This window comes from Euphorbia lathyris, chromosome 10 (genome assembly GCF_963576675.1).
Source record: "Euphorbia lathyris chromosome 10, ddEupLath1.1, whole genome shotgun sequence".
NCBI classification, from domain to species: domain Eukaryota; kingdom Viridiplantae; phylum Streptophyta; class Magnoliopsida; order Malpighiales; family Euphorbiaceae; genus Euphorbia; species Euphorbia lathyris.
Window position 1 is genome coordinate 59858277 of NC_088919.1, and position 72089 is coordinate 59930365.

A 72089-nucleotide genomic window follows, 5' to 3' on the forward strand; every position below is an offset into this window, starting at 1 on the left:
ACTTATGAAGATGCCATTCTTACCTTGCTTGATTTGAAGTCTAAGGAAGAAGTTGAGTTCGCCCATCATAGACATTTCGAACTCAGTTTGCATCTGTTTGCTAAACTCTTTGCACATAGAATCGTCAGTAGCACCAAAAATTATGTCATCTACGTAAATTTGTGCAAGTAGGGTATTTTTACCCTTTTTCTTAATGAACAAGGTTGTGTCAGCTTTGCCTCTGACATGATTCCTGGTCAGCAGGAAGTTGGTCAACCTCTCATACCAAGCTCTTGGAGCTTGCTTTAGGCCGTATAGGGCCTTTTTGAGTTTATAGACGTGGTTTGGAAATTTTGGATCTTCAAACCCTGGAGGCTGACTAACATATACCTCTTCGTTTATAAAGCCATTAAGAAATGCACTCTTAACATCCATTTGATATAAATTAAAGTTTATAAAACTTGCATAGGCACACAGTATACGTATAGCTTCTAACCTAGCAATGGGTGCAAAGGTTTCACCGTAGTCAATGCCCTCTTGCTGACTATAGCCTTGGGCTACAAGTCGGGCTTTATTTCTGACTACGTTGTCTTGCTCATCTAATTTATTTCTAAAGACCCACTTAGTTTCTATGGTCTTTTGATTCCTAGGTTTAGGTACTAAATCCCATACCTTATTTCTTGTGAATTGATCAAGCTCTTCTTGCATAGCGTTGATCCAATATTCATCGTGCTCAGCATCAGCAAAATTATTTGGATCATGCACTGAGACGAAAGCAACATTGCTGAGATACTTCCTAAGCTGATCTCTTGTCATCAGCTTGTTGTCAACAGCATCAAGAATAGACTTCTCCGAATGTCCTCTTGGAATTTTTATTTCTTTGGGCAATGTTGAGTTGTTTGGACAGGTGTTTCTACAATCTCTGCAGGAGTAGATTGGTCAGCAAAGGTTATTTCAATTTCTTACTTACCTTTGGTCAGCCCTTGTATTGATGACTCAGAGGCTCCATTTTGATCAGCGGAAGCTGAGCTTGGTTCATCTTCATTGAGCTGAGTTGACTTTCCTGCAGGGTCAGCTTCATCGAACTCAATATGGACAGACTCTTCTACAACCTGAGTTCGTTTATTATACACCCAATATGCTTTGCTGTTAGTTGAGTACCCTAAAAAGATCGCTTCGTCAGCTTTGGCATCAAATTTTGCAAGATTGTCTTTTGTGTTGAGTATAAAACATTTACACCCAAAGGCACGAAAGTAGCCAATGTTGGGCTTTCGTCTTTTCTTAAGAATAGGTCTAACTAAAGCCCTATTGAGAATGTAGCATGCTGTGTTGACAGCTTCACCCCAGAAATACTTTGGAAGCCTATTTTTCGCTCAGCATTGTCCTAGCTATTTCGACAATTGTTCTGTTCTTCCTTTCAACAACCCCATTTTGTTGAGGTGTTCTAGGAGCAGAGAAATTATGGTCAATACCACTGGTTTCACAGAATTCATCAAACTGTTGGTTTTTTAATTCTCCACCATTGTCACTTCTGATATGAGCTACTCTTAGGTCTTTGTCATTTTCAAGTTTCTTAATCAATGTTGTGAACATCTCAAATGTTTCATCCTTGCTACTCAGCAAGATGATCCAAGTGTACCGAGAGAAATCGTCTACAATGACTAAGGAAAATTTCTTACCTCCCAAGCTGAGTGGCTGGACAGGTCCGAAAAGATCCAAGTGTAGTAATTTCAATGGTCTCTTGGTTGAGACAATATTTTTACTTTGAAATGACTTCTTAGTTTGTTTACCTTGCTGACAGGCATTACACAATTGATCTTTTTCAAATTTAAGTTTAGGCAAACCCTCAACTAGTTGCTTTCTAGCTAATTTGGCAAGAAGGTCCATGCTTACATGACCAAGTCTTCTATGCCATAGCCAGGAGTTATCCTTTTTAGACACCAAGCATATATTTTTAGAAAACTATTTTTCTAAACTCAGCATGTATACATTGTCTACACGAGAGGCAGTTAAAATCAATTCGTTTGTTTTTCCCTCGATTATTTGACAGTGAGTATCATCAAATACAACCTTTCTGCCGCTCTTGCAAAGCTGAGCTACACTCAACAGATTGTATTTGAGACCTTTAACTAAGGAGACTGACTCAATAGTTGGGTTACCTCCGATAGTACCTGAGCCGACTATCTTACCCTTTTTATTGTCTCCAAAGCTTACACTTCCACCTCGTTTAAGTTCTAGTGTGATGAACTGAGTTTCATCACCAGTCATGTGCCTCGAGCATGCGCTGTCTATATACCACAGTTTTGATTTCTCCACGCATCTCAGGCTCACCTGCATTTTAGACTATTCATCTTTAGGTACCCAATTCTTTTTGTGTCCTCGTTTGTTAGCATAAACAGGTGCAAAGTCATATTTTAATTTGTGATGACATACTTTGATAGTGTGTCCACTTTTACCACAGAAGTCACAATGAATTACCCTTTCAGGGTGATGTTGAGTACGGTCAGCATTATTGTGCTGAGCATGCCAACATACCTTAGTGGTATGTCCTTTCTTTCCACAGAAGTCACATTGGACAGTTCGCTTATTGTACCAACATACTTCTCTTGAGTGCCCCTTTTTCCCGCAACAGTCACACTGTGTGAACTATTTATGCTGACTAGTACTTGAGTACTCAGCATGGGATTTATTTTTATTTGAGCCTCTTATTTGGCTCTGTAGGTTAGTGACATCCTTTTTTAGTTTCTTTGAATCTGTTTGGACCTCTGAGACAAACTTGTGCATAATTTCCATGTTGCTATGCAAAGTTGAGTTGTCTTGGAGAAGATATCGGACGTCACTTAGCTTGACCTCTTCAATCTCATCACACGCCAGCTGAGTGCCTTTATTTTATTATTGCACTTTTTAGTTAGCGCATATAAATCACTCAAGGCACTTATCATCTCATTTCTAAGCAAAAGTAAAGATGTTACCTCATTGATGTGTTCCTCCTGGTCAGTTTCATCAGAGAGGTCAGCTTGCTCAGAAAAAGTGCGGTCAGCATCATCGGCCATGAAGCATATATTTGCTGTTTCATTTGCATCAGCTTCTGATGAGGTTGACTCATCACTATCACTCCATGTGGCTATCATAGACTTTTTGCTGCCCTTCTTGTCCTTCTTCAGCATGGGACAGCTTGACTTGATATGCCCAGTTTGGTGGCACTCGAAACAGGTGACAGGCTTTGAGCTGTCCTTCTTATACTTGTTGTCACTGGGCTCAACTTTGTATTTGTCATTTCTTCTGAATGACCTTTTGCTGTTCCTATCATTCTTCCTGAACAGCTTCTTTATTTTTCTGATGAACATTACCATTTCCTCATCATGTGATGAGTCAGCTTCGATGGAGTTAGCTTTCATGACAAGTGATTTTTGTTTCTTGTCTTCTGACTTCTCTTTTTCTTCAAAGTTTTTCATTGATATCTCATGAGTCAGCAAAGATCCGATCAGCTCATCGTACTTATACGTAGTCAGGTCCTGAGATTCCTCCACTGCAGTCTTTTTGGCCTGCCAGCTTTTGGGAAGACTTCTTAAGATCTTCTTCACCTGTTCTTCTTCAGTGAAGTTCTTTCCAAGTCTTTTCAACTCATTTATAATGTTGGTAAATCTAGCATTCATTCCCGAGATGTCCTCATTATCATTCATCTCGAACAGCTCGTATAATCTCATATGCTGATTTACTTTTGATTCCTTGACCTTGCTTGTGCCTTCGTAGGTCACTTCAAGCTTTTTCCAAATCTCCTATGCTGACTCACAACCTGAAATCTTATTATATTCTGCAGCATCTAAAGCATAGTGAAGCATATTGATAGCCGAAGTATTGTTTTGAAGTTTTCTAAGGTCATCTTCTGACCACTCAGTTTCACTTTTAACAACTTTCTCATTGTTAACAGTTTTATATGGCACGTATGGGCCTTGAACTATTGCAAGTCATGCACTCATATTTGTGGCTTGAATAAAGTTCTTCATCCTATTCTTCCAGAATGTATAATTGGATCCAAAGAATAGGGGAGGCCGACTAATTGATAATCCCTCAGGGAGTATCTGTGTTGTTTGGTTCCCGGGAAGGAAACGAGTGTTGTTCTCAGCCATTTATCGGGATCAGCTCAAGATAGTTATATCTTTGAGTAGTGAGCTTAGGCTCTGATACCACTTGTTGGTCCCGTGTGATTAGTTCCAATGGGAGGTTAGGAACTAATATAACTTTTTCGCTTAATTAATCTTGCTGACTTGATAATTTTGGTGAGTTTATTAACTCAGCTTTAGTCAGCTTGGCCGATCTTAATGTAAGACAGCTTTAGTCAGATGCTGACTAAGACTGTTTCACTTGAGAGTTAGGAATTGACACTTTTGAAGTCAACTTCCAACTCAGCACTCTAATTTACTCAGTGTCAGCTTTAAATAGTTTATATGTTGAGTAAATATTACAATCAACACATGCACATATATATATATAATCAAGAGAGTTAGAAATTACTCAGTATCACTTATCCTGGTTCGGCCTCTCTGCCTACGTCCAGTCCCCATACACGTCCGGGCTTTTAGAATCCAATACTGAGCTCTTTAAGGGTAGAGCACAAACCGGTTACAAGGCAGTTGAATATGCAAGAGTACCTTTCTCTATTCGTCTACTCAACTCCTACTAAGTGCTACAACCCAGCACCTAGATTTCTCTACCACTGAGTATTGACAACCAAATACTCAGCACAACCCTCTCAATTTACAATTGATACAACTTGCTCTTTTTCAGATAAAGAACACTTTAGATGATTACAAAAGAATCAATCTAGCATTTACACAAGGAATAGAAAGTGGGTGTAAGATTTCTTTCTTGTTTTTGAGTGCTTTGAACTTGTATTTTTTTTTCTCTTGTATATTTTGTAAATCGGAAAATGTCCAAGTGATATCTTTGTCCCTTTTATAGTTGTAATCTGAGGATCAAATCATTTGAATTTGATTTGTCCGTTGAATCCAAAACGGCTCTTTGGGGGGACAAGCTTCTGGTCAGCTTCAGATGTGCAGGCCAATCATGTTTTCTGATTTCTTCAGATGTCAGGCTTGTCTTCTTCCTACAGACTTTGTCTTCTTGTGGCAGTTTGTCTTATAGCATCGAACAGCTGACCCATGCATCTTGGAATTTGGCTTTTGCGTAATTCAAGGCTTCTATTATTGGTGTAGACAGTTGTCGAATTTGTCTTTTAGCTAACGGATCATTCATGCTGTCCTGAAGATCACTCAGCTTCACTTCAATAATCATTGTCTTTGATTGTCACCAATTCTCATACTGAGTTCTTTTTTCACTCAGCTTCAGTGGTCAGCTTCGTTCTGTAGGATCTATTTCTTGAAGCAGACTTCTTTTGTGTTGAGCTTCGTTTCACTCAGCTTCTTTGATCAGCTTCATTTTGAAGCTGTTGTTCTGAAGATGACTTATCTTCTCTTATGCTGAGTTGCTTTTCACTCAGCTTGTGTTGTGTTCTCATGCTGACTTTGTCATGTCTTAATCTTTATTTCTTTTTGCATTTATATTTATACTCAATATTGAACAAACGGATTAGTACAATTAAATCAAAGCACTTAAATTTAACTGTCTCTTAATCATGGATTAAACTTAAATGATTTTGTCAAATCAAAATCTTGTGGAAAGGTGTTTCAACAGGACCTAGGACCAGCAGAGGGCTCGGGTCTCGAAGGATTGCAAATCGCCGCTTTACTAGATGTTGATGTTATAGTATGTAAAATGTCTAATATTGACATGTTTTAAATTAATTAATAAATAAATTGTAGAAATTAAAATTATAATACACATAATAATAAAATTAATCTAAATAACTAAATAAAAGTAATAATTTATTGAATGACGTAAAATCTTGTTCTGTCCACAATAATATTATAGAATATGGAAATAAGAAGGATGATTTAACATTAAATAAATACAAACAAATATTTATGAAAAGCTAAAAAAAATGAAATTTTCGTGAAAACTTGAAAACATTATTATTTCTATAAGAGAAGATAAAAGTTGTTGTTATATAAAGGGTTAATTACAAATAGATGTCTTGTGGTTTGTAAAATTTTACATTTTTTTTACTTTGCCAAATTTGGCCGATAACAACCTCAAAATCAAAATTTTCAAGAATTAAAATTGTTTAGTATCACATTTACTATGGAACAATATTTTTAATTTTTCAAAATCATCATTTTTTTAGTTTTCTCTCTTTAAACATTAACTTTCTCTCTAATTAAAAACAACAACTAAATGACCTCAAACCTAAAAAATTGAAGAATTAAATATCATTTAACTCTTGAATTTGTTTATTTTGAGGTCGTTATCGACCAAATTCTAACAACGTGAACCCAAATGTAAAATTTTATAAACCATAGGGTTGTGTTGCAAAATAAAATACCACAAGTACCCATTTACAAATCGGCAAACTATAGGGCTCTACTTGTAATTAACCCTTCTATAAACCTTACAAAACACCATACTTTTTGCAATTTGAAGTGAAATCTAATACGTTACTTAAAAAAGCTGAAACAAACACCTCATAATTCTGGATACAAAAAATATTTAACTTAAAGGTACACATTCCAAAAATATTTTAAAATCATTCACTCCAGAGAGTTAAATCAACAACATTACTCTCTCCATCGTCCCAAGTGAACCCTTTTTTCATGGCTGGTGGAGTTAAAATCAACCCTTCTGCCATACTATCAATCAATATCGGCATGTTAAACAGCTCTTCATAGTCCATAAACACATTCATCTTCTCTTTTTCCGCTTCACTTTCTCTGTCCTCAAAACCACCACTACCACAAAAGCTCTGGTTCGCAGCTTCTATTGCTGCACTCTGAATATCCTTTACGGAAGAAGATCTAGCCCGAGACAACAAATGAGCAAATTTCGGGAAATTCAAAGCGGCTGAATCTCCCCTTAGAGCTAATGCCGCTACATCATACGCTTTGGCCGCCATTTGAGGGGACGAAAATGTTCCTAACCATATTCTCCCCTTGTTATAAGGTTGTCTTAATTCTGACACCCATTTACCATTTTTCTGTCGTACTCCATTGTAAACCGGATGTCGTGTCTCTTGAAACTTTTTCCTCCCTGCCTTTCGCTTCGGTATGGTGATCGGAGATAATTGGAGTGATGAACATGAAGATTGAAACTCATCGGGAACCATGATCGTGGAAATGAAGAAAGCTCAATAAAGTTTGTTTCTTGAATGAGATATCTAAGACAACACTTGATCTATAATTTATATACGAAGCATGAAAAAATCTTCGAAAGAAAAAATAGAGATGCATGTATAATTAATTGAAGCACGAGGAAAATAATTTATATAAATGGAAAGTGGAAAACGTGTTGGAAATTCAGCATTTTTATATTCCCACGTGGATGGAGACTAGAAAAAGTTTCTAATTTAAGGAAAAGTTTCTATTTTTGTATCTATTTTATGGGATTTTATATTGAACCATCTTCCACGTCGGCAATTTTTTGAAAATTCTCGGAAATGTAAGCAACAGAAGTCCACATCAAAAGAAAAAAAATCACCAAGAAATCTATATATTTTCGTTTTCTTGTTTTCCCTCGTTCATATTCATATTCGATCTAGTCATTATCGTGTTCATCTCGTTTCATTTTCGAATTCATATTAAAAAGATTAAATTTAAACTTAATTTAAAAAATTTGTGTTATAATTGTATTAATTTGTTTATATTAGTATCGATTTCGTATCGTGTTATCGGATTACATGTAATTTTATTATGCATGTATGTTATTTTAACGGGTAGATTGCACTCATAGTCACTCAACTTTACACTTTTTAACACAGGAAGCCACTCAATTAACTCTTCAAAGTGACCGTTAACGACCTCAAAATGAAAATATTCAAGAATTAAAATTGTTCATAACGACTTTTACCATGAAATCACGTTTTTTATTTTCCAAAATCATATTTTTTGGAGTTTTCTCTCTTTAAAAATTAACTCTCTCTCCTAACAAAACACCACCTAAATAACCTCAAAACTTTCAAGAATTAAAGTTCCTTAGAATATCATTATGCTTTGGATTTTTTATTTTTAGGCTGTCAACGGTCATTTGAGGCATTAAGTGGCCACCGGTATTAAATTGGTAAAGTTCAGTGGTCATGGATGTAATTTACCCTTAAAATAACTTTTGAAGATATAAGAAGATATATACGGTATTATTTTTAAATATTTTATGTTATTTTTAGATTAATATGTTAACACTAACCGTCTAAAAGTCCGTTAATATCATGTTAGGGAGTCATGTATATGTTGGATAAATTTCACTCATTGTGTACAACTTTTGCCTTATTTCACACTTTGGTGTACAACCTTCAATTTGTCTCACTAATATATACGAACTTAGGGGTGACCTCCCATTGTGGTGTGTAGCTGGTGAAAATAACTAGTCAACACAAAGTCTACGCGTCACGTTAGCAGTTTGTCTGGTCAAAAAATCAAATTTTGACACACCTAATATAAAATTACTATTATACCCTTTTATTCCATAATTTCTTCATCATTTCTTCTTCAATTCAAAAAACAAACCCAAAAAAATGGAAGAAAATAACAAATTCCAATATTCCCAACCTCATATCCCAATCAGAAACATGTTCCTCCATAATCTTAGGCTGATCCCAATTGAATATCCTCTTCGATATTCAACGTCGTGGATCTCCGCTACAGTTGTTCTTGTGTTGGTGCCGACATCCACTGATGTTTGTCCAGATTACCTACGTTCTCCATTATCTGCTTCTGTTCATCTAAATTTAATTGTTTCGATCTAATTTGTTTTGAATTTACGAATTAATTCTCTCTAATTTGTTTCGATCTTCATCTGCATCTTCATTTTTTGGATTTTAGCAATAAGATTATGTCTGGATCTATAATGTCTTCACTTCACTTTTTGTTTTTTAACAGAAATTTGCAATATTAGACTTAAATGTTTAGATGAGAATTCTTATATTAGATAATCTTGAGTTTTCCGATCTGAGAGTGATCAGAGAGGGGGATCCAATCATTATGTTAATCGCTGTCTGCATCACAAGAATAGTATGGATTTATGTGGGCTTTCCGATCTGGGGGCTTCTGGTCATAAATTCACTTGGAAGCGTAATAATACTTTTGTTCGATTGGACAAAGTCTACGCTAATGTTTTAGCTCTAACTTCCTTCCCCGAGTGCTCTGTGTTGAACCTCCCATTCCGTCATTCGGATCATTGTCCTATTTTGTTTAGACTTTTGAGAGGTAAGCATCCTAGGGGTAAGAGACCGTTCCGGTATCAGTTGGCTTGGGAGTCCCATCCTAAGTTTAAAGAGTTCGTTCATGAGAGTTGGAGACCTCATTCGTATGTACTGCAAGCTGCTGAAGGGTTCAGGAATAAGGTGCAGGGGTGGAATAGGAATGTGTTTGGGCATATTATCAGAAGGAAGAACAAGTTATTAAAGAGGATGGAGGGCATTCAACGCAGGTTGGAGGGGAGGTTTGATCATAGCCTTGAGGGCCTCCTCAGAACCCTTCAGAAGGAGCTGGAGGCTGTGCTTAGGCAGGAGGAGTTCCTTTGGTTCCAGAAGTCTCGGAAGTCCTGGATTAGAGATGGCGATCGTAATACCAAATACTTCCATCTCTCTACCCTGATTAGAAGGCAGAGAAATAGAATTGAGGCCATTAAGGATTCTAATGGTGATTGGGTTTATGAAGATGAGGTTATTCGAAACTTAGCCCTGGATTTCTACAGAGAGCTGTTCAAAGAGGAACCTGTTCTTTTGGAGAGGGCTCACTCTATTGCTACATTTCCTTTAATCAGTGAGGATTGTAGTCAAGAGGCCTTTCAACCTATTTCCCGAAAAGAGATTGACCAAGCTATCTTCAGCATTGGGGCTTCTAAAGCTCCTGGGATTGATGGTCTTCCGGCGGGCTTTTACCATAAGCATTGGGATGTAGTGAAGGAAGGCATCTATAATTTTGTCTTGGGGGTGTTCAGTGGTTCGAAGGATATTGAGCTGGTTAATAGAACCCTCCTGGTTCTGATTCCTAAGATTGATAAGCCTTCTTCCTTTTTGCATATGAGACCTATCAGTCTTTGTAATGTTCTTTACAAAACTGTTACAAAGATTGTGGCTAATAGAATCCGTGGCATTCTTCCTGCGATCATTTGTCAGAATCAGGGTAGCTTTGTGCCTGGTAGACAAATGATGGATAATGTGGTGATCGCCCAAGAGATGGTCCACACGATGAAGATTAGGAAGGGGAGGAAAGGCATTGTGGCTCTGAAGCTGGATTTAGAGAAGGCCTATGATCGAATTAATTGGGATTTCTTGATGGAGAGCCTTGAGAGAGCTAGAATCCCGGACAGCTGGAGAAGTTTAATTAAGGTATGTATTTCTTCTCCTGTGTTTCAAGTTATGGTCAATGGGGATATGTCGGAGGAATTTTCCCCGGGCAGAGGAATCCGTCAGGGGGATCCTATGAGCCCTTTCCTTTTTGTTATTGCTATGGAGAGGCTCTCTCACCTGATTCAGGATGCGATTGATAATGGGAGTTTCCACCCTGTGGCGATCAACAGCTTCTGTCCCCAGGTGACTCACTTATTCTTTGCAGATGATGTCCTTATCTTTCTTGAGGGTAATGAGGAGCAGTTGAGAGTCATTATGGATATTCTGGATTGTTTTTGTTCGGCCTCTGGGCAGAAGCTTAATATCCAGAAATCTAGGATGATGTGCTCTAAGAATATGAATCAGAGAGTCTGTAAGAGATTAAGTGATCTCTCAGGTATTCCTCTTACTGATTCTCTTGGGAAGTATCTGGGCGTTCCCCTCCATAGTGAGCGTGTGTCTAAAGGCTCCTTCAAAGAGACTTTGGATAAAGCTAATTCGAAGTGTGCCACTTGGAAAGCCAAGACTCTGTCTCTCGCTGGCCGCCTCACGTTAATTCAATCTGTTAATTGTGCTGCTCCCAATCACATCATGCAGGCTTGTAAGCTTCCGGATCCTGTGCTTAATGATCTTGACAAGATTAACCGTAGGTTCCTGTGGGGGGAAGCTGCGGAGGGCAGGAAGATCCATCTTGTGCCTTGGAGTGAGGTTTGCCAGCCTAAAGATTCTGGGGGTCTGGGTATTAGGAAAGCAAAGGACAATAATAAAGTTTTATTAATGAAACTCCTTTGGCGTATGTGGCAAAACCCCTCCTCTCTTTGGGTTCGCCTCTTTTGTGGTAAGTATCGGAAAGACAAAATCTTCGGGGGCCCGAAAGAGAGAGTTGCTAATTGTTCCTTCCTCTGGAAAGGACTTAGTGCTGTGTTTGATGAGTTCTGCTCGGGAGTTGGCCTGGAGGTGGGGAATGGTAAGTCCATTAGTTTCTGGTTTGATAACTGGATTGGGGATAAACCGTTAATTGAGGTGTGTTCTTCCCCCCCGCCTAGTGATATACGCAACTGGAGGATTGCCGATGTGGTTGACTCGGAAGGGGACTGGATCTGGTCAAAGTTTGATACTTTCTTTAGCCTTGAGACTCTCCTTAGAATGCGGGGAGTGAAGGTGAGTAATCAAGAGGAAGACTTGGATAGGCACTGTTGGGCGCTGACTAACAATGGAGTTTATTCTTGCAAATCGGCCTTTGAAGCTTTCTCTCTCTTTAGATCTGATCCTCCCTCGGATGTGTGGAAGTCGATTTGGACCCTTAAAGTTCCTTTCCGTATTAGGAGTTTCCTGTGGCTGGGCGTTAAGGACAGGCTTCTTACTAATTCGGATAGGCACAGAAGGCACTTGGCTGATTCTGGAGCTTGCAGTAGATGCAGAGGCCATGTTGAGACTTTGTGCCATGCTCTTAGAGATTGCTCTAATAGTAAAGAGGTTTGGAGGAAAATTCTCCCACACCATATTTTCTCTTCCTTCATGGCACATTCTGAGGTCGACTGGTTCTCTGATGGTGTTAGAGGAAAGTTGCTTCCATACATGGAGCATGGTGACATTTTCTTTGCTATTATCTGTCACCAAGTTTGGAAATGGAGAAACGAGGAGATTTTTGGAGATAAAACTGTTTTTATGACAAACTTAGCTGATTTCTTCTCGAAAAAACTTTTCTCTATTATCGATAGTTTCAAAGGAGAGTCCCTTGCCAGAGCCTCTCAGTGTTGTGATGTCCATCTCGTGGGATGGAGCAGGCCAAGAGAGGGGGTTGTGAAGCTGAATACTGATGGTTCCTGCCTCAGTAACGGTAAGATTGCGGCTGGAGGTGTGCTTAGAGATGTAGGGGGCGTCTGGCTTTCTGGGTTCTCCCAGAATTTAGGGTTGGGTTCTTCCTTTTCTGCGGAGCTCTGGGCTATTCTTACTGGAATCAATCTTGCTAAAAGGCTGGGTGTTAAGAGGCTCTCTGTGGAGTCTGATAATTTGGAAGCAATCAAAATGATTTCTGAGAATCATTCTATGGGTCTTAACAGTCGCAACCTCATCAAAGCTATTATAAGGCTTTGCTCCTCCTTTGAGTTCGTAGAGTTCAGACACATTTTTAGAGAGCAGAATCGTGTTGCTGATCGCTTGGCGGCGGCGGGCCATGAAGGGACGTTAGGCGTTACTACCCTTCCTGTTTCCCCTAGTTTCATCTCTCATCTTCTCTTAGAAGATAGGATTGGGGTTAGCTTCCCTAGGCTAATTCCTGGGTAGTTTGTTGTTATTCATTTTTCTTTTCCTTTTCTACCAAAAAAAAAAAAAAAGATAATCTTGAGTTTTTAGATCAGATAGGTCTTATTAAATATCTCTGTAAATAGCTCTTAGGGTTTTTTTTTTTTTTTGTGTAGTGGTAATAAAGTAGGAAATTCATTTTTCTCTTTGAAAAACCTGTTTATTGCAATGGCCTCTTGTCATATTCTCAATTTCTTCTACCATTTCCGTTGCCGAATTGGATTTCGGTGGTAATCAGCTTCTTTTAGCCTGAATTTTGGATTAGTTATAGATAATTTGGTATATTTTGAATTAAATAATTTGGTTTTTTTAAGAGAGAGAAAGAAATAAATAATTTGAACCCAAATAAATAGAAGACAAGAAGATGAAGAGAGAGAAATTGAGAAATGGGTAAGGAAGAATAAGGGTAAAAGAGAAAATTAATTTTTTATAAGTTGAAAAATAGTGAGGTGGCGCGTTGACCGGTGTTGACCGGTCATATTCACCGGATATACACCACAGTGGAAGGTCACCCCTAAGTTCGTATATATTAGTGAGACAAATTTAAGATTGTACACTAAAGTGTCAAATAAGACAAAAGTTGTACACCATGGATGAAATTTACCCTGTATATGTTTATAGCAATTTAAGAGGTTCGAATCATATTTGCAGGTAATAATTATAATTGTCACGTCCGTGTCTAAATTTCTAGAATTGATATATTGATATTAGTATATATTATAATTATTGGGTATGTGATTTTTATTTGGTGTTATAGGAAAAATTTGGAGTTAATTCGATTGGTTTAGGTGTAAATTAAAAGTTTATGGTAATTATTAAAAGATTATATAAAGATGGAGGATCAAACTGGATTTTTTACAGATTTGGGTATATATTTCAAATGATCTGCGAGATGATGATCATCAAAGTTTTATTTTTTCTTTTTCTTATCTTCATCGCCGCTTCGTCTTCTTCGCCGTTCCTGAACCGTTTCTCCACCTTTTCTTTGATTTACGGAGATTCGACCGTCCGAATCACTCGAAATTGAAACCATAGCATCTTTATGCATAGATCTAAGTCCTAACCGAAGAGTTTTTGAGTTTCGGCAGTATTTGGAGGGAAACGGCTTAGACAGGATTTAGAGGCGAATTGAACGGGTTTGTGGTTTTCAATTAATAGCCAAGGTAAGTAACTATCAACTATATTTTGTGTGTTATGTATATAGATATATATAATCAAAGAATTTTCAGAAATTGATATTTTAGGGTTATACAGGAATTTTGTAAATTGAGGTTTTTCACGATTTTGCTTTTTATTGTAAAGTTATAGTTCAAATGAAGCTATTGACTATACTTCTACGTGAATTTCAGATTTTACTTGATTATGTCGATTTAAGGCTTGATTTGGTTGATTTACATATATACATATATGTTTTTGGTTTCAATATATATCTATATTGAACAAAATGAATTTAATGATTTATTACGAATTGTTTTTGGATTGAGAAATCGGTTATGGTTATTGTTGTTATTATTTTGGATTGAAGTCCAAATATGATTTTTATGATACAAAAGAGCTAATTGAAACCAAATGTTGTTGGTTATTAAATAGTTTGAAATTTGATTGTGAAAGGATATTTGAGCACGTTATGATTTTATGATTTTATATCCATCGAGAGTTATCCGGATCGGTGGTTTTATATTTGAAGACCATGTTCAGTGAGGGACATGGCATGTGTACACAGTGTGAAAGACCTATTGGGTATGGCAAAGAAGTGTCGGGCAAGACCATATGGGATAGGCAATATTAAGAGACGTCTCAACTATATATGTGGTTATGTATTGATACTTAAGGGGAGAAACTCGAGGATGGATACAATGTTTTAAGTTCATTTGGATTATGTTTTCGGTTATGATTGATTTTGATATAAGGTTTTACGTTTGATTAAATACGAGTTGGTTTGATAAAACACTTATTTGATTACAATATTTATAAGGTTTTGAACTCAAGAATTGATACAAGATTATATATTTTTATGGTTTTGATTTACTACTTTGACTATATATGAACTTAAGTTTTGAGTATATTTTATAAGGTTTTGATTAAATCCCTTTATAAATGTATATATGTAGCTATGTTAAGTAAAGTTGGTTTTGATAGCTGATAGTTTCTTACTGAGATTTTTGTCTCACGTTTTTAAATGTTTTTAGGTGAGAAAGTACAGGATATAGAGAAGGTTACCACCCGATTAGGCGAGGTTTGGAAGTTGGATGCTTATTGCTAGAACTATGGTTAGCACTTTGGTATTGCAATTGTAAGTATTGGAGACTCCTAAGTATTGATTATTATCTTTCTATTTCACGTCCGATGCCGATTGAGGTCATTTAGGGTCGGGTGTGACAGTTTGGTATCAATTGCAATATAATGATATGTGGATAAATTGGAGACTCCTAAGCATTGATTATTATCTTTCTATTTCACGCCCGATGCCGATTGAGGTCATTTAGGGTCGGGTGTGACAATAATTTTATTATCTTTATTAATAAAGTTACATAAAAACATGAAAGAATATAACAATAATTTTAAATATTTGTGTAATTTTATGTCATTTTCGGGTTAGTATATCAACTCTAATCCAACTTAAAAATTTGCGTATCAGTTTCGTGTCAATCCAAGAATGATACATTATCTACTAAGTTAAACTCAAACACTAAAATTACGTGTCGATTTCGTGTCGTGTAATCGAATTGTGTCTATTGTTATCACATTTAATTCATGTTTTCCATAACTTTGGTAGGATTTAGGTCGTGTCGCGCTTTTCTTCCCATGGCAACTAGATGGATTTTTGTAGGTATTCGATACTATTCAATTCTAAAAGGATTTGAACTAAAATCGAAATTTTAAAAAAATATATGCATAGGTGAAAAAAATACTCATTAAATAATGGATAAAAATGGAGATTTATGCATACTTTGTTTTTTACAAACTTACTTTGTTAAAATCCACCATCATCCAATGGTGAAAAAAACAAAGTAAGCTTTACTTTGTCAAAAACAAAGTAACCATAGAAGGCACCTTGTTACTAATAGTCTTTTTCAAGAGCTTATAGTTGTTACTATGGTTGTTAAAACCGGGTAGGTCAAAAAACCAGAAAAAATAGAGGGTCAATCCAGATTGAACGGGATTTAAAAAATCATATAAAAATTATATTTTTATTCACATTTTAATTTATAACGTAATACAATCTTACCAATATTAATAAAAGTTATATTTATAATATTTTTTTAATATTAATTCATGATATTTGAAATATTAAATTAATAAATTTAATATGACAAAATTAAAAATTTATTAAAATTTTGTATATAAAATAATTGGAAAAGAAATATATCTTTTAAGTTAAATAGTTATTATTTTTATTATATATTAACATATAAATATAATAAAATAATAGATATGTATAATTTATTAGACTCTTAAATTTTATTCGTATATATTTATAGTTTAAATACTAATTAAATTTTATTAATATTGAGGAGATAAAATAATTTTTTTATGATATTTATTTAAATATAAAATAAAATAATATTAAATAATATTTTAATTATTTAATTTATAACATAACTATATATTCTTAAATTTATTAAAAAAAATAATTAATTTATTAGTCTCTATGTTTTCAAAAACACATGGTAAGGTCTCTAACCTTTTTCTCGATGAACTGTTTAGTCTTTTCGTCTGTTTGTTAGATTTTTACCGTTTATGAATTCGGAAATGACTAAATTACCCTTTACTATTTATTAGTAAAACGCAATTCACATCTCTATGTCTTTCTCTCACAACTCGCGCTCACAAAAAGATGGAGAAAGGATTGAATCTCTAACACATAATCGAATCACTCATGCCCACTCTTCCTGTTTGAATTGAAGGTAGAAATCCACTCAAATTTCTCTCACTTACTCTCCATGTTCGATTGAAGGTGGAAAACATTCATATCAAGAAGAAGAACACTGAAAGTTGATTTTAGATGCAGTGGAGTCTAAAGGAAAGTAAAATAAAGGAAAAGAAGAAGGCAGAGATGAGAAACAATCAAGATAATGGGCTTATATATTTGATTTTGTGGTAAAGGCAAGTTAATGCATTACATTTTTATTTTAAATAAATTTTGACTCAAATCCAAATTGACTACCAGAATCTTTCTGAGAGACTAACAGCATAGACTGAACAGTTTATCGAGAAAAACGTTAGGGACTAAACAGTTCATCGAGAAAAAGGTTAGGGACCTTACTGTGTGTTTTCTAAAATACAAGGACTAAACAGTGTGTTCTGTCAAAATATAGGGACTAATAAATTAATTATCCTAAAAAAACTATATATTCTTAAATGGTTAATAATATTCATTAGTGAAAGAGTGGTGTAATGATAGGTGTGAACTCTAATCGGACCAAACTGTTCAATTAAGACTGAATTAAATGGTTCATGGTTAATCCAACCAGTCAGTTCGAGCGTTTCTCACTGGTTTTCAAAAAAGAAAAACCGAACCACTTCCAACCTAGAAATGTGACCAATTCCAGTTGAACCTAGTTGACCCGGACCGAACCGGATGGGTCTAACAATTATGGCTGTTACTAATTATTTTCCAAGGTGGGTGTGTTGGAAGACAATAGGATTCCCCTATTTCCCTAATTGCTATCAATGGGGAAATTTTGTTGACAAAATGCAATAATTTGGTAATTTTTAGAACTAAACGAACATCTTTTATTTGGAAATTAGGAAAATTAAGTTCATGTGTAAGTAATAGGTAAACGGGTGTTAACAAGTTGAACTGATACTGAATTGATGTAGCTTCGGTATTGGCTCATTAATGTCTCAATTTGAATTTTGACCATATTTATCATACATAGTAACATATAGAAGATAAAAAAAGATTCATATAAAATACTCCACATCAGTTTAAAACTTTTAAAGAAAAAAGCAAAAAAAAAAAAAAAAGAACAATCATATATCATGACGTAGCTTCAAGAATAATAATTGCTAGTAGTGGACGGAGTAGGAAAACTCTTAGATCGCAGATGGCCTTTACTTGCATATGGACAGTGGTTTTTAGTGCTACTAGTGTGGATAGCACAATAAAGTAAAGAAGAGAATATGGGAGGGAGTGTCAAATTAATATAAGATATATGATTGGACTTTAACTATTAGCTCGAGCTTTTAGTTAATGAGGTTGTCGGGACTCGAACTCTTGACCGTTTGGTCGACGAGGCTCTGATACCATGTCATGGAACCGATTAAACTAAAAGCTCGAGCTAATAGTTAAGATCCAATCATATATTTTATATTAATCTCTGACAGGGAGAAGTTGAGTAGTCTTTAGGCTTTGTAATTTGAGTTTTGAATTTCTAATTCTTGCACTACTCAAATGCCTAAAACAACTGTTAAAAAAAATTATAGGTGTTGTGAGTTGTGATTAGTTGAGAGTTAAAGTCGAAGACTAATTATTTGTTTTCCTTTTTTCCCAATAATCATGAACTGTTTTATTTTGGATTAAAATTTAATGAAATATATAGTAATTAAAACTTAATCGAGCATTTTCGCGAGCTTTTGAATCAAATTTAAAGAAAATCAAACTCCGCTCATTAATGTCTCGAGCCGTCCACTCGAATTGAACTTTGATCGAACTTTAATCAGTCGAACTCGAATAATTTAGGAGTTATTCTTCACCATTATAAAAATTTAAAGACTTGATAATATTGTAAATAACTTTAATTCTTCAACTTTTTAACAGATAATGGTCAAATTTAAGCCTAATCTTTCAAGTGAATTGCATATTTAACCCTAACATATGAAATGGTGCAAATTTAACTCTAACGTTTCTAAGAATGATCAATTTTAGTCATGCGCTATTGAAAATTTGAAAAGACTAGGTTGACTGTTATTTAATTATCACATCAAACTTTTCAAACAAGTTTTTCGATAAATTAAAATAATTTCGCATATTTTTATAATTATATTAATAATACAGTAAATATTTTAAATAGTTCGGCAAATAATGTTATGATTAACTTATAGAGAAAAATACCAAAAAAAAAAATTACTTTGATCTAATTGATTTATACTTTTTTTTATGTGTTGTTTGATAAAACTGAAAATTAAGTGCTGAAAAAAATAAGTACTGAATTTTAAGTGCTGGATATTATAAGTGGTGAAAGTATTGAATGATATAATTTTTATAAAAATATTAGTTGATAAGGTTTAACTTAAAATGTTAAGTTAAATATTTTGACTTTTCAAAATAAATAATTTTTAACTTAATTAACTAATTTAAATGGTGAAGAAGCAATTGTTATCAAACGCACTTAAATTAAATAAGTGCTTAACATTTTAATTTAAAATAATTAAAAGGCTTATCAAAGAAGGGCTTAGAGTTAAATTTGATTTTTATCTCACTTTTTAATTTTGAGATCCTATCTATCTTTTTTTATTGAACTCATCTTCTTTTCATTTTTCTCATATATGCAGCAAGTGGGGCTTTTTCTAGTGTGCCAGGTTTATTAAGGCTTTTGTCTTAATTTACATCAAACTGCTCAATTTTTTAACGGGTAAATAATTATAAAGTCCTTATATTTTTATATAATAAATTAATAAGTCAATTATATTATTACAAGATTCTTAAGATTTGTTTTAATCAACTTTTTAGTCTTTTCATTTGTTTTTTTAGATGAAAGTACAAAATTGCCCCTAGTTATATACATACAAAAAACTTATCTTTTAGTTTCAAATTTAATCTAGCCTTTGAAATATATACACCAAAATTGATATATACTTGTGTATACTAATCATAATATATATATATATATTATTTATTCTCTTAAATTTTTACTTTTTTATTTTTTAATATAACATTTTAATACTAACATTAATATTATTATGAATTTTTGATGACTTAAAAAAAATCAAATTCTATTTGTTGATTCATAAAATTTATTAGAGATCAATAGAGATTACTTTTTATAATTTTATATAGTTTTACTTCTATTTTAATAATTTTTGAAATATTTTTCATTTATTTTTTTAGTCAATAAATTTTACGTTACTAAATTAAATTTCTATAATTATATAAAATTTAATAAATTAATTACTTAATATAGGAGAGATTATGATTATGTAAAAAAAAAAGAAAAAAATATACAGGAAAAATATAATATGTTTATTATTTAAACATAGATTAAAGGGTAATTTTTGTATTTTAAAATTTTTTTTAGTATAGTTTAACCATTGACTCAAATATAACGACTAAGTTGACGAAAATGAAAACCGAAAGACTATATAATTATTTGTAAAAACAAAATGACTGACTAATATATTAGGTAAAAACACATTGACCTTATAATTATTTACCAAACAGTTGGTTTTTTTTTTATTTCTTGCGACCAAGAGGTAGATTGGGGTTTTTCAATGGGCTTAAAAAATTGATCTTTTAGGTTGATATGGTTAAAATGAGCATTCGTGATTTCAAAAATAAAATGTTTCAGGAATTGATTATATTCTAATGAACTTTAAGTTTTCAACTTTTTAATTTTGAAATAATTTAGATGTTATTTGGTGAGTAAAGAGAAAGTTAATGTTTAGAGAGAGAAATCTCCGATTTGATTTTTAAACATGGGCCCTGTTTGTTTGGGGAAAATATTCTGAAGGAAAATATTTTCCTAATTTTCCAATGTTTGTTTGGGCAGGACAATAAATCAAATGAACATAAGTGGTAAATCAATGGAAAATGAAGGAAGAAATAAGGGAAAATGTTTTATCCTTTTCAAAAGGGTAAATATTTCCCCAAAACATATGTGTTTAGAGAAAAATGGAGAAAACGTTAAAAATGTAAAAATATGAAAAATATAAAACACGAAAAACATAAATAACGTGAAAATGTTACAAAACACGAGAATATGAAAAAAATCGCAAAAATATGAAAAGGTGAACAAGCGTGAAAAACACAAAAACGTAAAAAAAAAAAAAAGCAAACACTTGAAAAATCACAAAACATGAACAACGCGAAAAAGTGAAAACGTACACGAAATATACAAAAATGTAAAAAATACAAAAACACGAAAACGTGAAAAAACGTGAAAAACATGAAAACGCGAAAAATGCTAAAACACAAAAACGTGACAATACGTGAAAAACGCGATAAACATGAAAAGATGAAAAATCAAACAATACGAAAACGTAAAAAATACGAAAAACATGAAAAGACATGAATAACACGAAAAAAGAAACAAAATGTGAAAAACGTGAAAAATCGAAAAACTAAACGCGAAAACACGAAAAAATGCAAAAAAAACACAATAACGTTAATAACGCGAGAAAATGTACAATATATAGTAATAGATTTGAGGGTAATGTTGTTTTTTGAATGAAAAATTATATATTATATTCTATCTTATTCCACCAATCAAACGTATGAACAGTTATTCCTAAAGAATTTCTATTCCATTCTTTGTTATTCCATTCATTTGGAATAGCAATTTTATTCCATTCTATTCCGCAAACCAAACGATACCTTATAGTTTATGTGTTTTTTGTGCTTAATTTGTGCTGAATCTCTTTTTTATGTTTTATATATACAATTGAAAATATAAAAAAAAATATATACAAAATCTATATTTAGTGGTTGGGAAATATTTTCCATGTTGTAGCCAAACACCAAAAAATATTTTTCAGTATTATTATCAAACGCAGAAAACTGCACAATATTTTCTTTATATAAAATTTTTCATAACACAATCTAAGCTCAGTTTAACTCGAACCCGTGTAAAATTAAAACAAATAAAACTGAATTTGAATTGGGTATTTTTTACAACGAGCCCAGGCCATTAATGCTAATGTAATATTCATGAAGCATAAACTGGTGTTAAAGATAAGGTTTGGGTCATTCAGATGTCACTTGGACATTTAAGTACAAAGCAAAGCTATAGGGGCCAGCCACCAAGCCTGACAAACTGGCCACTACAATAGACCAAAAAAAATAATATTTCTATTTAGATTTTAACTTTTTAACCTATTAAAAATGGGCCTGTATAAAAACTCATTATTCATTAATGAAACTTGAAATTGCATTGTTTTGTACATGAGGTTAAATTTGTTTTTTCTTGAAACTGCAAATTGCCAAAAAGTTTGAATTTCAATTGAAACTTTTTGGCTGAGTCAAGAATTAATTATATTTTATATATATTAAATTTAAATTTGTAAAAAAATAGAATAAAAAAGTACATAAAACCTCTAAAATACTGGAACGGCATCTATTTACGAATAAACAAAGCATATTGAAATAGATTGTCATATATTCAAAGCAAAACTGCAAACTAAAATGATTAGTTCGTCTTTTGTTTCGTGCTTCTAATTAGCAGATGGCTTCAAAAGCTTTGAGAAAATAGCACTTTTTGATATTCCACCACAAGGTGGGACTTTCACGATATTCACTCTCCAACATGAGAGGAATATTAAGAAAATATTATTTAAATATTATGTTTCCTTATTAGTTAGTAGTTATTGTAAAATGCTATAAAATATTCTCATTATTTTCACCGTTAGCAATACATATAAAACTTTATTCTTCCATTATCAAAACACATACTTTGAAAAAATAGAAAATTCAAATATACAGATCAAATTCAATGGATATATACACCATATATTTTAATAATTACAAAATGTTTTAAAAGTAAACGGGTTAGACATGTTGATGGATCAACTCCCAATCCGACTCGTTTATTTTTTGGATTAATAATGTAAAACTAATTAAGCATCAACCCTAATTCATTTAATTTGTAGATTACGCAAACCATATGATCGTGCCATGACCTATTTTGACAGTCCTAATCATAATAGTGTAGTCCAATTCTATATAGAGAGTATCTGTTTCGGCCAAAGTCCAACACTTTCCACCTCGCGACTTTAAAACACATCCATAAATATTAGAAATTCACCTTACTAATAAGTTTCAATCATTTTCTCTCTATTTTTGATGTCACATTCAATGTATTCTATCTCTCATTATCATGTCTTAGGGTCGCTTCTTGATTAGTTCTGCTTCGATGCCACCCACTCCAAACTGGATCGTTACATTAACACTCTCATTAACGTAAATACAAATTAGCCAAACTAACACTCTCATTAACGTAAATACAAATTAACTGAACCACGTAAATTTTTTATGTTTATTTTCTTTAATTGTTCCATTTAATCATATAAATTGAAGGCTAATTACTAATCTAGCCCATTTGAGGGGTTCATTAACATATTTGAAACATTTTCCTGCCATTTAACCAAAATTAGACACTTCCATCCATTCGGTATAAAAATACCATTAGTTCTATATAGCCTAACCTCCCCCAACCTCCTTCTCCTTTTCAATTCTTTCAAATTCTTAGAATAAAATTCAACTATCCAACTTAACCCAAGATCTAAGCATATTCATAAATTATTCAAGTTCATGTAACTATTTTTTCTTCATTTTACATACACATTATTTAAGTACGCAGTTGGTTAGTTAAATACTTTATCGTTGAACCCGTCATTTCTGATTTCCTCCATTTCTGTCGATATGTAGCATACAGTTGTTGCATTTGAGACAACATTGCTCCTGTCATATTTGCAACAAAATTAGCGACAAATTTTGTTCCATTTGCGACAGTATTGCTCCTGTCGCAAATGCAACAATTGTACGCAACATACCGATAAACATGGAGGAAACCAGAAATGACGGGTTCAACGAGAAAGCATTTCAACTAACCAACTGCGTATTTGAAGATGAAAAAGGGAATGAAAGAGAGAAGATGAAATAAAGAAAGGGTGAAGAAGACGTTTGAAAATCTGAGGAAAAAGTGTGAATTGAAGTAAGAGTATTTTTGTTCAATGTGGATGAAAATATCTAGATCTGTAAGAAACGAAACTTTTTTTTTTTTTGGAATCATATACTAAGTGAACTTTAATAGCTAAAGTATTGAAGTTTTTTTTTTTTTTTTTTGATAAAAATTAAAGAAGTTTGGAAATTTTGGTTAATGCCAAAAATGATGTCTAGATTGATGGAAAACTGTAGTTTGGCGCAAGAGAATATTACTCTCTTTTGTCATTTATTCAAATTAATTTTTGCAGTAGATGGGCTGTCCCATCCCATCTCTTTACTAATCTTCATTCCAATGATATCATTATTATTTACAACCATATAATATAAATAAATATTTCTAACAGTGTTCATACTTCAAATTAATGCAAAAAAAACACATGAATAGTTTTTTTATTATCTTCTTCTTAAAAAAAATTGTGGTCATATGTCTCCAAATTATATTGAACTATCTGTACAGTTTTTCTGTACTTGCAAAGACTGCATAATCATCATTATTTATTCTGTGAATTTCTGCTCCAACAACATGCACATTTACTGCACAACTCAGCAATTTAATGCATTTTCTTAAAAATTAAAAGAAAAACTTCAGGTTTCAATTCAATTTCCAAAAGAGAAAAAGGTAAATTTACTTGTTTTTAAGAATATATACAGGATAAGGTGAAAATTTGCCTCCAAACTTTTTTTTTTGGGAAGTGCAAATTTATCAATAGTGAAATTTTACCTCTATTATTATCATACACCGGAAACTTTCACATTCATCTTAATGAGCAAGTGAATTTACTTATTGTTAGATATAGACTTGTTAAATTTAAGCCTCAAGATGCTTTGAATCTCCACTTTAAGTATCTAATAAGCCTAGATCTAACGGTGAATGGGTAAATTCTACATGCTTATTAAGGTGCATGCTATCAAACAAGATCGATTTTGCTCTTATCTAATAGAAATTTAAACAGATTTTTTACCGTTATTTAACTCGTTATTTAATTATCAGATCAGATTTGCAAATATCAATTATGCGCAAAATATTTATTCTATTACTAACACAGTTACAAATAACTTGCCTAAATAATACTATTTAAGTTTGTCAGATACAAGTTAATTACAAAAAAAACTGCATAAAATGCTTACTGTGTTATTAAAACAGTTATAAACAATCCGTCAAAATACATATAAGTCAGTCAATTCAAATTTTCTATTGTACAAGGATAAAATTGAACTTATTTAACAATATTAAAAGTGAAATTGAATCATTTCATATGTTAGGAGTAAATCCGCCTTCGGAAAAATTTGGATCTTAACCAATATATATATATATATATACAAAGGCAGCCTGAGGATGTGCAGGAACTGCAACCTCACACGGTTTTCTAATAGTGTGGACACTATAAGATTCTTGTAATCTATATTTAAGATTTGTTTCAAAAATAATAAAATTTACTAACTATTTTATAAAAAGAGACAAAAAAAAAAATTGATACTCAGATATTTAGTTTTTCTTTTAAGAAAATATTTAGATATTTAGTTAATTGAAATGATTTGATTGTTTTTTAAATGTATTTATTATTTATAGAATATTATTGACTATATGCTAGTTAATCTTGTATTTTTTTAAAATTAAAATTATTTAAATTTAAATCATATTTATGATAATTATTGATTTATTACCTATCGACCATGATTTGTTTGAAAATATTAATAATAAAAGTCTAATTAAGGATTTTATTTTAAAAAATCAACAAGAACTATTTTTTATTTTATTAATAGAACATTTCACAACCGGACATTCGAAATCTCATAACAATGTATATATATTTTAAAACCTGACCATGTATATATATATTTTTTAGTGAACAAAAGTTTAGGTAAGGGTAGATCTATCCACTCTAGACCTCGATGGGGGTTTACAATGGAATTTATATCAATGAGTGGTTAAATTTTGACCATGTATATATATTAAGGCAAGGAATTGTAAATGTATTTATGAATATCAAGATTACATAATACAATTTCCTCACTTCCTTACATAATAAAATTTAATTTACATAATACTACCTGCATATATATCTTTTAATTAGCAGATCCCCTTCATGTCAGACTACTCTAATTAACAATAATAATAATATAATAATAAAATATACATATAATTAAAAAAAGTTAACCCAAAATTATTTATTTAAAATAACATTAAATATTAATTAATTAATTAGAGCTAATTAAGGCAACTAATTCTTCACTTAATTCCTCCACTAATACTTTAAAGATTGATACTTCAATCTCTAATGCTGCTTCTCCTACTTGTTCTTCATACTTTTTCCATTCATCTACTTGTTTCTTGAAATCCTCTTCTACCATCATATCAATGGTGTTACTTTCCACTTCTTTCCACCCCTCGAAACGTTTGCATACCCGTTTCGCCATCGATTCACGGTCGGTAATGTCGCTTTGTTCCTCCTCGTTGATTAGATCGCTCACCAAGCGTTTCATGTCCAGTGGGATTTTTCTTGTTCGGCCGAAGCTTGTTTGGTTTAGTTGTTGTATGATCATATCGTGTATGTCTTGTTCTTGTTCGTCTTCGTCTTCGTCGGTGAAATCGTCGTCGTTTTCATCTTCTTGCTCTTGCATTCGCTTCTCGAGTTCGACTGGATCTAGCTCCGCGAGCTTTTCGAATCTTCGTAGCTTTTGTAGTAGTTGGTGCTTAGCTCCTGCAAGTAAGGGGAAAGGAAATGAATTTTAGTGTACGTAGAAAATTATAATCTCGAACCGAGGATACCAAAAAATGAACATATAATAAATTTTGAATTATTACAAAATTAAAACTTTCCTAATTAAGAATCCTATATTAATTTCTATAAGGTTTCTTACCCTTGAGAGAGGGGACAAAGATACCTTTTGCATTTATAATAAGATCAGGTTAGGCAGCTGTCAAAATGAAAGAACAAAGCAACAAGGGGTAAAGTACATTTATGGCCCCTCAATTTTGGCGTTACTAACATTATGGACTCTAAACTTAAAAACCGGAAACAAAAATCCATTAACTTATGACATATTCCTAAAGTATGACTTATAAAACTTCAAATGTAACCAGCGTAAATACCAGTTGAACGCGTGAATTACTGGTAAATGAAACTTACGACATATTACTAACATAACATAACATAAGACTCCAAATGTTATCCGCGTAAATACCGGCTGAACATGTAAATTGTTGATAAATGATACTCTTTTATTCAGGGGCCTTCATATAAATAATGCAAAAGTTAAGGAGTCATTGTGTATTTTACCAAATTTAAAACCAATTTTGATATTTTTGGTAGGTAAATTACACTCCTAACCTTTCAACTTTGGTCTTCCTTTCTTTAACTTAACTTTGAAACTAGACATAAAAGTTACTGAATTTTTCCTTTACCAACATAAAAATCTCTTCGCAAAAGTAAACAGCTAGAAACTTCAAACTCAAAATGGAAAAGTATAAGAATTAAAATTGTTTAGAATCATTTTTTTTTTCTGAAAACACATTTTAAATTTTCCAAAATCACCATTTCGGAGTTTTCTCTTTCTAAATAGTCTCTTTTAACTAAATAACATGTAAATGATCTCAAAACTAAAAAGTTCAAAAATTAAAGTTGTTTAGAATGTAACTTCCATCAAATCCATGATCCCTACGGGATTTTTTTAGGAGGCGGCCGGGATTTCAATGGTTTGGTGGTAGTCCTATCCTATCCAAATTTAACATTATTCCCATGGGTTTTGGGTTTTGGGATTCCGTATCCCATTGCGGCCCCTAATAGATCTACCATTTTGTAAAGACCAAAGTTCACAACTTTTATGTCCGATTTTGAAATTCGAACCAGCATGATACAATTTGCCACAGTTTATGTGCAATTTAAATAATTGCAGCATCTGAAACAGTGGTACAATGAGTTGACATAGGCAGCAGCCATCAATAAATTCAGGGATATATCATGTAGTAGCTAGCTAAGCTTGAAATCAAATTGAAAGTATATGAAAGTGAGAGGTCATATAATTGAAATGGGGTACCACCAAATATTTTGAAAAGATCTAAAAGCCCTTCCCCTTCCAAGCATTAATGAAGTGGGTCATCTAAGAAGTTAAGACACAACACAGACATCGTGTAATGAAACAATGACATTTTAACAAGAAACTTTGAGATGTTGTAAAGTGTAATATATTTCACTTAAAAGATTAAAACTTTATCAATGGAATGGAACCCACAAAATATATAATAACAGATCTAACAGAGGATCAATTTGATCTATCATTGTAATCCACAGATATTTGAAGAATAGTATTAGTACTAGTAGGTTCCAGTGACAAAGACTAGACAACCCAAATCTCAGAATTTTGAAAATATATCAAATTCAATGTGGAAGCAACATCAGAATCATGTAATTAAGACGTTCTGCTAAAGAGCTAATCTGGGTTAAAGCTTAAGATGTTAATTAAAACAATACTGTAGTTTTTATGGGAATTCTAATCATTATTTGGGTATTATCAAGATCAACTGTCGACGCGAATAAAATTACAAGGGACCAAAATTTTAGAAAGGGTTATTGGTTGGATTGGGGTGTCAGTCGAAGATTTTGATGGGGCCAAAATTCCTTCACCTAAAATGTATTTTTGGGCTGACTAAAGAGGGCTAAGGTTCCAGCCATAGTGTTGGTCCGTCTCTGATGACGGCTAAGATTTAAATTTACCTCTAATTTTATTTTGAAAGAGTAATATACTTCTTATCAAGTAAACTAAACACATGGCCACTAAACTTTACCTCAATTATATGGTCATTAAACTACAAACGTAACATAACAGTCACTCAATTTTACATATTCTAATATTATGGCTATTAAACTTCAATTAACGCCTCAAATGACGGTTGATACTCCAAATTAGAAAATGTCAAAAATTGATGATATTATAATTTTTTTTTTTTTTTTGAAGTTATTTAGGTGTTGTTTGGTTAGGAGAGAGTAAGTGAATGTTTAAAGAGAGAAAACTCGAAAAATTATGATTTTAAGAATAAAAAACATGGTTCAATGGTAAATCTAGTTCTAAACAACTTCAATTCTTGAACGTTTCTATTTTTAAAGTCGTCAACGATATCTTTGAAGCGTTAATTGAAGTTCAGTAACCATAATATAAAAACATTATAACAATTTCACACTTGGCTAAAACCTTTTGTTATTCATTGTTTGTTGTTTTGCTATTTGATATTTGCTATTTGATATAGTTGTAACGAGTAGATATTAATTGATTTTTCTTCCATCTATATAATTTCTCAATTTTAACCAAAATTTCCATATCTAATGTATGAGCTAAAAAAAATAGAGAAACAAACAGACACTTTTAGGATTCACATCTCAAAATTTTGAATATTAATGGTTAATTTGGTATCTCTAAAACGAAAAAACATCCCAAACCATCAATTTTATGGTTCATGAAACCTTTGATTTTTTATTTTTTTATTTTATATATTAAGCCTTTTAATTATTTATTTTTATTGTATTAAATTCTTATTAAATTAGTTAATTGTGAACATCTAATTCAGTTAAAAATACATTAAACATTTCATCATATTTTTACGGTTTGAAATTATATTGACATGTCACCATCTGAATGTTCTACAACCAGTTTGGCAAACTGTATAATTGTAGAATTGTTTACTTTAAAAGAACAAGAAAGAAGAATGAACAATTTAGAAGCAATAAATATAAACATAAGAAAGAAGAATTCAAAAAGAATGTTGATAATAATAAAATGAAATAAATGCAAAAATAGAGAAGTTGTGACTTACTTTGTACAAACGCATAGCTGTAATCAAGATCAAAACCGTCGTCCTGGGAATGATGGTCATGTCCATCGTCATCATCTTCAAAAGGGGGGTCCAATACTGAAACCGGACTATTTTGCTCTTTGTCCTCCTCTTCCTCTTCTTCTTCTTCATCTTCTTTCTGTACTTCATTTTTCTCTCTTCCCTGTTTAAACATTCGAATTTTCATTTATTACTCCTACATTTATCATTCATGGCCTCCATAATTAATTAATGTCAAAAAAAGCATTCCATGTCCGTAGTTTTTTTTTTTTTCATTTGGCCAAAAGTGTCAATGGATAAATTACAGCTATGACCACTGAACTTTACTCATTTTCAAAGTGCGGCTACTCAACTTTACACTTTTTAAAAATATGTCCGGATTAAATGTATTGTTGGTCACTGAACTTTCATGATTCAAAATGGTCACTCAACTTTAATTTGTCTCAATAAAATCAAAAAGCAGAAAACACTGAAAATATGATATTAGCACGGGTCAAGTTTCACTGTTGACTAAAACGACACGTGGCTACCACCTAGAAGACACGTGTCGTTTCGGTCAGCTAGGTGGAAGTCAAATATCATTTCGGTCAGCAGTGAAATTTGAATAGTGGTGATGTGGAACTATTTTTCTAATAGCTTTTTGATTTATTGAGACAAAATGAAATTAACATTTTCAGATAACCATAGAAATTCAATGACTATTAATGCATTTAACTCTGTTATGGTCACTATACTTCAATCAACATTTCAAAATGACATTTGACGATCTTTGACGATCTTTGACGATCTCAAAATAAAATATTTTAAGAATTGATGATATTCTAAGCAACCTTAATTTTTTAAAATTTTCGTTTTGAAATCATTTAGTGTTATTTGATTAAAAGATAATGTACTTTTAGAAAGAGAAAGATATCTATATTGTGATTTTGATAAATAAAAAATTATGGTTTCATGGTAAAAATCGTTCTAAATAACTTTAATTTTTTAACATAACCATTTTGAGATCGGCAGCCATCATTTTGAGGCGTTATTTAAATTTTACTGGTCATAATGTTTAAAAATGTAAAGTAGAGTGAGGTCGTACTTTTAAAATGAGTAAAGTTTAGTGGCCACAGATGTAATTTACCCTGTTAATTATGTCATTAATTATGTCATGTTAACTAAGTTTAGGAAACCAACTGAGAAAATGGGGGAGAATCAATCAATTTTTAAAAGAAAAAGTTAAAAGGCCCTTGATCCAAAAATAAATGATCAAAATATATTACCAAAATTGGAATAATCATTATGTTTTTGCCTAAATTCTTTGATTTACCATACAAATTGTTTGAAGAAAAATACAAATTAATGAATTAGTACAGCATTATTCACTAAAAGGGATGTCGGATTTTAGTGATGGGATCTTAACAGAAAAGAACAAGAAAAGAATTTGTCCTTTCTTGGGAAATTATTTTTCTTGAAGATAAAACTTGAAAGCACAAAAGATTTGCATGGCAGACTCATGATCATATGTACATGCGAAATCCCATTTTTAACCTTCAAAAACAAACCACAATTCTTCCCAATTTCACATAAGTTAAAGAGGGTTATATTTGTCATTTAACTCAACATTCCGGCCAAAATTGCAGAAATAGGCCACACTTGCCGACACTTCACCCAAGTCAAACTCAGTCAGCTCAGATGAGTCACGAGTTTTAATAATTAAAGAAGCAACAACAAACAAACAAGCAAACAAATACAAACTAACCTTATTCGGAGAGGTCGCCGGAGACGAGAAAACCGGAGTCCGGTGACCGGAAGACGGGCTTCTCCGAAGAACAAAATGAAAAGGACTATCACAAAAAAGATCATCGAAAGAGTCAAAATCTGATATTCCATTAGAATCAATTAGTTTAGTAACGAACTCCTCTTCTTCTTCTCCGTCAGATTGGCTACTACTCGACGTCTCTAACTCGGAAGAAAATCTCATTTTCTCATCCTCTTTCCGGCGCCGTAGAATAATGTCCTTAACCGAAACGCTTCCGCTTCCGTCTCCGCCTCCGCCGCAACAGATTTCACGCTTTTTTCGCTGAGTTATTCTCTTAATCAAAGATCCAAACAAACCAAACCCGTTACTACTCCTCGATGACGACGATTGTTTCTGTTTCTGTTTCTGTTTCTGAATCCTAACCGCCGCTTCGAGAAGAAGAGACGCGGTTTTCGCCGGAACATGAAGGAAAATGGAAGAAGAATTCGGGGATTTATTATTACAAGGACTCCTCCCCGTCGCCGCCGGAGATTTAAACTCGAAAATTGGGGATTTAACCTCAGGAGAGTTATTAATAGAGAAAAAACAGAAATTATGAGAAACAGAAACAGGATGGAGTTTCTTAACTTGTAAATGACTTCTTCTCGCCGGAGACAGAGACGGTTTGTGAAGCTGAAAACGCCGATCAGCAATGTAATTAGTGAGTAAGAAAGGTTCCTGATCTTCCTGTAAGAGCTGATGTAAGGGTTTTTGAGCAGCCATTGTTGTAATTTCTTGTTTTTCTGGTTCTCAGGTGAGTATGAAATTCAGCACCATGAAATTGGGGGTTTGTTGAAGAGTTTTCAACTATGGAAGAAGAAAGAGAGTGAGGGTTTTGAAGGGGGGAGAGAGAGAAGGGAAGGAATGCGGAGAGTTCCTGATTCAAATCTGGAGTTTAGTAAAACGAGGCGAAAATAAAATTGGTGAGAAATGAATAAATAAAAAAGAAATGGATGCAAATTGTAATTTTTTATTGGAATATAAAATAATAATAATAAAAATGTAATTTGTCGCTCGTACAGTAACAGAGAGCAGTAGGTATCCGTATAGTGTACAGAGATGGTCTGTAATCGTAAATAAAATGTCATTTTGTCGTTAATTGTAATTTACTATAGTATAGTAATGTTTGTTTTAATTACTGTATATCATTTGAGGGTTTATTGGAAAAGAGAAATTTTTAGGTAGAGGCTATATTTTACTGCTAATTTTACATTTTTTTTTAATAAAATTTAGTTTAATTTTATATTAAAAAAATTTAGATTAGTAACCGGACAAATATACAAAGCTAAGTGACAAATTGCAAAAATATCATTAACATTTACAGTAGCGGGTAATTTTATTTCTAATGTCTAAAATTGTGCAATTTTACTCTTAACCAATGTATCAGAACCGGACCGGATATCAAACCGAATTGATGACTGGATCACGGGTCACTTGGTCGGACCGGATGGCTCGGATTAGTCGAACCGGATGACGTAATAAATAAATAAATAATATTTATATATATTAAATATATAATCAATTTAAAATTATTTTTTTTAAACGCGATGTTCAGCAACTTGACGATAGAGCAAGGTGCAGTTCCTTTTTGCTGTTCAAAACCCGACTTTTTGGCATGTTATATATATCCAAAACAAATTATAAACAACTTTTGGTTTGTTATTTTTTGTCAACTTAAGACTTAAATACATAATGGATAAATAGAATTTAGAATAACTTGAAATATGTAAACGTATTCTATGACATGCGATCTTTTTAATGGTATATTATAAACTCAAAACGGACAAGTGATGAATGAGAAATTGACGCTTAAAGTGAACCACTTGAAATGCTTTAGAAGAAGCTAAATATAAATTAAGCATGCTTATCCCACATAGGAAAGAAATGAGAATATTAACTAGTTTATAAGTAAATGGCATTCATAAGCCTTTAAGTAATTACTAGGGGAAAGGCTCTCTCACGCGCAGGGGGGGTGCCGTCGATCCACCATCGGGTTAGGGGCGCACCCACACGATGTAGGCGACGCGAATGCCACACCGAAATATGCTCTCTTATCCCGGCCTCATTTTGCTAAATTTATATTCTTAATTTTTTTTCCTAAAATTATTTTGTATTAAAAAAAATTTCCTTAAATTTTTTTTTTTATTACCAACTCGGTGTGACCCGGGTTGGCCGGTTCCCGGTTTAACCGCCGGTCGAACCGGTTCACAACCGGACCACACCGATTCTTGGAGGGTCCATTAACCCAGTCCAACTCGGACCGGCCTGCCTACCGGTTCCCGGTTGAACCGGTCCGACCGGCCGGGCCGGTCCGGGTTTGATAACATTGCTCTTAACATTAGCAGCAGCCAAGAGTAATTTTATTCCTAACATTGACAAGTTGAGTCAATTTCAGACATTATTATAAAACACATATATTTTTGTTTCTTATTCTGCATCAATTGCATATCAATTCATTTAAAAAAAAGATTTCATATTTTCTATGATTTAATAATAGAATTGGATAATATTTATAAATTCGGTGAAATATTTTGAATTTTTTTATCCAAATCGTATAATAGACAAGTATATTTTTTATTTTTTTATAAAAAAAAATCACGTCTAATCATATATTATGATCTGTTAGTAATTAGTTATAACATGACTCACATGTAAAGTGTAGATGACAAGATTCATGATCGAGAAGACAGTTTGATGAATAATATCTGAAATTGACCTTGGCTCTCAACTTTAGAGGTAAAATTGCTATTGGATGTCAATTTCAGAGGTAAAATTGTACTATTTTAAACGTTATGAATAAAATTGCTCCTGATTGTAAATGTTATGCGTATTTTTGTACTTTATCCCGTTATAAAAAAATACTTTACTCTTTTGAAAAAAAAAAAAGTAGAGATTAAAACATTTTTCTATTGTACTTCATTTTTTTCTTACATCTTTCAAAATAATAGTCACTCATCATTTTTTCTATTTTTTTTGTTATTGTAGCTGAATACCGAAAAATATTTTATTTTTCAATAAAAAAATTTATCAAAAATTTTCCAAAACATAATATTTTACTGCAAATAATGTAAAATTACGCTATTAGTCATACCCATACCATGTGTTCGAAATTGATATGGACGTGAAATTGAGTTTTCCTGATTCTAGGAGTAAAATTGACCATTGCCCTTTATTTTAATTAGAGTAGATCTATTTGTGCATCGCGTTTGGATCCAACGGGCTATTAATAAAAAAAAATCTTAACTTTGTCAAACCTGTTATTATTTTAGACGGGTTATAGTCAGGGTTTCAGATTTTAAATTCAAATCCAATCTAAATAAACGCACCTTTTATATATATAATTTTTAATAATAAAATCCGAAAACTATACTTAAGAATATAGAATATAGAATATATAAATTTAATAATTAAGATTAATAGGATGCGTTGGGTTGAGTCGATCCGCGTTGTTTTTATAAAATCGCATTCCACCCTAAATATAGATTTTTTTTTTTTTTTGAATAAGATGTGTTTTAGCTTAAATGTGACTAAAATAACTTTTTATCTAAAGCCGAGTTATTGGACATGGGCTTGGATAGTAGGATGTGAACAAATCTAGTCAAGAGGTAGAGTGATGTTATTCATAACTTGTTTGGTTCACTGAATTATTGATTTTAAATACTATGTTAATAGTCAAATTTAATACTTTCCGTATTCGGGTTAAATGAATCAGTGGTCACTCAACTAATATAATTATTTTAAAATAGTCATTCAATTTCAATTTATTTCAATAAATCATTCAATTTTGAGTTTTATCCCAATTAAGTCATTCCGACGATTTGAGTAGTTAAAAGGGATCGAAATGATGACATAGGTTATATATCAGCATGAGTCAACTAAGATCTCTTATCGAAATGACACCTAACATCCACATATGCGCCATTTGGAAGCTACGTGTCAGTTATTTTTATGGAAAAAAACAAAATTTAATTTTTTTATAAAAATAATCCACATGTGGCTGTAACATGTCGTTTCGATTAGAAATCTGAGTTAACCAATGTTGATGTATTGGTCATCGCATCATTTTGATGTCTTTTAACCATTGAAATTGTAAGATGACCTAATTGAGACAAAACTCAAAATTAAATGATTTTATTGAGATAAATTGAAGTTGAATGATCATTTTGAGATAACCATATAAATTTAGTGACCAGCGGTGCATTTAACCCTTCCTTATTCGGGAAAAAAAAAGTCTCGTTTGAGATTTTAAATAGTTTGTAAATGGCCCTGTTTGTTAAAGAGCGTTTTGGGATAAAAAGAGCGGTTTTGACCAACTTTAGAGGTTTGACCACTGAAACCGCTAATTGGAGTGTTTGGTGGAGAGAGGTTTGGGAGATAGTTTTGGGATGAAAACGCTAATTTAGAAAAAGCTCTTAAAATGAGCATTTTCAATTAGCGTTTTGCAATATTAAAATTAATAGACTTCTTTAACCCTAATAGATAGACTCTCTCTTCTCATGCGCCAAAATTAATGCTCTTATTCGTCTTTTTGCACAAACCGCTATTATCAATCAGCTAATTTTTACCAAACAGGTCTACACAAACAGTTAATCAAATCAGCTAGTCAAATCAGCTAATGTAATCAGCTAACAGCTAACAGCTAATGTAATCAGCTAACAGCTAACAGTTAATTCCCAAACAGGGCCAATATATAATCAGTATAATTTAGGAATGCGAACTTCACAGATTCTAGTGTCATGGGTTATCAAGAGTTTGATTTACCTCCTGCATGTCTCCAGGATACACTCTATATAAATTGTCAGGATTCGGCTGTCAGTAAATCTGTTCGTTGCTGAGTTTGCTTTTTAGTTTTCCTTTTTCCTTTTTTATTTCTCTCTTTTTCCTCCTTTTTCATGGGCTTGGTGCCTTCATGTAAACAAAAAAAAATGTATAATTTAGGAATAATTTGTTGCATATTGTTTCTTTTATATATCCTTATATTTGATATTTGATAGTTATTATCGGATTTATAGTACCGTAAGCTTTCCAAGATATTGAAATTTAATATATATAATTGAGTACCGACCTGAGGGACTGACTTTGAAAGATCTCTTCTCGCACTTATCCAAGGACAACGTCAGTTTGCTTTTTCTGGTAATGTCTTGGCATTTTAAGGTTGGTCTAGCGAGATTGCAAATATCATAAGATAGCATCTTTTCTAAAATCATAGATTTTCATCGAAAAGAGGATCCAATACAAAATATTTCCAGATCAGACATTGGGGAAAACCGAACTTCATTCGGGAAAAAACTTAATCGTGCTTTTTGCTCTGATAGCTGGTTCTAGTATTTTCCACATAGTACGTTATTGAATACTATAGCATGGGGATACACCAATGAAGGTTGAGGAAATAGAGGAAGTGAAGTGGCGACTGGTCGGTTTACTTGTTCAGGATGAGGCAAAAATTACATGGCTTTAAGAAGGTGGCCTAAATACCCGATTTAATCCCTAAATATACTGACCCTTGCTCCATGAAAGATTTGCGCCCTGTTGCATTGCATAATGTCATGTTTCGAATCATTTCGAAAACATTAGCTACCCGAGGTAGCGACTTCTACCAATGATTATTTCTGAGACCCAATCTGTCTTTCTCAAAGGACGGTCTATTCATTATAATGTATTAATTGCCTTTGAACTTATACATAGTATGAAACGGAATGTCAATAAAAAAAGAAAGGAGATGTAACCTTATAAATTGACTTTAGCAAGTCATATGACCGTGTTGATTGAAACTATCTTCGAAAGGTCAGGCTGAAGTTGGGATTTGCAGCAAGGTGAGTTAATCTTATAATGATGTGTGTGACGCCAATGCAATATATGGTAAAAGTTAACAATCATTTGGTTGGCCCCATTTTTCTAAAGAGTGGACAGTTGTCTGTCGTGAACAGTCGTATTCGTTCGTGAATAGTTGTGTCTGTCCATGAATAATCGCGTTCATTCGTGAACAGATGTGTCCATTCGAGTTCTATTTATACATAATGGAACTGTCAAAATTCAAAGCCTAATATATTCTTTGAAAGTTTCCTGCTCTCTGTTTGTTCTTGTGTTTCCTGCTCCCATGATAACGAATTTATACACGATAAGAGTTCGCTTGCATAATCTATTGTATCTTGGGAGATGAGCATCAATAGCGATGAAAACTGTCTTAAAAAGATTGCTAATACATATCTTAAATTTATCTAACTTTGTTGTTTATTTTTCTATGTTTGTTTTGTTTTTAGTAGGTACATTTACAATTCTTCAAAGTTTTTTAAAAATATTTCTTTTTGTATTTTGAAAATGTTTCTTTCCTTTTCAAATGTGAAAATATTGGACCATTGTTGTATGACAAACATGCAGTCCATTGTACTCAAATCAATTAGCTTTACAGCTGGATAACCTAAACCTAGACACAAAATGGTCCCTCGCCGATTAATTAAATTCTCTTTTGATCACTTAATTAATTAAATTCTTAATCAAATGTTAAACAATCATTAACGATATGACTTAATGGTAGCGGTACACGTATAGACGCACAAAACCAACACCGTTACATATCTCTAAATGACGAAAATACCCTCATTCGGACAGGTGCCACGGTGGTGGTCAAGAGAGTTTTATGTAATTTTATATTGGAAATATTAAGCTTGTAATTTTTTATTTTATTTATCGTATTAAGTATGGATGGGAAAAAAAAAACTTTGAACATAGCAATTTTTTTAAATAGTAATTTAAATCAGATTGAAAGAATATTGCTAGAAAATAGTGGTGGACATATACACTCACCTCAAATAGATACAGAATTGACCATTTTTGCTAGAATATAAGCAATCGAATTCACTGAACGCTTACTAAAAGGGATAGATCACATCTCTAAATCTCGTAATAAATGAATACAATCAGAAATAATGTCAACTAAATACGAATGACCTTCTAAACCCATTTGAATTGTCTTGACTATGACGCAATCCGACTGAATTTGAATTTTCTCACTGTTGCGATGCTTCTTAATCCAACTTAAAGCTTTTTTGATAGACACGACATCGGCTAGCTAATGACTGGTATTTTCTTTAAAAAACTCTCATCTTAGCTAGAATGCATTTTCTAGAGTGATTAGTTGATAATATCATGAATGGAAAAAGAACTTTTGATGCAAGAATTTAAAAGAAAAGAAGAAATTTATAAAATGACAAGACAAAGCCAAACTTGTCAAATGACGAGACTTATATCCGTTGAACAAAGATGAAAGAACTCCAAATTCACCTTTTAATCAACATTGTTTAACATATATTCTTCTCTATTGGACATCCCTCTGTTTTTCTTTTATCTTCATGCTATATTACTTCAGAGAGACATGACAGCCCCAAAACAAAAGTCTCTAAATTTATTTAATTGAGTCTTGGCATTATTAGAGTTCCATGTGAACTTAGTTCACAGAGTGTTGTTAGTTTCACTTGTGTTTGAAATTATAAATTTTAGGCTTGAAATAATGCTTTTTCTAGTTTTTTTTATAGTTACATTATACATATTAAAAAATGTTTTTGAACTATTAAGGCCCTATTTATTAAGTTGTAACGTGTGTTATAATGGAATGACTATTACAATGTAGACTTGTTACTATGTTTGATTAGTCAGGCTATTTTTATCGTAATAGAATCATAATATATTAATTTTTCTTGACAAATTTATGTAATAAGCATTACAAACAAAATATGCATGGATCTACATTATGATTAACCCTTGTATTTTTTTTATTACTAATGGCGAAACACGAAAAAAAAAAACATGAAAATATAAAACCGGACAAATGTGAAACATAGAAAAACATGAAAAATTAAAAAACGAAAAAAATGCAAAAAACGAAAAAAGCCAAAATCGGAAAAAAGGATAAAAAAAACATGAAAACGAGAAAAAATATGAAAAAAGGAAAAAGAGTAAAAACGAGGAAAACAATGGGAAAAGGGCGAAAAACGGGAAAACACAAAAGGAAAAAACATGAAAACACAAAAAAAAGGAAATCGAAAAATTCAAAAAACAAAAACAAACGAGAAAACACGAAAAACATGAAAATTACATTTAACTAAATAAACATACGTATTATAATGATAATTGTACTTTGTCAATTTTATTAAAATTTATCAAACAAACATTGTAATGAAATTATTATTTTATTCCATTACATTACAACGTACCAAACAGATTCTAAAAGTACAAATTTTAAATAGAATTGAAATAAATAATAATTTGTTAAAATTCTAAAAATAAGTCGGTCACTAGCACAATTACAAAAAAAATATTAAAATTCTAATAATTAAGTCGGGTATATATAAGTCAAACACAATTTTTTTATCGAAATTTTTAAAATATTTACTGTATTATTAATATCGTTACAAATAAATGAACTAAATTACTTGAATTTGTCGATAAATTTATTTAGAATACCGATGTGACAGTTAAATAATAAATTTTTTAAACTCAATATGGACGGCTCCTCTAATGTTTCGACGGGTCAGATTGCTTCAGGTGGCGTGATTAGGGATAGTTCGGGGAACTGGTATAGGGGGTTTACTCAAAATGTCGGTCAAGGTAATGTTTTAACTGCTGAACTGTGGGGGATATATGCTGGTCTTAAGTTAGCGTTGGATTCTAATTGTCGGAGGTTGATTGTAGAGTCTGACTGTCTTCAGGCGGTTAGTTTGGTTAATTCAGATACGCTTCTTCATCACCTGGCTCATGCTTTAATTCGGGGTATTAAATCCCTTATGTCTCGGTTTGAGAATATTGCGGTGTGCCACATCTACAGAAAGTGTAATAAGTGTGCGAATTTCCTTGCTCGTTCTGTTATCGATCTGACGCCAGGTATTACGGTGTTACATACAGCTCCTACCTTGTTATCTCATTTTCTTTATGAAGATCGTGCATGCAGGCCCTATTTGAGGCTTCTAGCTTCTTGATTTTTTTTTTTTCCGATCTGTTGCTGTTTGTTCTTGTTTTATCTGTTATCTATTAAAAAAAATAGTCTTTTTAAATTTTTAATAACTTATAAACATTGAGCCTAAATTTGATAATCATACCCATTTTTTTTGTTTTTGAACTTTTTTTTTCCAGCAAATGATAAGCGTTGACGTTTTACACGAGTAACGATAAATAGAAGAAAAAATAACGATAAAATGACGATTTCTTGAAAATATCAAGGAGAAGGAATGGCGAAAAGAAGAGGAAAAGTGGAAAACGACAAAAGAAGTAGAGAAGAAGACCGGTGCGCGCGTGCACACTAACAAACAAGAGGTGTACCTTGACTAAGTCTTTGCGCTCCATATCAGCCTTTCGTTTTGATGACTTTTTTTCTTTATTGACACGTCACTGTTTCAATGGAAATTGTTAACTTTTAGAAACAAAAAAACAAGTACAAAATATCTTTTAGCATTTTGTTAATTACACTTATAGTCCTCAATTCATAGATATAGTCCAAATAGTTTTAATTCTTCATTTTAAAACCAAAATGCAATTGGTTAATGAAGAGAAATTGATAAAAAAAAATGGTGATTTATGAAAACAAAAAATAAATTTTCCATAATAAATATAGTTATAAACAATTTTAGTAATTGGATTTTTTTATTTTCGGATTGTCATAAGTCATTTTGAATGAGATTTTGTTTGTTTGTCGGAAAATATTGATAAAGGAAAATTTTACGTTGAAAAATAAAATATTTTCTGATATTTGATTACAATGCTGGAAAACGAGAAAAATTGATGAATAACTATTATTTTCGAAAAGGTAAGAAGAAATGAAGTATGACTCCAATAGTTTAAAAAATGTTTTACTTTTTTCAAAATGCTAAAATATTTTCTCACTGTCTTCGTAAAGTTTTGCTTTGACTAATTTAAAATTTCCGTTAATTTATTTTCTAAGTAAACAAATAATGGAAAATCAGAAAAATATTTTCATGCACGATATTTTTCGACAAACAAACAGAATGGTCAATAGTAAATTGGATCATTATATTAGTAAAGTACAAAGTTCATATACCATAATGTCCGATTTTGAATTTTAAGGATCATAGTGAAAGTAAAGATAAATTTTGGAGGTTATGAGTGTACTTTATCTATTAATTTTGTTATCGAAAAGCAAGTTTACCTCTAATGTCATAAATAGTACAATTGAAACTCTAACGTTGACAAATTCCACCGGGGTTAGTAGCTAGAAAGCTCCTTTCGGCAGTAAGCTTCGAGATGAACTCGGTTATATATATGTCGAACATACTCTTAACTAAGGAACAAGAGCCTTTCTTTTAGATAAAGGAAGTAAAAATAGCAAACGAACCAATTCAATACGGGCTCGGGCTTCACTTAAGCTTTATCGAGTATTGGACTTGCATGCGAGTTAACCATCTAATCTTTTCAAACTAGAAGTCATACTATCCGATGTTCTCCTACTCGTAAAAGGTGTGGAGAGTTAACTTACTAGTCCTTATGAACCTCCTCTGATCGCACACCTCATCCACTAACCGACTCACTCAGTGACGGATCCAAGATTTATTGTCTCTCGTGATTTATGAGGATTACATTGATATTTTTGGTGTTTTTACATAAACAATTAAAAACTCATCCACAATTTTTTTATAGAACTTTTAGCATTTTATGGCGACCAGTGGATGCTCAAACCATCTCAAACCTCCCTCTAGATCCATCCCTCGACTCACTCTACCTTTCTTTTATCGTATTCTGCACCAATTACATAGTTTTGCCGAATATTGGACTTACAGTAGAGTTAACCATCTAATCTTTTCAAACTAGAGATCCTATTATCTTATGTTTTCCTACTCGTGAAAAATGCAGGGAGTTAACCTACTACTCCTTATGAATCTCTTCTGATCACACACTTCATCCACTAACCGACTTACTCTACTTTTCTTTTATCGTATTCCGCACCAATCACAAATTAATTGATTTATTATTAAATTCATGATGGAAAAAATGATTCTCTTGAAAGTTTTTTTTTTTTTTAATCTGAAAGTTTAACTTATGAATATTATGATTGGTTGACAATGATATAAATATATTTGCTCTTTATCCTTTTAGAAAAATGATGTGAAAATCAAAATAGGTAGTGGCAGTTTCTTTTTAACCCTGAGTCGTCTGTTTCACAAACCAACTTTAATTTAAATTTTTGAAAAATAAAATGAAATTAGTGGTGGGTGGGTCCACTATAATATTTTTTTTTACAGTACTTGAAGACAGGTGAAAAAATAAAAACATGATTCATGATGAAAAGCATATATTATATGATTGCAGAGCATAAAAATAAGAATATGCAGATGATATATACATTTAAATGTATTTATTTAGTTGCTTGTTGTATTATTTTGTTTTTTTATTCAATTATGTTTGATGCTTTTGCTTATTTTGTAATAAAAACATAATAATGCATTATACAATCCCACCACATCTATTATCTTCACAACATTTTAGTGTTTTTTTTTATTTATTTTATTTTATATAGAATCTTTATAACCTAAAATTTCTTTTTTTTATATAAAATCTCTCTATAATCACCTAGAGAGAAAAAAAAGAGTACAATAAAGTTTTTAGTTCAAATTATTCTGTAACATGCTATCAGAGTTGCTTAAACCAAATGATTGAGAGTTCGAATTCTCAAAACTTCATTAATTAGTGGAATTAAAAACACAAAGTGAGATGAGTATGGATTGTATACGCTGCAAGTCCAAGAAATTGTGTGGGAATGTGTTAAATTAGAAAAAAATTGGCCTATATGTTTAGACTCTATAGCCTCAAATGTATTTAAGAAGATGTATGTAGAAACTATTGAAATTGGAGGCTAAAATTGTGCTATGGTATATAAAATGATAAGTTTTAGGTTGTTTTTATCAATAATTTAGTTTTACATAATTTTATTTATTATATTAGTAATTCATAATCGATTAAGTAGTTAAGGGTTTCAAGTCGTTTAAACTAGATATCGAGTTCGAATCCTATCATGCACATAAAGCTTTAATTGTAAGAGGTCTTAACAGTATAGAAACTAGAAAGAGAGGAAAAGGAAACTGAATTGTATTGAATTGAGAAAGGAAGAACTTTCTTTTTGTACTGACTTATTCCTTTGCTTTTTTCTGTTTATATAGCAAAATTCATAACCGTTGCTTTCTACTAAACTACAACAAACACTTCTAAGTAACCCTTATTTACCAAAATAACATTTATGTAAATAACCAGTAAAATAGTAAAACAACAATACTGTTAATAAGAGGATCCATCTAAAAGGTGCATGAAGAGCCTCGAACCAAAAAATCTGACAAACTATAAAAAAAATTAATGATCAACTAAGGGCTCGTTTGGTTTACTTGATGTATGAGTTTAAGTATCATCATGATGCAACTATTGACATGTACAAAGATCGTTTAGTTTCATGAAGTTTTGATCAATAACAAGGAGTTGACTATGTTGAGAACTTCTCTCTAGTTACCAAGATTGTTATAGTTAGGTTATGTTTGGTTGTTGCAACTTCAAATCACTGGCATATTCATCAGTTTGACATAAATAATGCATGTAGACTAGGTCACGTTTGCAAAATTTTCAAGTCCCTCTATGACTTGAAGCAAACAGGGAGGCAGGTGAACAAAAGTTTCACTACCAAGCTTGTGATACGATCAGTATCAAACTTGAAGGTTTTGATCTTAAACCAATAAAGAGTTTCTTGTCAAACCTAGCTTGAAGGAATTAATCTCATAGAAAAAGGTTTCAACCTTGCTCTCTAATGGAGGCTTTGATAATAATTTCATAAAAGTTGTGATTCATTACAAATAAGGAGGTTTATATACATCCCTTAAAGGTGTACAAGAATACTATAATATCCCCACTAGGGTTACAACTTGAAAGGGTAAAGATATGGGTAGTATGGGAGTAGATGTGCAAATGGCAAAGATGATAATAAGCCTAATGGTAAAACAGTAAATAATATAATGGTATAACAATAATTAAGAGTATGACAGCCCTTGTCCCCTCTCCTTCAACTTGGTAAACAAGACAACCCACATGTCGAGTGAGGGTGACACACGGCGTGTGGGTGTCTTGCTGTCCCTTGTGGCGTCTCGCTCAAACCTCACATGACGTGTGAGTCACTCCACATACTGAGTGAGAATTCCACACGGTATGTGGATGCAGTTCTTCCCTTTGGGTGCTTAAACTTCGCCTCGTCCCTCTTCCGCGGCAACCCCAACACTCTTTGTCTCTCCCACTCCGAGTCTCGTGTTGGAGATGTCTGTATCAGCTTGTTTCTCTTGGTTTCAAAAAGACTATTCATGATTATTGCCTTTTTACTAGGCAACAAGGTTCTGATTTTCGCATCCTTATAGTACATGTTGATATGTTCTCATTATTGGAACATTTGAAGAGCATATTTTCTATATGAAGCAAACATTATATTCTTCCTTTAAAATTAAAGATACGGGTGTGAGCACGGACTTTTTCCGACCTTGATGATGAGTCTATGTTACTTGCTTGCAGTTTTATGTAGGTGGGCTTCATGTTAGGTTGTACGAGAACACGAGCTAAAACCTGAACCCTGTCTTCTTCTTTTAAGCTTACCTTTTTCATCAAAAACTATTAAGTGGGCTTTATTTTTTGGATATTAAATCCATACCTACCAAGTCAGTAACCGATCAGGTACAGGGTCCTTGATCGGGATCCACCGTCTCTGATCGGCAACCATGGATGGTTTCCAGACAATTTTAATTCAAATATGGGCAGTTTTCTTCCCAAAACTATATTTAGAGGGCAGAAACTGCCAAAACAAAGAGACAGAAGGTGGAGAGAAGTTATAAGAAGTGGTTTTCAGTGAAAAAGATAGTTTTTTTAGTGAAATTAAAGAGAAAGTGAGCGAAACTTAGTGAAAAACTACTTGAAACTAAGTGAAAGTGAGTGAAAAAGAGTGAAAACATAAGTTTTTTTTACCAATCATATTTGAGAGTATAAACACCCAATCTAAACACTAATTTTTAGTTTATATAGGCGAAATTGGGTTTCCTACAATCTATTTCACTATAATTTGATTCTTGAAGTCACTAAACTTATAAGAATCATTGTTTCGGGTTCAAGCCTCTTATTATCTTTGTAATTCGGTTCTGATCTTATTTGGAGCCCTTTTTATGATCTTTCGAAGTCACAGATCTTCAGGTTCGGGTTGCTAATCCAAGTTCTTGTCTCGTGTTCATCAGCCTACCACGTACAACAAACTGGAAAAGCGGTCAAAAGGTAACTTCTGAAGGGTTTTAAAAGCCTTTTCCTTTAAGTTGTAATTTTTTTATTTATTTTGCGTTATTTCGGGTTTTTTTCCTAGGAAGGAAATCCGTTGCCTGTAATTGGTCTCCGATCGGAGACCCTACCACCGATCGGGCACCTTGTATCAGATTGACGACAGAGAGCAGACAAACATAATTCCGTCTTAACTCGGGTGGTTTAGGATTTATTTGTTTATTTCGGTAAATTTACTTTTATTGTATATTTGCATGTTTTAGTGTAGTGTTAAAATGGAATAAAACCGAATACAGGATAAAAATGGTATTTTAGTATTTTTAAAGATATTAAATCGGATAGAACAATATCTAGGTTGTGGATTAAATTGCATGCTATGTATTAGATTTTTAGGCTTTGTTGAGTCCTATTTAATTGAGTCTGACATCGTAGTTCAATCCGAAAGATGAGTCTCAATATCGCACGACTAATGTTTATTGTTTTGCATGTTTAATAGCTTTATTTTTTAAGACTAGAACTAATGTAATAGGGCTCTTACGCCATTTATATTGTGATGTAATATATTTTTATCATTTCAATATTTCTTTATCTTTTTCGAACGTATATCGATATTTAAACGGAATTTTAATTAGAATATAAATGGTATTTTAATAAAAGACAAGTCTATGTATTCATTAATCAGACCATTTAAACGTCAAAGTCACGAACCTAACTCTGAAGAGGTGGCATGTTGTGAGCCTGTGTGCCATCTAATATTTCATATGTTCCCGAACATTAAAACTCGGAACTTTGAAATAATTAAACTAATCTGAAAACATGATAAACGAGTTAGTACATAAATTGAATGCATACACCGGAAGGGATACGCTAAGCGTCATCCTTAAAAGCGATAAGCGACGGTCTCATGTAAAAACGGAATCCCATTTTTCAAATCCCAAAAAGTAATTGGGTTCCGCGACCGCTCACAACGGAGCCAATTATTTTCCTATTGTCAAGTTAGCTAGATAAACAAATGTATGTTTTTCTCTCAATATAAATATGATTGTCGAGTTATTTACTTGTGGGATTCGAACTTGGGCTCTCCTAACTACACTCTACTCTACTTACCACTAAGACAATTACTTCTCTTGTTCATTATATCACACGCGCTGCTTAATATAACATTGTACTAGTAGCTTCTATTGTTTAATATTTGATGCATGCACTTATTAATATCGATTAAATATGCATAATAATGGATTATTAATAGGAAAAAAAGAAATGTGCATAATAATGAATTATTAATAGAAAAAAAATGTGCATAATAATGAATTATTAATAGAATGAAAAATGAGAAAAACAAAAAACACGAAAAACTTGAAAAAAATGCAATAAAAAAGACGAAAAACAAAAAAATCGTGATGGAAATATTTCATCACGTTTTTCGAGTTTTTCGTTTTTCGTATTTTCAAGTTTTGACGTTTTTTTTTCATTTTTAATGTTTTCTAGTTTTTTTTGTTTTATCGTTTAATAAGAATTGTGCATAATAAGTATTAATAACAAAATGGAAGAGTTAGTCGTAATGAGGATTCATGTCTATTATTTATGTAATGCTCATTACATAAATTTGTAAAGAAAACTTGAGTGATGTATTTGTGATTCTAAAATCTAAGAACATGCTCTAATTTCTTATTTATTTAATTCCTTTATATTTTTGTAATTTATGTTATATAAGAAAATATATTTTTTAAAACATACGTTAGAACATATATTTTAACTTTTAAAACACGAACTATGAAGTTTAAAACGTACGACATATTTTTTAGAACATACGATATGTTTTTTAGAACATGTGTTATGTTTTTTCGAACATGAGTTATAAATTATATTATAGAACAAATGAAAAAACGATCCAGATATCTACTGATTTTTTTAGAACATTATACTTAATTTTTGGAACACAAACTCTATATTTTTTTAAAAAAACGTTAGAACATATATTTTAACTTTTAAAACACGAACTATGAAGTTTAGAACATACGACATATTTTTTAGAACATAAGTTATGTTTTTTAGAACATGTGTTATGTTTTTTCGAACATGAGTTATAAATTATATTATAGAACAAATGAAAAAACGATTGAGATATCTACTGATTTTTTTTATAACATTATACTTAATTTTTGGAACATAAAATATAAACTTTAGAACATACGTTATGTTTTTTAGAACATACGTTATGTTATTTAGAATATGAGTTATAAATTATATTATATAACAAATGCAAAAATGGTCCATATATTTACTATTTTTTTAAAACATTATACTTAATTTTTAGAACACAAATTATAAAGTTTAGAACATATGTAACAATGGTGCCTTCTATGGTTACTTTGTTTTTGACAAAGTACCATTACTTGGTGTGTTTTCACTGTTGGATGATGGAGTGTAAAATTAATCCAATGGTGAAAACACACAAAGTAAGCATAGCTTTTACCATGTAACAATATTTAGAACATCGTCCTTAACATTTTAAAATATAAATTACAAAAATATAGAGGAATTAAATAAATAAGAAATTAGAGCATGTTCTTGGATTTTTTTTTCTATTAATAATTCATTATTATGCACATTTTTTTTTCTATTAATAATTTATTATTATGCATATTTAATCGATATTAATAAGTGAATGAATGTAGGGTTAGGCTATGCTTACTTTGTTTTTGACAAAGTAAGTCTTACTTTGTTTTTTCCACCATTGGATGGTGATAAACTTTGACAAAGTAAGCACATCCAATGGTAGAAAAAACAAAGTAAGCATAGAAGGCACCAGTGAGGGTATCAAATATTAAACAATAGAAGCTAAAAGGGCAATGATATATTAAACAGCGCGCGACATAATATATAAGAAGAACAATTGGCTCAGTGGTAAGTAGTGTGGAGTGTAATTGAGGAGTCCAAGGTTTGAACCCCCTTATAAGCAGTAGTGTTTTTTTTTAATTTTTCTACTCAAAATTACGTAATTTTGAGAATCCTCCCCTAAAAAGTCCCTACAAATAATTTTATCTGGCGTGCGATATCTCTTTCTGATTATCAAAAAAAGGTAAAAAGAAAATTAATTAAATAATTAATTAATCAAAACGTGGTCGTACGACGAGACAATATTTTGAAAATGCGGATCTTTTTCTATAATGAGGAAGCTTTATGGCTGAAGGTGGAAGCTTAGTTTCTCGTGAAAATTACTTCATTTAGCTAAACAAATACTATATATTATAACTTTTACTTTTAATAACAATAAGGTAGAAATAATGTAGAAACTAGAAGCAGACATGTCAGTAAAAAGTAAAAAAAAAAACATGAAAAAGAATAACCTTTTGCTGCGTGACGAATCTCATTTACCGAGATGAATAATTTACGCTAAGAAGGAAAAAATAATTCTAACAAAAACAAAATGTAGGACCTTTAATTTGCCTTAATTTATTAATTAATGTAATACTAGTATTTTTCAGTTATCACGTTTTTGGGATGTTTGGTTGCTCCTTTTCAAGCTTCCTTTACCTTTTCACTTCAAAAAGGAGGGTTTTTAAGTGTTTGGCTAGTGATCTTCTGTTTGCCTTTTACAATTGAAAAGCAACATTAGGTGTTTGGTTAGTGATCTCCTGTTTGCCTTTTACACCCGAAAAGTAGTCTTTTACAAAAGAAGAGAATCTCTGTTTTTTGGAAAAGCAGCTTTTTCCAACAGCAAACAGCAAATTGTAACAGCAACAGCACACCATAACAGCAAACAGCAAACCGTAACAGTAAACAGCAAACAGCAACAATAAACAGTAGGTAAATAAACGGGTTGTCTTGCTTTTTCGTTTTGTATTATTTAATTCCGTATACTTCTCTCTCTGTCGAGAATAGGCCAAATTTTATAATAAAAAAAATACAAGAATAATAGACCAAAATGTCCCCATTTTAGTATGATAGTTTTAAAGTAATATCAATTTTTATCTATACTTATAAGAGTGTTTGAATAAACTTGTTTGATCATCGTCTAACTGCCACATCAAATCTTCCAAATAAGTTTATTGATTGATAAGATACGAAATTATATCAGTACATATGTTTCTATCCTTAGCTGACAGGAACTTCAGAGTAATAGGAGCCGTTAGATTCAACTAAACTGGAATGTCGCCAATTCACATATACGATGACTAATGGAAGAGTCTCCAAGTCCAATTCGGATTGCGTCCTGCCAGATTCGCCTAAAACCAAGATAATACAAAATAAATTCCTTAGTGTGGTAGGAAAGAGCCTAGACATGAGAGTGTTCGTCGCCATAGTTGTTTCCAAACCTTTATGAATTTTTTTAACATGGACTGTAGGGTCAGTCATACCACTGTAATCCTTCAAATTGGGATATTTGAACCCTCGAGGTATTTGTTTCTCCATATTTTTGCATAAAGGGGTGTGTCTACATCCGTTTCTCTAGCATGCTTGAATCAATCCTTGCACATACTATTACATTTTGAAGCTCTTTCCGGATGAGGTTGTACATTTATTCTTTAAGGAATGTCAGCTCTCTTTTTCCCACTTTTGGATTAGATCCAAGATTCCATCGATCGTTAGATCTTTGTCCCGAAGGTTTGTGACGGATTTCTTCATAATGCCGAAGGAGAGATTGAATAGAATTATGACGAATATCTCTTCTTATTCATGAGAGCTAAATTTATCAAAACGACGACGTTGCTTGGGAAATGTTCGCGAATGAGGATTCCTTCTGCATAAGGCTAGATGTCACTTCTCTGAATCATCCTCTAATGACACCATACTGAGATTCTTCTGACCCATCTTTCTTTTTTAGGCAAGTACAAACGACACAATATTTGGTAGATCAAGCTATGGAACCATGCTTGACCATATGCTTATTGGCCTCTCCCACCTCCCTTAATTCTGCTTGTACAACCTCCTATGGATGGCATGCTCATCTTTGAGAACATTCATAGATTGTTGATCTGAACCAATATTGTATATGAGCTTATTCATGATTTCACCCATGAATTTGCATTGATCATGACCGAGAGACTCTAGGTGTGCTTCGATTTGCTGATATAGTGCTTGAGTGATAAGTAAGGACTCTAGCAAGTTGTTACTTGCATCAATGAGGCCTCGATTTCTTTTGATGCGAACCCACGAGGAACAGTGCCTCGAAAACCCGACAATTAAATTTGATCCCAAGGAAAACTAACGAATCAGGGTTGGACAGAAAAGAAGCCTTACAAAACTAGGTTGTAAAGACCCGATTCCAGTCTCTCACAGTTAAAGATTTAATCCCGAACTGTTTAATGTAGTGCTCCAAAGAACACAGGATAAACCTCTCACAAACACTTAAGAGTAGTAATTTTATTAAGATGAAATTTGTGTGTTACATATGAAAAAACCCACCCTTAAATAGATAAAACAAATACAAACAATGACTTGAATTGCCATTGGCATATCTTGGATAACAATAATAATACAAGGGCATTTAAGTACTTGATTTAGTCAACCATTAAGACAAAGAAAATCAATACACACAATTGACAATTGCAAATGAGAAAATAAAAATCAATTCTCATGGAATTGATTAGGTTCACATGGTTTTTGGAAGTTGCCATTTTGACCATTGAAAAGTTAAATCAATTCATATTGAATTGATTTTATTTTCATAAATCCAAATGGCTAAACCTCATCCCGTAATTTTTTTCAACCAATTTTATTGCCTGTTTCGTTTACCCCGTGTTCGGTTTGTTTGATATGTCCGCTTTCCAAGTAACCCAAGAGGTACAAAAAAGTTAGAGCTTCCTGAATTTTATTTGTGTCATTTTGGTCCGATATATCTAACATTTGTACCATATATGTTTGAAGCTCCTCTTCGAACTTCTTTGCATGTGCTCGAGTAAGAGGTCCATCCGGTAAACGTATTCACTCCATGTGAGAATCCAGATTTTCAGTCCGGGTTATATCATCTTGCTAGTGTAGTATAGGAAGAAGGGATATTGGAGGCCGGTTGAATTACGAGCTGGATAAAAAAAAAAACTGCTTATCTGATTCGTAATTCACTTTTGTTCAATCCACACACCCCGCACCACTTGATATCTTCTTTTTCCATGTTGTAGTAATTTGAAAGATGAATTAGTTGTGTGTACTTTATGATATTGACCTTATTTATAGTATCTTAGGATGGTATCATATATTTTAGTAGGTCTCCATGTGGCGGACTCTCAATGGCATACTCATTTTGGGTACCCCTTGAGACTCCATGCTCTTTAGGTAAGTCTCGGTGTAAAATGGGAGAAAGGAGAGTATGCACTTGAAACTTTGCCTTATGATTGGGACACATGTATCATCGGTATGACTTTTCAGGAAGTGTCTCTTATTGGTCCACCCATGTCTCTTTCATCATTCTTCAATTATGATGATGATATAATATCAATGAGTAAAGATTAATTCTATGTATACTACAAGGGTTTCGATCGCAATCTAAAGTTAAAATTCTCAGAAATCACATCTCGTTTTTTTTTTTTATCATTTTTACCACAGCTTCGAATACTTTAAAGTTAAACATGTTTCGAAAGCATTTAATCCAAAGCAAAATGAACATACAAAAGATTAAACAAAATCAACTCTTAAAACTATAAAGAGGCACAAAGCAAAAATTTAAATTGTTCATTGAAAAAGATAAGAAATGTTCATAAGGCAGGAGCAATATGTCCCTCCCGGAGATCCACAATACCTCTACCTTTAACATTTACACATATTTCGCTTCGTAATTAACACAAACAATATTTCCTTCTTCAGCAGCGAGAATATTTGGCTCAGGAAACTCCTTTGGATTAGTATGCTCATCAGCAACTTCATTATCATCCAGAGGATATACATTGACCCAAAAATCAAAATCTGAATCTCAGATTCCTGAAAACTAGGACACATACTTAAGAAAACGAGACGTCCAAAGCTCATCGAGCACCTTCAAAGCTTCCTCCTTCTCAACCTTCAAAACTTTAACTTATTACAATTTCATATATGTTATAACATAGTGCTAATTTTATTTATATTAACTAGTGTAATTGTAAATGAAGTAAATACATACGCATATATAAAATAAATAAATATTTTATTGAAATTTTTTGAAATATTACAATAATTTTTTGAATTAGCAAACTTAAATTCAGGATTCTCAATTTTTTTCATTAGAAACGAGAATTTAGAAGTGAAGAACAATTAACCTGTATGAAGGTTTCATATCAATCCTAGCTGAAACAAATAAAAATTAGGCACTCTTCCTTTGTGAGGAAGCAGGTAAGACATCTCCAAATCCTAAAATCAAATCCCTAATCTTCGAGTCTTTAGCGGCTGAAGTGTTCTCCTCTAGCGAGAACGACCGCGAATCACGAAAGGAAATCACCACGAAAGGCATGAGGTTATTGCGCTGTTGGAAAAGTGTAACTGATTCGGGAATTACTGGAAAAATAAATGATTATCCATAGAATCACAGTTATGAAAAAGTGAAAACAAGAGGGAGCATTTTGTTAGATGAGAGAGAGGTGACAAAAATTAGGAATTGTGGGTTTATGGCAAAATGGACGTGCAGCATATCAAAATGTATTTAAGATGACAAAAAATAAAAAGCATAGGTAGAAAGGTTAGAATTAAATAAAAATTCTAGCTGTAAAAAATTTATTTGATAATTTTATCTTAGGTATAATCATTACTGAAATTAAAATATTAATTAAAAACAATAAAATATTTAAAATGATTTTTTATAACTAAAAATACCGTTACATATTTTAAACATTTAGTTATAATTATTAGGGATAAGGTACAAAAATACTCCTTAAATATTATCTAAGAAATTAATTGATATTTCTGTTGTACAATAATGTATGAAATTGACCTAACTTGTGAAGTTAGAGGTAAAATTGCTCCTAGCTGCCAACTTAGGGATAAAATTTCACCATTTTAGACGTTAGAGGTAAAATTAGATATTTTTACACCTTATCCCTAATTATTAATTATAATAAATATATTTTAATTTCCCATAAATTTAAGTAACAAAATTTGGCAAAATTAAATTTTATGACAACTATAACTATACTTTCTAGTTACAACTATTTTAGTTGCAAATAAAAATATTGTCACAAAACTAATAAATCATTTGTGAAAATAATTTGAGATTGTCATAAAATTAGATTTTATGACAACTATAAATATATTGTAACATATTTTAAATTTTAATTACAACTATTAATTGTAACAAAAATATTTTAGTTACAACTAAAATTTATTATCACAAAATTAATAAATAATTTGTGATAATTTATTTAAATTTGTCACAAGCTAATATTTGTAACAATTATAAATATGCAGTAACATATTTTATATTTATTGTTACAAGTTTAATCGTCACGTAAAATTTTAGTTACAAATAAATAATTGTTGTTACAAAATCGTAAATCTATTTGTGATAATTAAATTTGTTTTTGTCACAATTAATTTTTGTGATAATTACAAAAAAAACTGTAACAAATATTAAGTATTTAGTTACAACAATTTGTGTGACAATTATATTATTGTCACATATATTAGGATTTCTTGTAGTGATATGTCAGAAACTCTAGAATTCCAAAGTTTTTGGAATTGCAATTCTTTTTCTAGTTTTCTTACTTCTCCTAGGAAAAATTAAAATTCACTCTAACTGCTCCCATAGATTGGCAGTTACCTCTTAACTTTCGCTTACTTCCGTATTTCCATTACTCAGGGTCCGTTTGTTTTACTTATTGTTTGCTGTTGCTATTTGCTGTTACGGTTTGTTGTTTGATGTTACAGTTTGTTGTTGCTGTTTGTTGTTGCTGTTACGGTTTGTTGTTTGATGTTGGAAAATACTGTTTTTCCAAAAAGCAGAGATTCTCTACTTTTGTAAAATGCTGCTTTTCGGGTGTAAAAGGCAAACAGGAGATCACTAACCAAACACCTAATATTGCTTTTCAGATGTAAAAGGCAAACAGGAGGTCACTAACCAAACACCTAAAACTCTCATTTTGAAGTGAAAAGGCAAAATGGAGTATGAAAAGGAGCAACCAAACACCCCCTAAGACTTTTTAACTCATAAATTTGTTATTGGGAAATTATTTTCTAATTACAGGGTTAAAATAGATTTCTAGCTCCAATACATCCTACCATATGTTAAAATTTCAACAATAATAAACTTAAAAATTACTAAAAATTACTTTTATATAATAAAATGAAAGATGAAATAATAAGAGAGTACTTTTATAATATTCTATTCTGAAATACTTTATAGAACAAGATTTCATCAATAAATCTTTTATATTTTGTCATATTCTTTTCCAACTACACCACGCCAGGAATTTAGACATTTTTGTGAATATTCTCTTAATTGGAAAAAATAAAAGAAGCACAATCCAAATTAAGTAGATAAATAATTAATTAATAAAATCTAAGACTATATGTTAATGCAATGCATATAAGGATTCTCTTGACATTAGAACATGTTGCCCCCTTCTATACCCTTAACAACCAAGCACCTCCATGAATTTAATTCTTATATTAACGTCTCGTATGTTTGTCGGAAAATATTACGAATAAAAGTATTTTCTTAATTTTTCAGTATTTCTTTACTTAGAAAAATAAAAAATTTAAATTAGCCAATAATTTTTTTATATAAAGAAAGTGAGAAAAATATTATATCCTTTTGAAAATGTAAACAAATACCTAACTCACCTCATAAGGAACCTGAAATGGCCTTATATATTTAACGAGTCATATAGCTTCTCAATTAGAAATATGAGATGTTTAACACAAAAAAAGTAAAACATTTTGAACCATATTTCATTCATTTTTATCATTTTCAAAATAGTAGTCATCTCCACATTTTTCCGTTTTCTGGTGTTGTAACCAACCATGAAAAAACATTTATTTTCAACACAATATTTTTCCTCTGTTATTTTTCAGCAAACAAACGGAAACTGCGATGCGAGGGTGTTTGGTTGCTACTTTTCATATTAATATTTGTCTTTTCACTTCAAAATGAGGAGTTTTAGGTGTTTGGTTAGTGAACTCATGTATGCTTTTTATACCTGAGAATTAGCATTTTACAAAAGCAGCTAATCCATGCTTCTTGAAAAAACAGATTTTTCAAACAATAAACCGTAATAGCAACAATAAATAATAGGTAAAACAAATTGACACTTATATTTTTTTTTTTTAAGCCTAAAATTTTGGCAATATTTTTTTAGAAAATTAGGCTTAAATTAAATTTGTAGATTCTCCACCCAAGAGATCACTGAATTCCAAGTTATATTATATATTAAATTGCTTTCTATAAACCAGTAAATTAACCTGACTTTAATGTATGGTATCTCTAGGTAAAAATAGGACTTTTATGTATCCTGATATTAAAGTTTTCTTTCACTCAGTAAATAAAAAATTCATTATCCTAATTGAAAAACAAATAATAATAATCCTGATATTATGTATCCTGATATTAAAGTTTTCCAATTCATCCCTACCAAAAAGTTTTCCAATTGATTGGGTCCTATCTATATATATATATATATATATATATAGGCTAAGTTACAGTTTCATCCTAATAAATTATGGGGGAAGAAAGAAGAGAATTTTGACTGTGTTTATTAAGGTGTTTAATTGCTAATTAAATTAGGTGACTAATTAATAATTAGCTAATAATTTGTCAAAATCACAATAATCAGCATATTTTTAAGTTGCAAAAAGCAAAATGGTCCACAAAAAGGAATGGAATGTCTGTGCCAACTCTAAACTCTAAAAAACACCTAATCATTGCTAATCATTTTACACAAATACTTTTTAAGATTCCATTTCATGTGTTAATGTTAAACATTTTTAGTTAAAAGCTCCAAAAGTTAATGATAAAATGATACTTCGGTCCTGTTTGGTAAAGAGCGGTTTTGACCAACTTTAGAGGTTTGACCACTGAAACCGCTAATTGGAGTGTTTGATGGAGAGAGGTTTGGGAGAGAGTTTTTGGATGAAAACGCTAATTTAGAAAAAGCTCTTAAAATGAGCTTTTTCAATTAGCGTTTTGCAATATTAAAATTAATGGACTTCTTTAACCCTAATAGATAGACTCCCTCTTCTCCTGCGCCAAAATTAATGCCCTTATTCGTCTTTTTGCACAAACCGTTATTATCAATCAGCTAATTTTTACCAAACAGTCTACACAAACAGCTAATCAAATCAGCTAGTCAAATCAGCTAATGTAATCAGCTAACAGCTAACAGCTAATTCCCAAACAGGGCCTTCATCTGTTCCACAATACATGTCTTTTAATGTTAATATATACTAATTAAAAAATGAAATTAATTTTAAATAAAAGACTTTGTTATCCTTGTATTAATTGCATCCACCGGTAACTTTATCTATTCACAGGCAAAAGGTCAACTTAAATAGAGATATATTTAGTAAAAGTAAATTAATGTGCATAGATTGAAGCAAAATGTCATGTATTGTGGAACAAAAAAAAATTCTCTAGAAAGACATATATTGTGGAACGAAGGGAGTAAACAATATGGTTGTATAGATCTAATTAAACGCTATATTTCATACGATTTTGAGTGAAACCTTAAACGCTATTATAAAAATGTAAAACAAACACCCTCTAAATTTTTGATATTTTTTTCACTTTTTTATTACATTAAACCTCGAATAGTTTTCACATAAAAAAACTTCGAATAGTTAGTTCGGTTAGAATTGAACATAAAACTTGGCTAATAATACGTCATTCATTTTATTTACATTTCAAATTTATATTTTTTAATAATTAAAAAAACAGTTTTAATCAATTAAAGTTTGTTTGAGTGGTTAAGGACTTCAAGTCGCTTAAATTAGATCTCGAGTTTGAGTCCTAACATACGCAACAAGTCATAAGATGGAAAATTAAGGAAGAGAAAGCCTTGTGCAAAATTGCTTTTCTTGCCATTAATGGCTCAATGGAGCACTAAATAAATACAGATGCAAAGGAATATGCTTTTAGCATGAAAAAGGATAAAACTTACAGGTGTACAAAAAAACAAAAAAAGACTAACAAACTTTTGGTATTTACAACAGAACAAGGAATGATGCTTGTTGGATGAAATCACCCATGGTCCTGATTGTGGCTGAATTTTACATTGTTAACACCCCCCCTCAAACCTGGCATGTATATGTTGGACAGGCCAAGTTTGGATTTAAAAGAAAGCAACTGCGGAAGGTATTGAGCTTTAGTGAACAAGTCAGCAATCTGGTAGCAAGATCGAACAGGAAGTAGATGAATGATGTTGGCTTGTAATTTTTCCCTTATGACGTGGCAATCGATATCAATATGTTTTGTGCGCTCATGAAACACGGGGTTATGAGCAATATGCATTGCGGCAAGGTTATCACAGTAAAGCAGAGCAGGGCTGGCATGAGTAACATGAAAATCTCGCAATAGATACAAAATCCACTGTACCTCGCAAGTTGTGGTAGCCACGGCCCGATATTCCGCTCCAGAGGAGCTCTTTGAGACTGTTGAGTGCTTCTTTGATCGCCAAGAGATCAATGCCTTTCCCAAGAAAATGCAATACCCAGTTATGGATTTCCTTGTTTCTGTGCAGGTGGCCCAGTCTGCATCAGTGAACGCCTTCAATTCTGCAGTGTTATGAGTAGGGAAGAAAAGCCCTTGTCCTGGTGATCCCTTGAGATATCGCAATACCCTGTGAGCCTTTTGTAGGTCATCTGAAGTAGGATTGTTTAAGCACTGAGACAGCTGACCAACAATGTAACTTATATCAGGCCTGGAATGAGTTAGGTACAACAATTTTCCAATTAATTGTCGGTACCCATGGATATCTTGCAATTTTTCAGGAGAACTGGATTGCTTGAAAGATGGTGTGGCTGGCGTGTTTGCAGCTTTGGCATTTAAGAATCCATATTCTTGCAATAGCTCTAAGCAGTATTTTCTTTGGCAAAAGTGGATACCAGTAGAATTTCTAGCTATTTCAAAGCCAAGAAAATATTGAAGGGGTCCCAAATCTTTGATCTTAAACAGGTTGTGTAAGTAATGTTTGACAGAATTCACTTCAATTTGGCAATTGCTGGCTACCAATAAGTCATCTACATACACAAGAACTGCAAGGAATTTGGTACCTGATGTTTTAATGTAAAGCGAAGGGTCTGAAATTGTTTGATGGAGTCCAAATTGTTTAAGAGCTTTGCTAAGCTTGAGATTCCACTGTCTTCCAGCTTGCCTCAATCCATACAATGCTTTATTCAATTTGCAGACTTTTGAATGGCTGTCAGTAGGGCTGTTTGCTCATTGAGGAATAGATATGTATACTTCTTCTTCTATCTCCCCATGAAGGTAAACGTTATTTATGTCCATTTGTTCAAGAACCCAACCATTCATACTTGCTAAAGCCAAGAAGAGCCTGATGGTTGTTATTTTTGCTACAGGGGCAAATGTTTCTGTGAAGTCCAAACCAAGTTGTTGATTGAATCCCTTTGCAACCAACCTGGCCTTGTATCTCTCCACTGTCCCGTCAGCTCTATATTTTGTCCTAAAGACCCATTTGCATCCAATGGGATGTTTTCCTGCAGGAAGAATTGTGATCACCCATGTTTCATTCGATTTCAAAGCTTCAAGTTCAGCTTGAATGGCCTCTCTCCAGTGCTGACTTTTGATTGCCTCTTCATAGCTTGTTGGATCTCTTTGACAGCTGAAGTTAATTGAAAAAGCTCATTTGACAAGAGACAGATTGTCGTAAGATAACACTTTGTCGAGTGTATGAGGAGATTTTGGTGGTGGAAGGGTGGCAGCAATGACTGAACCTGCAAGAGAGTGGTGATAGCCTTGTAGATATCTGGGAATTTGTTTATCTCTCGTTGATCTTCTGAGGTTGTTGTAGGTTCAGTTTCTGATAAGTCATGTTCTCCACTTCCTTCATTTTGTGCTGAAGACTCAGTACCAAGATATATGTCATGTGAATCAGCTGGCTCGTGATCAACAAAATTATTATCAATGGGTGAATCATGTCCTTCAGTTGCACCATCATTAATTTCAGAACCTGCATTCTCAACCAAAATGTCAGTAAAATTATTTTGATTTTCATTGTTTTCATTGTCAATGAAGGGCTGATTTACTTTGGTGGAGCTTGGATTGAGAGGTTTTCGATCATAGGGAAAGTGGGTTTCATAAAAATGAACGTTTCTGGATAGGGATATTTTATGAGTGGCTAAGTTCATCACTTTATAACCCTTGACCCCAGACTTATACCCCAAAAAGACACATTTGGAAGCCCTTGGAGTGAGTTTAGTCTTGTGTCTGTCGAGGGTGGAAGCGTAACACAGGCAGCCAAAAACTTTAAGTTCTTGCCAGTTTGGTTTTCTATTATGGAGAGTGATGAATGGTATAGATGCAGCATTTGTGGGCAATCTATTTATCAAATGAACTGCATGTGAAGCCGCCTCTGGCCAGTAACTATCTGGCATCTTGCTTTGAAAGAGAAGTGATCTGGTGATATTAAGTATATCCTGGTGTTTGCGTTCAACAACACCGTTTTGTTGAGGCGCTTCAGGACAACTAGTTTCATGAAGTATACCATGTTCAGCGTAGAATTGAACCATTTTGAATTTAGCCCCATTGTCAGTTCTTATGGTTTTTATTTGTTTGTTGAAATGATTGACAACATAATTATTGAATGCTAATATTGCGTCTCTGGTTTCAGATTTATGTTGCATAAAGTAAAGCCAAACAAATTTACTGTGATCATCAACGACAGTGAGAAAGTAGTGTTTACTATTGAAGGACTTTTGGATTGGACCCCAAATATCCATGTGAACCAAATCGAAACACTCTTTTGATTTGCTAAAGCTGACAGGGTAACATTTCTTCTTTTGTTTAGCCAAATGGCAAACGGTACAAGGATAATGATTATCAAAAATAGGGAAAATTGGAAAATGTTTTCTTAGAACTAGACTTCTTTGAATTGAAGGGTGCCCCAAACGCATATGCCAAAGGGTGGCTTCAGGAGAAGTGATTTTGGTGGCTGCACTACATTTCTTGTTGACAAAAGGGGGATCCATGTGATAAAGGCCATCTCGAACCTTAGCATATCCAATCCTCTGGGAATTGTTCATATCCTGGATAATACAACATTGAGATGTGAAATAGAGACAAATTGCAAAGTTTTCTGTCAATTGACTGCAAGATATAAGATTATATTGAAATTTTGGGACACACAAAGCATTACGAAGCACAAGCGTGGGACTGAGATGAACTGTGCCTATGTGTGTGACAGGCACATATATATTGTTTGGAAGTTGAACAGTATAAATTGCAACTGGCTTATGAGAAGAAAAATACTGTAAATCACAGACAATATGATCTGTGGATCCAGTATCAAGGATCCAACTAGCATGGTTAATTTCATTATTTGAAGTTGAAGATACAATACCAGAGTGGTGTTCATGCTGAGATGGTGTGCGATTGTTACTGACAGATGCAATGTGAGCTGTGTTTGCTGGTGGTGAGTTGTCATTCAGGTTTTGTCGTTCTGGTATGAGACGCATGATCTGATCATATTGGGCTCGAGTGAGTGTGAAAGATGAGTTATCGTTTGCGTTGTTGGACTTGCTATGCTCTGCGTTGTTATTCTGAGAGTAAGCTTGGACTTGATTAGCTCTGCCATTCTTCCTGTTCTTGCCATACCCCGGTGGAAAACCATGTTTTCTATAGCAGATGTCCTCAGTATGCCCTTCCTTATCACAATATGTGCATTTTCCATTGGGATGATTTGGGCGTCTTTGGTTGTTTGGTGCTCTGTTTGGTTGGTATCTGTAATGTGTCTGATTTGAAGTTTGAAAGGCTGCAAAGGTTGTTGGTTCTGGGGAATTTTGAGTGAGAAGGGCAACTGAGTTTGCTTGTCTTTCATGTTGAGAAGTCAGGTTGAAAACCTTACTGAGTGAGGGAAGGGGATCCATGAGCAGGATTTGTGAGCTAACATTTGCAAATCCACTATTTAAGCCTCTTAGAAAGGTTATTACTTGGTCAGAATCAAGGTAAGTGCGAAAAACTTTAATGGCACCACAAGTGCAGGTGGTTAATGGGCGAAAGTTTAAAAGCTCATCCCAGAGAATCTTCATTTGGGTATAATAATCTGAAATTGAAAGAGTACCTTGTTTGAGAGTTTGAATTTCTTTCTGAAGTTCTGAGATGTGGATGTTATCACACTGCGAAAAACGATCCTTGAGGTCATCCCACACAGCCTTAGCACCATCAAGCCAAATGATACTTTTACCGATTGTTGGAGATACAGCGTGTTGAATCCATGATAAAACCAAGTTGTTACAACGATTCCAAGATGAAAAGAGAGGATCTCCTTCCTCAACTGGTGTTAGGGATCCATCGACAAATTTGTATTTGTTTTTGGACATGAGCGCCATCTTCATGGTTCTGGCCCATGAATGGTAATTAGATCCGGTGAGAAGCGTGGTGACTAAAATCAATGATGGGTTCTCATTCGCCGGTAAGAAATACGTGTTGAAACACCTTTCCACAGGATTTTGATTTGACAAAATAAATTAAGTGAAATTAAATATTCTACAACACACTAAGTTTAAATGCTTTGATTTATTGTTACTAATGTGTTTGTTCAATGTTAAGTTTATAATTTATTATAAGACATAAAGATCATAAGGCTCAAGCCCTATATGGAAGTCAAGGCCCAAGTCAAGGCCCAAGTCAAACAAGCCCAAGATCACTCAGCCCGCGTATTTCAAAACGCTGCCGTTGAAGTGATGAAACGCATGCTGAACAAAGAAGGATCCAGAAGATCCACGTAGACAACTTCGACATGAAGCTGCTGAGCTGTCTCGAAAAAACGTACAAGACAGCAGCTGACCACAAAGCAGCTTCCAGACAAAGTATTTCCTCTTTTAGTAAAGATCAGGAGACGCAACAAGCTGTCTGGTTGACGTTACCTAAAATGGAGGAACATACTGTCACACTGACCGAAGAACAGAAGATGCTGGAATCTGATTGGCCAAGAGAACTGCTGACAGACTGAGTGAAAACGACCTATAGCCGTTTGAGTGAAAACGACCTATAGCCGTTTGCCTCCAACGGTTATTTCAAAATTCGAAATAACCAGAAGCTCTCACAGCTCTCTATAAATAGAGCATTCAGAATCCACATTCAATAGAGAACTTTGTGCAAAGCCGTTACGCTGACCAAAAGTATACAAAAGTTCTCCATCAAAAGCAAAGCAAATTCTTACACTACAAGCTTATACATTTGTGTAAAAGTCTAGAGTGATTGATTCTCAATCATCTAAGGTGTTCTAGCAATTGTTGTTTAGGACAAATCTTAATCATTTCTAGGAATTAGAAAGGAGAAGCTGAGTACTCGGTTTTAAGTACTTAGTGAATTAGAATAGAAGTGAGTAGAGGTATAGAGGAAGGTACTCTTGTTATACTCAGCTTCTGATTTGAGTAGAAGTGAGTAGAGGTATAGAGGAAGGTACTCTTGTTATACTCAGGTTCTGATTTGTAAAGGGTTTTCGAGTCTCTACCTTTAAAGAGCTCAGTAGTGAATTGGAAATCTCGGAACGTGTTCCGGGGACAGGACGTAGGCTTAGAAGAAGCCGAACCTGGATAACTCCGCTGAGTGAAGTATTTCTAACCCTTAACTCCTTAATATATTGCTTGCTTAAAACAAACTAAAGCTGACTAAGTAAAAAGAAGTCAAGCTGAGTTGTGCGCTACCAACGAGTTAGTTCAGGAATAGACTCTAAATGCTATTTCCTGACCTAAGCAACGAAGCTGACCTAGTCACTAGTTGACTAAGCCAGTGTCTTGCTGATTGCTAAGCGCCGCTGTTATATAATCTTTTCTCAAAGAAAAGAAATCTGCCCTAATCATTTTAAAAAAGGTAGAATAGTTCCTAACCCCCCCTTGGAACTATACTTGCAACCTTACAAGGGACCAACAAGTGGTATCAGAGCCTAAAAGCTCATTACTAAAGGTCTAACAACCTTGAGTTGATCCATACCATGGGTGAAAACAGCACTCGGTTTCTCCCTGGAAACCAGACAACTCAGATATTACCTGAGGGGCTGTCCATTACTAGGCCTCCCCTATTCTTCGGGTCAAACTATACCTTTTGGAAGAATAGGATGAAGAACTTCATTCAAGCTACAAATATGAGTGCCTGGCTATCTATAGTCCAAGGCCCGTTTGTACCTGTGAAAGTTGTTGCTGGCCAGTCAGTTGTTAAAGCTGAGGTTGAATGGACAGAGGATGATCTCAAGAAGTTACAAAATCATGCTTCGGCTATAAATATGCTTCACTGTGCGCTGGATGCTGCAGAATACAACAAAATATCAGGTTGTGAATCAGCACAGGAGATCTGGAAGAAGCTGGAAGTGACCTACGAAGGAACCAATAAGGTGAAGGAGTCCAAGGTCAACCAGCAAATGAGATTGTATGAGCTGTTCGAAATGAACAACGATGAGGGGATTTTTGAGATGAATGCAAGATTCACCAACATCATAAATGAGCTCAAAAGACTTGGAAAAATCTTCACTGAAGAAGAACAAGTCAAGAAGATTCTCAGAAGTCTTCCTAAGGATTGGCAAGCCAAGAAGACAGCCGTTGAAGAAGCTCAGGATTTAACCACCTATAAATATGATGAACTCATCGGCTCACTGCTGACCCATGAGATATCCATGAAGAATTTCGAGGTGAAGGAAAAATCCGAAGACAAGAAGCAAAAATCACTTGTCATGAAAGCTGACTCAACTGATGAGGGCTCAACTGACGATGAGGAGATGGCTATGTTCACGAGGAAAATGAAAAGGCTGTTCAAACGGAATGACAAATACTCCAAAAAGCCTTATAGAAAATTTGACAAGTATAAGGCTGACTCAAGTGACAGCAAATTCAAGAATGACAACTCAAAGCCCATTACATGCTTTGAGTGCCATCAAACCGGACACATCAAGTCAAGCTGCCTGATAGGGGTCAAAAACCCCTATCTTTGGGTACGGTTTTAGGACGGGTTTTAGAGTTATTTGGTTAATAAGCGAGTAATTCTCGCATTTAAATGCTTTTGTGTGAGTTAATTAGGAATTGGAAACGTTCTATTTACTTTTCGTCGTTTAGGCTCGTTTTGTGATCAATTTAGGCAAATACGGCCGAAATAGCATGCATGTTAGGATTCCGTTATCTTTTGAAGCTGATTGGTCCGTCAAAAGTCGCACCAAGCGAAGCGTTTGCTCAAAATAAGCGATTGACGGATCAATTTGGCTTTTGGACTAATGTTTTTCGGAGTTTTTGTACGTGTGCAGGTGTAAGTTCGGGCGAAAAAGGGACTTAGAGGACACTCGGTGAGATTCGAGCACGCCCCGGGCGAAAACGCTCGGCGAGCAGGGCCCCGTGGGCCATTTCTGCTCGCCGAGCAGGCCTCCGGAGGCCTGCTCGCCGAGCAGGCCACCAGAGGCCTGCTCGCCGAGCAGGCCACCAGAGGCCTGCTCGGCGAGCAGGAGCCTGCTTGCCGAGTAGGCCGGCAGGAGCCTGCTCGCCGAGCAGGCCGGCAGGCGCCTGCTCGGCGAGCAGGGGGCTGCTCGTCGCGAGCAGCCCTGCTCGCCGAGTAGCCTGCCCTGCTCGGCGAGCAGCCCTGCGGGAATTGGTCAAAAAGACCAATTCCGCCCCCACGAAGCCATGTTCGGCCCCACGTCTTCCTACACTAACAAGGACACGAAAATAGGTCAAAACGAGGCCCGAGACGCGACTATAAATAGGATTTCTTCATTGTAATTTAGATATCTTTCGTTTTTGTAAATTATTTTAGCTTTCCCCTTGTAATTCCTCTTCATCTTCTCCATCTTCCTCAACCTCCATTGAAGCTCCTTCAAAGCTTTCTACCGAGGAATTACCAAGGTCCGTCCTTAAGATCAAGTCGCCGGCTGCAGAGTAAACAGGTTCCCTGAAAGGGATTTTTTATCTCCTTTTATCTTTCCATGTTTGTACTCTTTGATACAGTTGCCGAACTTGACTTATTGTATCTTGTGACAATTATCTTCGCCTTTAATAATAATTTAGCTCTTGTTTTGTTCTATGATTATTTGTCTAATCTCTGTCTTACGCTTTATTCAATTGGTTTAACTCATTCAAAAGCCCCAAAATCTAGTAGGCACATATTGCGAGCTGAATCTGACCTAGTCAGAGCCTAGGAGATTGACGACCTCTTAGTTGATTAAGCGCCAATTTAATGAGCCTTAGACCTAGTTTCGGCCTTAGGGAATCACGCGCTAGGAACCTCAGGAGGGTAAGTAGGGTTAATCGCCTTGAATACAAGCGACTCAGATTAGGTTTTTATTCAATAGACTTGATAATCTATCTTGATTATTATCGTTCATACCATGTTCCTTCGAATAGTTTCATTAATGAAAGATCAATTAGGGGTAGAGTAACTTAGTTAGGCGTAGAATAACTTAGCTAGGATTAGATAACTTAGTTAGAATTAGATAACTTAGCTAGGATTAGCATAATTCAACCTAGGAGTAGATTAATTAAACAAACCAAACTCAAAACCCCCTAAGCCTAGATAACATCCGAGACCGAGTAGCTTGATACTTGCAGAAATAAATCTTGTGGACGATAACCTGGACTTAAACCAGAAATTTATTACTTGATAACGACGGGGTACACTTATCCCTTAGTGAGGTTTCGCAGAAACCGCATCATTGCCCAACTCTGAGGAATGACAAAAAGAATGGGAAGAAGGCAATGGTGGCAACATGGAGTGACAATGATGATTCTTCATCTACTGAAGCTGAGGCCACAGAGTCAGCAAAGATATGTTTCATGGCTGACGAACTTGCTGAACCATGCATTTCTGAGCATGCTGACCAATCTGATGAGTCAGAAAATGAAGAGCAATCTAATGAGGTAATCTCACTCTATCAACTCAGAAATGAAACGGGTAATGCCCTTAGTGATCTTTATACACTTGTCAAAAAGTGTAACAAGAAGATTAAAGCACTCAGCAGGCGTTGTGATGAGGTGGAAGAGGTCAAACTGAGTGACCTCAGATACCTTCTTCAGGACAACTCAGTTTTGCATGAAAATATGAAAACCATTCATGAGTCTGTCTCTGAAGTCCAGTCAGTTTCAAAGAAACTGAGGAAGGATGTCACAACCATTCATAACCAATTAAAGGTTCCACACAAAAACAATTTTCCTCTAAGAACTCAGTATCAAGGTACTTAGTACCAAGGTACTCAGCAGAGACGTGATCCCCAGCGAAGAGTCCAGTGTGACTTTTGTGGGAAGTTAGGACACACCACTAAGGTGTGCTGGCACGCTCAGCACTGGGGTGCTGACAAGTCAGTAAAGAATCCTAAACAGAAAGTCAGTTGTGACTTCTGTGGAAAAAGTGGCCATACTATCAATATATGTCGCCACAAAATAAAATATGATGCTTTACCTGTTGAACCTAACAAGTCAGGACCCAAAAAGAATTGGGTACCTAAAGGAAACTGATTACAATGCAGGTAAGCCTGAGATGTGCCGAGAAGTAAAAAATGTGGTATATTGACAGCACATGCTCAAGGCATATGACGGGTGATGAAACTCAATTCATCGCGTTTGAACGTAAACGAGGAGGAAGCGTAAGTTTTGGAGACAACAGAAAGGGTAAGATAGTAGGATCAGGCACCGTTGGAGGTAATCCCACTATTGAATCTGTCTCCCTAGTCAGCGGACTCAAATATAACTTACTCAGCGTAGCTCAGCTATGTGATAATGGGAGAAAAGTTATATTTGATGATACTGGATGTAAAATATATGAGGGAAAAACAAATGAGTTAATCTTAACTGCCCCTCGGATAGACAATGTCTTCATGCTGAACCTAGAAAAGAAGTTTTCAAAAACTGTATGCTTAGTCACAAAGGAAGAAAATTCCTGGCTATGGCACAGGAGACTTGGTCATGTAAGCATGGACCTCCTGGCCAAATTAGCAAGAAAGCAATTGGTTGAGGGACTGCCTGAACTTAAATTTCAAAAAGATCAACTATGCCACGCTTGCCAAGCTGGAAAACAAACCAAACAATCTTTTCACAGTAAAAACATTGTCTCAACTAAACGACCGTTAGAGTTACTACACTTGGATCTCTTTGGTCTAGTCCAGCCGCTGAGTCTGGGTGGAAGAAGATTTTCCTTGGTCATTGTAGATGACTTCTCTCGGTATACGTGGGTTATCTTGCTGACCAGCAAGGATGAGACCTTAGAGACTTTTTCAAATTTGGTTAGAAAAATTCAAAATGAGAAAGAACTAAAATTAGCTCATATCTGTAGTGATAACGGTGGAGAATTCAAAAACCAAAAGTTTGTTGAATTCTGTGAAGCCAGCGGCATTGACCACAACTTCTCTGCTCCTAGAACGCCTCAGCAAAATGGGGTTGTTGAAAGGAAGAACAGAACTCTGGTTGAGATTGCCAGGACAATGCTGGATGAGCATAGGCTTCCAAAGTATTTTTGGGGAGAAGCTGTTAACACAGGATGCTATATTCTGAATAGGGCTCTAGTTAGACCTATACTTAAGAAAACCCCTTATGAACTTTGGAAAGGACGAAAGCCCAACATTGGATACTTTCGTGCATTTGGCTGTAGATGTTTTATTTTAAATACCAAAGATAGCTTAGCCAAATTTGATTCAAAAGCTGATGAGGCTATCTTTCTAGGCTACTCAACAAACAGCAAAGCATACAGAGTTTTTAATAAGAGAACTCAAGTATTAGAAGAATCTATACATGTGCAATTCGATGAAACTGACCCTGCAGGAAGATACCAGCCGCTGATAGAAGATGAACCAAACTCAGCACCTGCTGATCAAGAACCAGCTACTGAGTCCTTCACAAAACGGCTGACCAAGAGTAAGAGTGAACCTAAAATTACTTTCACTGACCAATCTACTTCTGCAGAGAATGTTGAAACACAAATAGAACAAGACACGAGTCTACCCAAGGAGATAAGAGTCCCAAGAGGGCATTCAGAAAATGCAATTCTTGAATCAGCTGGAAATACGCTGATGACTAGGAATCAATTAATGAAGTATCTCGGCAATGTAGCTTTCGTCTCAGTTCAGGAGCCGAAGAACTTTGTCGAAGCTGAGCATGACGAATACTGGATGAATGCCATGCAAGAGGAACTCGACCAATTCAGGAGGAATAATGTATGGGAACTAGTGCCACATCCAAGGAGCCAAAAGACCATTGGAACGAGATGGGTCTTCAGGAACAAACTGGATGAACAAGGAAACGTAGTCAGAAACAAGGCAAGACTTGTAGCTCAGGGCTACAGTCAGCAAGAAGGTATTGACTATGGTGAGACCTTTGCCCCAGTGGCAAGGCTAGAAGCAATTAGGATTTTATGTGCATATGCATCTTACATGAATTTTAAACTGTTTCAAATGGATGTTAAAAGTGCATTTCTTAATGGAGTAATAAACGAGGAGGTCTATGTCAATCACCCTCCAGGGTTTGAGGATCCTAAGTTCCCAAACCACGTTTACAAACTCAAAAAGGCTCTGTATGGCCTCAAGCAAGCACCACGTGCTTGGTATGAGAGGCTGACCAACTTCTTACTGACTAGAAATTATGTCAGGGGTCAAGCTGATACAACCTTATTCATTAAGAGAAAGGGTAAAGATACCCTGTTGGGACAAATATATGTAGATGACATCATATTTGGTGCTACTAATGAATCTATGTGCAAGGAATTTAGCAAGCAAATGCAGACTGAATTCGAAATGTCTATGATGGGAGAACTCAACTTCTTACTCGGCCTTCAAATTAAACAAGGAAAGAATGGCATATTCATCAGTCAAGCTAAATATGCCAAGGAGATATTGAAGAAATATGAACTAGAACATTGTAAGTCAATATCCACTCCTATGGGCACTGACACTGTCCTCTGTGCTGATGAAAATGGTAAGTCAGTAGACAGCAAGTTGTACCGAGGTATGATTGTCTCTTTACTTTACTTAACAGCAAGTAGGCCGGACATTCAGTTCTCAGTATGTTATTATGCTAGATATCAGGCTAACCCTAAGGAATCCCATTACATAGCTGTAAAAAGGATCCTTAGATATTTGCAAAGCTCAGTAAATGCAGGTTTGTGGTATCCAAATACTCATGACTTTACACTCATTGGATACACTTACGCTGACTATGGACGAGACAAGCTGGAAAGAAAAAGCACCTCTGGAGGATGCCATTTCCTAGGAAGCTGTCTTGTATCTTGGTTCAACAAGAAGCAGGCGTCAGTAGCCCTGTCCACAACTGAAGCTCAGTACATTGCTGCTGGAAGCTGTGTTGCTCAAGTCCTATGGATTAAGCAACAGCTTGAAGATTATGGTGTTCAAACAAAGACAATTGAAGTTAAATGCGACAATAAAAGTGCAATTGACCTCTCAAAGAACCCAGTCCAGCACAGCAGGATGAAGCATGTCAGCATAAGACATCACTTCATCAGAGATCATGTACTCAAGGAAGAAATCAAGCTGACTTATGTACCAACAGATGAGCAGCTCGCTGATATCTTTACAAAGCCTCTAGCACGAGAGCAATTCAGCATACTGAGAGAAGCCATTGGTATGTTTAATCCACTGTCTTAAATTCCTAAGTAAAAATGTGATATGATGCATGCTGAGTGAGTGATACCATGCTGAGTGTCTAAAGATTTTCATTCAAAATCACATGCCCAAAAATAAATGCACACTGAGTGAGTTATCTCATACCGAGTAACTAACCTCTATAACTATCCGTTGAACAAAACTGACTACTCAGAATATGAAACGTTTATAACAACAAACGCTGAGTAAAGGTAATCATTAGCATTTAATGCCATCACACGCGTAATGACACCTGTACAACGCATGCGCCGAATGTGTCATAAATGACAGGTGTTTCTGCCGATTGGACAACCCAAGGGCAAAACCGACCTAAATTCAAACGGAACCCCAAATTAAAAGTCTATAAATAGTGGGTATTTCCCCACTACTTGTTCTCTACGCGTACTGAACCTTCAAAAGCTTCAGAATTTTCCTTAAGCACTTAAGAACTTCAGAACTTCAAAAAATGTCTTTCAGCAAAAATACCTTCTCTACAACCCTCAAAGCCACTGATCAGGCTGGTCCTTCAACTAGCGTGGTAAGAAGGATGATCAAGATACACTCGTGGGCCAAGAATCAAGAAGTACTAAGGAGCCGATACTTTCATTCTGGTTTCGTCTCTTCTGAGAAACCATTCTGTGAATGGATCAAAAAGAACAAATGGGAAGGTCTCTTCTCTCTTTCCGGACAAACCTATTCCACGATAGTGAGAGAATTCTACTCCAACCTGCACGTTGATGCAGATGATTCTGACTACTTAGAAACCACAGTTAAGGGTCAAAAGATAGTGATAACTCCTGAATATCTAGCAACACTGCTAGATATACCAAACACAGGGATTCAGTTCAGAACAACAAAGGAGCCAATACCAACAGCCATCGCAGAAAAGATGAAGGGGTTCTGTAAACCCAGAGACTACAAAGGAGAAGTACCCAGCACCTGCATGGGCAAAAATCAGAAGATGGTCCACTTCATGCTGACCAACTTCATCTTTCCTAAACTCAGCTCACCCTCATCCGCCTCCAACTTTGAACAATGTTTCATCTGGCATATGCTGACCAGCACTCCATTCAATCTTCCTGTCTTTTTGGTCGGAGCTTTTCAACGAAGTGGAAGGAAGCTCCGTTTAGGTTCTCTCATCACAAAGATAATACAGGACAAGAATATAGAAACTGTAGGTGAAGTAAGTTCATCAGGAAATGTTATAACTGCAGGTCTGCTGAATGGACTATCACATAGTCAACCCCTGAAAGGATATGACGGAAATGGAACCACTGAGAAGGAGGATATTATCGCTGAGATTGAGCAACCCATTAGAGAAATGGAAAATCTAGCAGATCTGGAGGATATTATAGCTGATGTTATGGCTGAAACTGCTCAATCTGATGAAGGTACAGAACCAACAAGTGAACCTCAAACTGAGTACACTTCTTCTGTGCCATCTGAGATTGCTCAAGCTGAGAAGAAGAAGAAAAAGGGAACCTGCTCGAAGGAGATGTGTACTGTCCCAAGACAGGTAAGGCTAATGGAACAAAACAAAAAGAAAGCTGATCAGGACAAAGCTGAGTCGGCTCAGAAGAAAATGAGAACAGAAGAAGAAACTGTTCTTGAGCCCAACATTACTTAAGAGGGTTCTCCACAAAAACAAGCCTCTGTTCCTCAAAGTGAGAAACAAGCCAAAACCCCTGCTAGTCCAAAATAAGCCAAATCCTTCTGCACCATCTACTCAGCCTTCACCAGCAGCAGAAAAACAAGCCTCTGTTTCTATTCAGGAACAAGCCGAACAACCTATCTCTGCAAACCCACCAATCCAAACCGAGCAAAATCTCGAAGAAAACACAATACCAGTCAGTTATGAACCCATCCAACCTGACTGCACCACTGAACTGCAC

The 72089-nt window shown here is 33.8% G+C and overlaps 2 protein-coding genes across 2 annotated transcripts; both read right to left on the bottom strand.

The window, feature by feature from the left end:
• Nucleotides 1–6366: 6366 nt before the first annotated feature.
• On the bottom strand, nt 6367–7256 carry LOC136209176 (dehydration-responsive element-binding protein 1B-like). Its single transcript, XM_066000576.1, has one exon. It carries the CDS (start codon nt 7196–7198, stop codon nt 6623–6625), a length of 576 nt encoding a protein of 191 aa, XP_065856648.1. The 5' UTR covers nt 7199–7256; the 3' UTR covers nt 6367–6622.
• Nucleotides 7257–25720: 18464 nt separating this feature from the next.
• On the bottom strand, nt 25721–32117 carry LOC136209395 (uncharacterized). Its single transcript, XM_066000845.1, has 3 exons — nt 31175–32117; nt 29413–29593; nt 25721–26305 (listed from the first exon to the last, which is right to left on the bottom strand). The coding sequence occupies exons 1-3, from the start codon at nt 31934–31936 to the stop codon at nt 25803–25805; spliced, it is 1446 nt and encodes a 481-aa protein (XP_065856917.1). The 5' UTR covers nt 31937–32117; the 3' UTR covers nt 25721–25802.
• Nucleotides 32118–72089: the final 39972 nt, after the last annotated feature.

Bases quoted from the DNA above. Each gene is read 5' to 3' on its own strand.
- LOC136209176 (XM_066000576.1), bottom strand. From the start codon at position 7,198: ATGGTTCCCGATGAGTTTCAATCTTCATGTTCATCACTCCAATTATCT.
- LOC136209395 (XM_066000845.1), bottom strand. From the start codon at position 31,936: ATGGCTGCTCAAAAACCCTTACATCAGCTCTTACAGGAAGATCAGGAA. The intron at 29,594-31,174 runs GTTAGTTTGTAT...ATGTTTAAACAG, and splicing joins CGGCGACCTCTCCGAATAAG to GGAAGAGAGAAAAATGAAGT. The intron at 26,306-29,412 runs GTAAGTCACAAC...CCTTACTTGCAG, and splicing joins CAGCTATGCGTTTGTACAAA to GAGCTAAGCACCAACTACTA.